Consider the following 72089-nt stretch of genomic DNA (forward strand, 5'->3'; position numbering starts at 1 on the left):
CAAATGCAAACTATAGCTAATATTCTAATTCAAGCTGACAAATAATCACAAGGAAAAATATAGTCAAAAATATGTTTACAAATGTTGTATAATTTCTATTTATCTATAAAATGTATATATTTTAAATACCCCCAGTTTTTACCATGTTCATCACATTATCCTGCTCAAGTTACAGACACAAAATAAGAAACAAAAACAGGATTTGATATGTTACGTCTTTTTATTTTACGAAGGGAATTTGCAAAACTTTAACATTATCTCGTATTCTCTTCCAATTTGGTTCACATTTCTGAGCACTTTAAAAATAAAAGACATTACTGCATTGCATAATAACTCATTATAAAATGGGTGGAACATTATGGCCGTTTGCATACGTCATTATCAGTGCTATATATATTAATATGTTGACCAAATAAATATGGACAACCCATAATTAAAAACTTTTTCACACATTGCACTAACCTTATTGGTCATTTATTAATTTAGTAATCTGGCAAAAATAAACCACAGATGAAATAAAATGTGTAGTTTAAATCTGTATATATTGTTTTAAACTGGTAATGGGAACTACATCTAAATCTTGTTGAGATGTTTTAATTAAGTGCTTTCAATAGATATTAATTGTATTTCTTATCTTTCAGGAGAGTGTCTCCCTCAAACAGTGAAAAAAGCAGAGAAGAGCAAGTTTTTCAGAACAAATAGCTTTTTCACCCCCTTAAGCCAAGACAGGACAATATTTGCCTTAGCTAGAATACCATTTTCCCTGGGCTTTGGGGTGTTGTTTGAGGGAGTGGAGGCCTTGACAGGGTGCTCTGAGGGCTGACCCTCAGTCTGCCGGGGACACGCCACCAGCCGCATATAAATAAAAGATTACAGTGGAAAAATCCATTTCTGAGCAAACTCATTAAAAATGCCCCTCACCTTAAATGATTCCCATTTCCTTCCATTCAACCTGTTAAGGCCTTGCTGTCCCTGAGACCGACCCACCCCGCCCCCACATCCCCACCACCACCACCACCACCACCACCGCCGCCCCCACCACCACCACCTCCCTTCCATCCTTCCTTCACCCTGTTGCTCTCCCCTGGTGGTAATTACTTGCACAAGTCGTTTTTTGCCCTTTGATTTGCACCGTTTCACAAATGAAGGTTAAGTTTGTTTAACCGTGGTGGATTTGCCAGTCATGTTGAAGCATATAATGTGGCAGGTCCTTGGTTTCTCCACACACCTCAGGCACACCCCCCGGCCCGTCGCACCCCTCCCACCTCCTCTCCTTCCCTGTTGGCCTGGGTCTCTTAGGGAGGGAGGGGGGGCTCCAAGGTTAAGGCTTAGTGGGCCTGAGGAAGCCTGCAGTGGATCAGGCTTCAAACCCATTGACTTGACTCAAAGGGGGCCGGGAAGTTGTTAAAAATCACCTCTGGTTAAAGGATTAAGAATCAAACTGTGGCCATTGAGGTGCTCGCTGAAAGATAGGAAGAAAGAAGTAGGAGCAAAACAAGGGATGGTTTGTTAACTGTTGTCCAAGGTCTTGGACATATAGGCACTACTTCTGTTGACATATACATTCTCCTTCACAGTGTAAATGTCAAGAAGAAGAAAAGATGCGCAATAGCGGACAACACAAGTGTCGTAGCCTCATCTTTGATCAATGCCGAACAAAGAGTGAAAGTCACTGGAGCCAAGGACAACATCGATCTCAGGTAGTTGGAGCTGTTAAGAGCATTTCAAGTGTGTGTTGCTCTGATTGTTGAGCTGCAGCTCGCACGCTGATCACAGCAACAACACCTGGAGAAGTTTGTTATCACACAGTCAAGACAACAGATGACTTTCACATTTGTTGTCTCTCAGTTAATCAGGTTTATTGCAGCTGCACATGGTGAGTCTGGCGGTGGTTGTTTATAAAAAAAAAAAAAAAAAGGCATTTTTCAACACTAGGTCTGTAATTATGATTCACAGGGAACGTCTGTCTTCTCTAACCATGTCCAGTGTGGTGAGTGTTACTCCATATTTCACAGAGAGCTTTGATTCTCTGTCTGGCTGAGGGCAGCCATAAAGCTTTGGGAAAACAAAAGTGTGCTTAGCCCTGCGGGGCAGATAGCTCATCTCCTTTTAGATAAACCCTGCTGATAGCGGAGACAGGGTTTAGAGGGCTCGGCTAACTCGCAACTTCTCTTTGTTTGTGCTGGTTGAGACATTATTGTTGTCCATTGTCTGAATCTCCTTGAAGATGTGCGACTTAGAGCTGTAGGATTGAGCCTTGTGGCCTTGTATTGCCTTAACACGGGTCAGGTGCAAGTCTCGAAAGCAAAACAGCATCTGGTGAAGGTATAGGTTTCCAACAGAAGGGGTCACATTATACTGCAGTTTTGGTTTTGCGTAATTACCCTCATTTGGTAAATTAAAGGATGCTATTTCATAATTTTACAAATGCCCCAAAGAGACCCAAACCAACGATGAATTTTATTTTAATATTTATTTTGTAGTGGAGTGTTTATGTAGTGTTTTACGTTGTATAGTGTAGTGTATGCAGCCATAGCTGATATAACTCCCAATTTTATTCTGAAACTATTAAAAACCTTTAATAAAAGCAATACTGATTCATTGGGTGACTTATTCTTGTATTACATTGAACACAGCAAGAGTTATTTATTCTTAAACAACTCTGTGACTGTAATTATGATCTCTAGTAGATGTCACTTGCTCGAGGAAGTGATCAATACTGGATTTTTGGGGCCAATGTAGATATTGATATTAGTAACTAAAGGAAAAATCCTATATTAGCAAATCGATTGAAATGCAGTAATCAAACATTTGTGAGGACAGGTTAATGATAAACTTAATTTTGTCCACAATGGCATCGGTGCATTGAAATAGTGAACTTCCTTGGGAATGTAATAATTATAAATAACTATAAATTTAAAAACAACACAAATAGAACAATTTCTAAATCACCCCAAGCATCTTTTTCTGCATTATGCTCTGCAAAATAAAGTTTTCATATCAGAAAACATATCCGATGATATCATATATTATGTTACTTTCCCTTATAAGTTGCTTCTCAGGCTCTGTAGGTCTCAGCTCCAGATCCTCCCTCGCTGCATTGGTTGGTGCAGCGGAGGACCTGTAGCCAGTTCAGCCAATTAGTTCACCCGGGGTTTAAAGACTGCTGCACTTCTCCCTCTCTCTTCTCTTTTCTTTCTGTCACTTGGTGTTGTTGGCTGCTTACTTGTGTGTAGAGAGCCGTGTTGTCAGGAATTAAACTACGGCTCTATGATAATTGTCAGCTCGCTGTCAGATGTTGTGGCTCTGGGTTTGCTGCTTTTTGTTTGTTCTAAGTAAATTGACAATTACTTTCCAAACCAGCTTGCCAGTAAGCGCTGTAGGGGAGAGCTGCCTTTTTATTGAATCGGCTCGCCTGCTGTTTTTGTGTTGGTAGGGAGATGAGCATTGCAAACTTTTCCTTTGCTGGAAGTTCTAGTGTTGTGGTTTGGATTTCTACTAAGGGGTGTTTTGTTTGTTAGTTTGGCCTGTGCTCTCCCTGAAGTTATTTTATACTTGAAGACTGGCAATAAAAGACTGAAAACCTGAACAAAGTTACTCCTCAAATTCCTCATCTTCTCTTATGTTACTCCCAACTGTAACTTCCACCATTGGTTTGTAAACTGCTGTTTTGAAGTCTCAAGTTCTGTATTTTGGCTGTCACTATCTTGCTATCGCGGAGCCAGAAGTGACCATATTTGGATGATCTGGGGAGGACAGAGCTGTGGATCTGTGAGGACATTACACACGCCCACATATAGTGGAAATCTGACTGCACTACAGGCCTGTCAATCAAACAGTCTCAAACTATACCGCGTTTTGAGGCCTAATATCTAAATAACAGTGGAATTATTTTCAGATGGACTGCAAGAAAACTAATAAAAGTGAATTTCATGAATGACACCATATTAATGTGTTAGTTGATACTGCTGTGCTGGTTTGACACACTTAGAAAAAATTAACTATATTGGTAATTGTCTCTGGGATAAAGGGATGTATTACCCAATGCAACAGTGTGGCTTTTTATGTGTTCCCAATAGTTTTTGGACAACAATGAACTTATACCACACGTAGGTTCAAACTTTAGTTTGTTGGATTTCAATATAACGATAAAAAAAACAAAAAAAATAACAACAAAAAACATGATACTGTCTTGTTTTTCATTCCAAAGTATGTATATAAATCTATAAACTGAAGCAAATAGAAATTGCATGTATATTGTGTTGGGACTAAACTTGTACTTTAGGAGAGTAGTAAACATATATGTTGTACTACTAGTTCTGTATTACAAGACCCACAAAGACAAAATAGTTTGTTCTTAAGTGCTGCTGTAGACGGAGTGAATGTGTACCAAGGAGAGGAAAGTAGGTACAAAGGAGAGAGGAATACCATGTGTGCTTGTGAGTACACGTGTATATGTGCATGTGTGTGCATTGAAGGATGGTGGTGAGAGTGTTGTGTTTCACAGTTTTTTGCCATGATGCACTGCTTTATTATTCTGCACAAGGGGCACTTCACATGCGGAATGGGTTCTCTTTGATATCGACAGCAGCTTGAGGGAGAGAGTGCACTCAAAAACAGGCGAGGGCGAATTTATTCTGGGAAAAAAACTGATAGTTGTGTTCTTCCCTGGCAGTGGTTGCCGCACATGCGAAGAGCCAACCGCTTTGATGCTCCAGCGGTGACACTCCACACGCTAATGAAATATGGTAATTACAGCCACATGAAAGCCCTCCTAGACAGAGCATGAGAAAGGGTATAAAAAACAAATATGACTTTATCCAAAGATACCCACTGTGATTAATTCTCCTTTTCATAAACATATATTTTATGCCGTTCACTTGGTACAAAGCAGCATGGGCCATCAGTTGACCCAGGAACAGGCGAGGGGGAAAGGTCCGCTGATTAAGAACCCCATTGTTCCCCTTTCAATAGAAGATGCTGTCTGCTGGTGAACACAGGATGTGTTAAAAAAAAAAAATAGAAGAGAGTGCTGTCCGTGCTGCTTTAACTTTAGCAATTCATTTTGGAGCAGCAACAATTTTTTTCCCGAATTTGAAATTCACCTAATCTGGACTGTAAAATATCCACAGCACCAGAACTTGGCTCAAGCGAACACCTCAGAAGCTCGGTTGCTGGGAAAAACTGGTAACTCGACTAAGGGAAGTAAGAGATTTAAAGGGAAGTGTTTTGTTTAAAGTTTACATAATAGAGATGTAACCAATATGGCTGCAATTTTTCATCAAGCTCTCTGTGCCCTAAAGGAAGGACTACGCCTTGATATAATGTCAGGAGACCGTCCTCCTCCAAAACACAACAACATTGCTCTTTTGCACAAGCAGCGGATACAACCCAAAGCTACATTTAATGTCAAGCGACCTCTAGCTGTTGTATGAATAGCAACAATCTGATGTCCCTGAGAAGTGAGGCAGTTCAGATGAGTCTATATTATTGCAATTTTTCCTTGTTTGGAGGAGGCTGGTTGGGTGGATGGTTGGATAAAGCAGAGGACTTGGCTGCAAGAGACAGGTGTTCAGAATTAACTGTTGCCATCACGATGAAGGTTGCATAACTTTAAGGAAGGATCAAATTTTGCTTCCTGTTTCCAAACCTACACTCTGGATAGTTTTACAAAACCGCATTTACTGTTGCCATGACAACAAAGGTAATATAACTTCAGGGAATTAGCAACTTTAATGTACCACACAGTGCCTTTATCACAGCGGAGGTAGCCTCTTAAAACGGTGTTAATTCCTCCCAAAGAACTGTGAATAATGAGAATTACATTTGGAATATCTTGAGTTGCCAGGTTTGGTCAAACACTGTGAAAGCTAATGAAATAGAAGGGGTTATCAAAAAGTTCAGAGACTGCTCAAGTGCAGCACAGCGGCGAGACTTGCACAAAGGAGGGAAAAGTTCAAACTTTTGTGAGTACGAATTCCAAGTTACATCACTCGATCAAAATCAGCACGTGTTACAGACGTTTTTGTGATTACTGGTCCGGGTAATTGTTGTTGTGTTTTTGGGCAAAAAAGAGAAGTCACAGGAAGATAAACCCTGAGGGACAAATTCCCAGTGCACAACCCCACGAATGTCAAAGAGAACGCTCCTGACCAGATGAGTCTTCTCAGATCTAGAACAGTGACAGCTTTAGAGGAGCGGTCTCACAACTTTTTGATTGACCCACATTTTTGTGAACATTTGGTTGAAAAGGAACAATAAGCAATTATATGGATTTTACTTAAACCTCAGTAGAGTTATGGATATGATGAAGACAACACTTACAGGCATACAGTAACATTCATTGCATAACCTTGCAGCAAAACTACTTTTGAACTGTATTATTCAGTATTATTAAGGCTATATTAGAGCAAGTGACCTGATTCAATACGAGTCACTGAAGAGGGGAGCAGGGAGATGGTAGTGGAGGAGAGAATACAAGGGGTGGAGGAGGCTGTGTGTTTGACCATCAGTGTTTGTTCACAGTCAGACGGTGGACCAGCCACCCCACCATCCTTTCTCACACACACACACACACACACACACACACACACACTTACACATTTTCGCCTTGCTGACTGGCTCTCCCAAGGGATGGGGCTCGAGGTCAGGGAGAAGGTGGAGGTCAAATGGGCTCTGATAAGTCCTGCTAATAGGACGGTGTGTTCTTGTGTGTGCATGCGTGTCTGAATAGGGTTGTAGGGGGGTCTGACCAGCTAACGGGGGGGGCTAAAAGCTAAGCGAACAAACAAACTGCCGTGCACTAGCCTGCTACACACGAGCGGAAAATACACAAACACACACACATCAAGTCATGCACGCTGTATGCATGCATGCACGCACAGTCTTTAAGGTCAGAGCATGGGGTGAGAATGTTAAATGGCCCGGCTGGGGACATCAAATATTTTCCTACCCATCACTATCAGCAAACCACCTGCCTGAAATCTTCAACTGTGTGTGTGTGTGTGTGTGTGTGTGTGTGTGTGTGTGTGTGTGTGTGTGTGTGTGTGTGCGTGCGTGCGTGCGAGCGTGTGTATGTCTCAGCAACATATATAGGTTTAGCTGATGAAACTATGGAGACACGTTGGCTTTAGCAGAGCACACACTGAGTCAGACAGACATACAGACATACAGACATGCAGGCAGACAGATAGATAGGCAGGGTGTGTGTGTGTGTGTGTGTGTGTGTGTGTGTGTGTGTGTGTGTGTGTGTGTGTGTTTTGGCGCCAGAAGTCGCGGCGCATCAGACGGACAGACGGAGTTTCAGGTGTACGACTGTGGGCCGCTCAGATAGGAGCTCATTCCCATCCTGTGTCTCTAACACCCTCAGCTCCTTTTATCGCTCCCCTCCAGGTGTATCCAGGTAACTCCAAGGCCAGGCCGCTCTTAAAACCACGACAGTCAAGGTAACAGGTAATTGCAGAATGGTACTTGTAAAACAGCCTGTTTGCCTACAGCTGAACTCCGCCCCGCTTGTTTTAGACGCCAAACTTGGAGAGACAGGAAGCGACAATGCATAAGGCCACAAAGTGGCTTTGCTCAATCGTTGCTTGTTTTCTTTTTTAGTATTTTACCCCATTTTGCCCATCTTTTGCCTTCATGCTCGCCCTCTTCCTGTCTGCTTCCCCTCCTTGTTTTCAGTTTTCAGCCTTTGATTTGAGTTATTCTCACTGTCTTTATCTCTCCCTCTCCCCCTTGTGTGCCCATATTTCTCTGACTTTATGAGTAACTCTGGCTCCCTCCCTCTTTTAATGTTTGATTCCAGGTGATAAGAGAAGACTGAGAGATGAGTCTGACTACACCGGTTAATGTGGTCAAAGGTCAGAGGTTGTGCTGGGGAGTGTGAATGTATATGTGTGTGTGTCAGACCAAGCTAGAACTCGACTGTGATCAGTTTTTTTGGACCATGAATTGTAGACGGTGGCTCTGAGCCAAAGTTGGCCGCCAAGAAAACATACATATTGAAGCAATTGTGCATATCTGCATGAAGAGTCATTATCTAACAATCTATCAAGATACCGATCAAGAGTTTGTATATATCTACTGTCACATGTACTTACCCTCTGAACAGCGATAAGATTACTACTTCTCTTTGCACACAGGGCAATAAATACACACAAGTGCACACACCTGCACAAAATAGATGTGAACTGCTGCTTGTAGGTTCTACTGTGTATATACCCAAACACAAACTTTGTATACAGACAAACACATGCATTGTACTGTATGAAACTGTACAGTTTACTGTCAAACAAAGTCACAGTTCATGTCCTCACCCCTCAACAATCACTTGTTTGTTTCAGATCACAAACAAACAACACACTCTCCCACATAGTGGTCATTGACACAGACTGAAACTGAGCCCTCCTCTGGCGGCTCTTCGCTTTGCCCTCTCTTACCCTCCATCTTTTGCTCTCTTGTCCTCCCCAACCCCTCTCCCTTTTTGTCCTCCTCTCTCTCTCTCTCTCTCTCTCTCTCTCTCTCTCTCTCTCTCTCTCTCTCTCTCGATTTTTCATCTGATTTCATTCCTTGCTCAGGCTCCGGCCATTATAAATTCATTGCATGCTGTCATGGCTGATTGAAGTGATGGGCTGATTCCTCGGAGCTTCCTGCCTGATGGAGGGTGCTATAGCAAATAGCCCAATGGGTCTGTTTAGATAACACTGACCTCTCGCAAAGCACCGCCACGTCTGCTGTGAGCGAGCTGTGTGGGACTCAGTGAAGGGAAAGGATGGACGAAAAAACCGAAAAAGGAAATGAAAACGACAAACTGAAAGACAGATCGAGGTAAAGAAAGAGAGACGTTAGAAAAAGGAAAAGAAAGAAAATAAGAAAAAAAAAAAAGGGGGGGGGCCTGGGGGGGGGGGGGTTACAGGGGTAGACTAAAGGGGAGATATCGGGTGAGCAATGATTTAAAGTGTATTGTAACTCCCACCTGCCCTCTCCATGAACAAAAGTGTTAGTCATCATCAGGGTGAATTGTGAGGGGAGACAAGGGGCCGCTTGGATGGTCCCCCTGATCTGCATTCTGCCCATGGGGTTACCAGGGTAACGAGTACAGTAGACAGAGGGGGCGAGGAGGGTGAGGGGGGCATGGAGAGGGCACTCACCCTTTTCCTTGGAAATGGATATTCATGCCTTTGTTCTGCTGGGGTTATGATCGTGTTGATTAGAGAAAAAAAAATTGTTTAAACAGCCCGCCCCTCTCGGCTGGCCTCAGATATCATGTGGCCGACCGGACTTCACCTGGCCAACAGATCAGCATTCAAACACCAGTACTTATTGAAACAGGAAGAGAAAGGAACTCATTCTAATATTTTTTTCTCCATGTGAAATAATACTTAAAAAGAGGGCGTGATCAGTGGGTGGCTCTATTTCTTCCTCTTATTCCCATCAGCTCCTTGACCTCCTTTGTCTGTCTGTCCACTCTCTGCATACTTATGCCTACTTATGTTTGTCCAGTATTCTCTATGCTGCTCAAAGATGGCCCAAATATTTCTTTAAATCTGGATAACATCTGTCTTTCTGCTACATACAACTTGATTAGCTTCTGTGCATACATTTGCGTGCTGGTAGTCATCCTGTACGCATGCTCAATATGCATCTGAAGTGTGTATCTACGTCCGTATCTGCAGCCTTGTTTAAGCTTTATGAACCACATCAGAGCACACATACTCTGTCTTTAAGTGAGCATTTGAAAATAATGGTCCTTGGCATTATGCAAGTCTTTGTACACACTGAGTCGGTCTTAAAAGTTACAGGGGGCAATATTATGGTTCATCTTTGAAAGCCGAGGGCTGTAAAACATCATTGTAACTCTCTCATGTGACGAGATGTTTTACAATCACGCCATTAACAGAGAGCATGGGCCGCGTTTAGGATGAAGAAGTGTACAGCAGGCGGTGTGCTCTCTTCCTCTCCTGACACAGCACTGAAAACAGGGCACTCCTCACTGCAAGGAGTGCAGCTGCCCTAAGATAATGTTGTTCTTTAATTAAACTATCTCTGCGGTGCAGTGTAAAGGAGCGGGGGAGAAGTCTTCAAAGTGCATGGTCATCTTGGGCACATGGAAGAATAAATGCAAAGGGGTGTTGTTGTTCTGCCAGAGCTAGAAGTGTTGCGCATTAATAATGTGTGTGTGTTTGCACACTTTCCAAACTGTTCTCCAATTAAAACAAGCTTCCTTTTAGGCAAAACATGAAACTGACCCTTGCAATCGCAGTTATGAATCAACCATTAAGCCATCAGAGCTCATTAAACAGGCGATCTGAGTCTGAAGCAGCTACAACTTACAAGACCTGGAACAAAATATTGACCTGATTAAACACTGCTCAACTCAGCATTGAGGTCTCACCTCAGCATTGAGGTCTCACCTCATTGTAAAATAACATAAACACTCTTTATATGTATTATTATGTTTAGCTGTTTGCTACAGACACTCAAGATGAACTGTTTGACTTAAATAAATAGATTTAGATAGTATATATTGTTTTTTAGAATAGTTCATATTGATTATTTAAAACACATTAATGTATGCAAAAGTGGATATCTGAGCACTGGACCGAGGAATAGCTCACTCTGAATGACAATTAATCTGCAGCGGAACTGAAAGCTTTTATTTTGTTTTAATGTGCTGATACATTTTCCTCTAATCATTTCTTATCATTTGAAATAATGTTATTGTTAAATCCACATGTAATCTTCCACTGTTAAATATATTTATGGATATGTTCCAGCTTGTTGTACCAACTTTGGATTTAACTTTGCAATAAAAACATAAATACTTTTTTTTTTTTTTTTTTAAATAATGAAAGAAAGGAATAATTCAGTGCGTAAATGAACGTTAAATGCGTTTATGGCGGACTTCATGACGACTTTTATGATGAGTTTGTATGAGGACGATCGCTAGTAAAAGGAACTCGAGCCACGGCAGCTACAGTTCCTCTCAACTCAAGTAGCGGTAGGTCAGACCGACTACCGCTGAGATTTGAGAGCAATAATTCCGCTATCTCCGTGACGATCCGCGTCCTGCGGTTTCCTCCACCCACCTTCAGGCATCTGCAGCCTGACAGAATGTTGGCGCTCAGACCGCAGTACGGACACTGCAGGAGACAAAAAAAAAAAGAATTACCGCAATGAAAGGTGATTATTTATGTCGGTGCTGAAAACAACTTCTTATCAAGCGGGCCGTTAATCCTACACGCAATGTCCCGTTGATAACACATCGCTTTTCATTTGTTTGACCTGCTGCCGCCCTGTAATGCCATTCTGTCTTATTCAGGACGCGGCTTCTCTTGTACTTCACCCCGCCGCCGCTAGGAGGAGGTGTGATGGAAGATAGACTCCTCTCCTCTGCATCAGACTCCCCTCACAGCAGACATTTTGATTGTCACAGCAGGGAAAGTATACAGGTGGAATTAATGATGGCTCAGTTCCATTAAGTGCCCCAGTAGGACATAATAAGGTTGAGCAATGCAAACTCTATATCATTAAGGGGTGTGCAATGTATCACCAATAGAAATAAAGAAGACATAATGGTACACACACAAACCAAGGACTTTATGAATGCTCAGTAAGTGTATCCAAATATCTTATCTACTCAATTGACATAGAAGAGGGGGCAGGTTTCTTGGATATAGACTTATCAAAATTAAGCAGTCCACCACCCACATAAAGTATAATTATCATCTTCCCGACAATGTCAACAAAAACTGGGGGAAAAAATGGAAGCATTAGATTGCAAAGGTGTTCCTGCATATAGCATGTACATAACACTCATCAAGGTTCAACCAGTGGCAAAAACGTTGTGCAGAAAATAATCATGATGAGTGGATTTTAGAAAAAGTACTGCGAGAAAAAAAAAATGCCATTTAGGATTCAAGATTTCCATTTGGCCGCCTGAAAGAGACTTAACGCCAATTGTCCTGCTGGTCATCTCACAGGATAGAATGCAAATGCGGAGGTCTATAGGGCCTGGTGCGGGAAAGCCATTGATTTGAGATGAATACAGTGGCTACTCTCAGGCCCTTCACAGTTATTAGGACTAATAGAGAAACATAAAATAGTGAGAGAGAGAAGCACAGATCCGCACAAATGCTCTAAATAGCTGGCAACTCCACAGGCCTCTCAGAGAGTTTGGCTTGCAATTTGCATTCCTTTGTGTGACAACTTGTAATCCTCCCCTCAGCATGCCAAGAAACACACAACAGATTTATTGTCCCAGTCAACAAATCGTTTAGGTCATCCCAAACCTATTACTGCCTAATGCAGTGAGAGCCCCCCCCCTCCCCCGCCCCAGCACCACCTCGCCTCAACCACTGGAGACTTGCAAACACAGACCCTGCACGGCCCGGGGCCCCACGGCTCCACCGCTTTGTTGGCCCCTGGTCTATTGAGACTCCACTTACTTCTGGAGCTTTCTACCCTCTCTGTGTGCAGCTTGGGAGGTTGGGAGGGAAAGAAGAGCTAAGGCTCAGACAGTGCTAAACGGACATGAGGTTTTCACCACTGCAGGTCCACACAAGCAGCGCTGAGATTTCACACGTTTGAAGGGCAAGTTTGAGAAAAATTTGTTTGTTTGTTGCTGGAGAATAACTTTAAATCAACAAATGTGGCACAAAAATAAGAGTTTGGAGTTAATTTTACCCCAAAAGTACCAAAAAAAAACAAAAACAAAAACATTTTAAATATAGGATAAATAGATATAGAACTCAAAGAAAACGGACATTTTTATTTAGCTGCAGTTTGGGTTTTTTTGTAAACATGGGATATCAAATATTGTCTAAAATTTCTGTCAAGTCTCTGGAATTATTCCCCTTATTTTTTTTGCCATTGTTGCTGTTTTTATCAATTTTGTGCAACAATTTCCACTTTCAAGCGTGGGCAGTAGCTTCAGTAAATCACCATGGTGTGTCATTGTTTAAGGGTAATATGGCCTAAAGATGAGAGTTGTTTTGGTCCTGTTATTATGTTTGATGCAGAGCAACCACATCCTCACGTCTGCAGGAAAACCCAAACAACACTGTATTTTTGCTTGTCTGTGACCTGCAGGCGTGGGCTGACTGACAGATGGTTGTTTGTTTGTTGTGGAACAGAGACAGATAGAGGGAGATGGATGGATGGATGGATGGATGGATAGATGGATAGATGGATAGATAGATAGATAGATAGATAGATAGATAGATAGATAGATAGATAGATAGATAGATAGATAGATAGATAGATAGATAGATAGGCTGTTTTCTTGAGCAATTAAGTTGAAATAAACTGAACTGAATTCATATGAACTGACCTGAGACTAATGACAGTGAGAGGCCACTCAGAAAGAGAGACTGCAGCCCATCTGTGTGGCTCGGCCTCACTCCCCACGACTCAAACACAGGGTCATCCGGGAGAGAAAGAGAGACTGGGGGAAGATCTCTCCCCCACCAGTCATCTTCCCACAAACACAACGGGCCTTTGATTCGTTTGTTTGGACACACACACTCATGTCTAATTGTTGTTTTTCTTTTTTTTAGTGTACCCCACAAGGCGCACATGCATCATGCAGGACAGGCAGCGCATATGGCATCGGTCCTCCTCTGAAACCACACTAAACGGCTGCGCACAGGGCCGGCGTTTACCCATTGCACGCAAGAGATGCAGCAGACTCCGGGCTTGTGGCCCAACGAGCGTCATTCTTTCTCTATGGAGATCAACACACAGCCATAATTATAACGGAAGTCGACGTCCGTTTTAGCATCGAAGGATCCCGAAAATAGGCAATAGTATATATCCTGCAGCCGGACACGCTTTTATCCTGAAAAACGTATATTTCCATGACAAAATTAAGCAAAGGCTAATTTCGTTTTAAGAAATGCAAATTGACTTGTTGCTTTTTTTTTTTTTTTTTTTTTTTTTCAAAATTGTTATTTAATTATTTAAACATGTTAAGTGCCAAATTCTACCAACAGCGATGCTTCTTTCTGAAGGGGGTGGGGGTGAGGAGGGATTCATCACACTTTGCCTAAATGTTCACTCTAAAACTTTATAAATGAGCTGTTTGAATGGGCCAGTCTGTGTAACGGTGCAGCCAATGATCCGGTCATTACTTCTCTGATAAGACTAATGACACGAAGGGACCGGTGCCTGTAATTGTCTGCTTGCTGGCAGGCTGCACGGACCAGCAGCCCCCACTCATCTGTCATAACTTCACTCCCGCATTCAGTCCCATCACTCCTGGCAACAAAGGCGGACATGACGACATCTAACAACCGTTTTCAGGGTCCAACAGAGGCCGAACTCGTTCATTTTATTTTTATTTTTGCCCTAATTCGTCTTTATCCTTATTTGAACGACAGCCATTATAACGGAGAAACGACATTACACAGGTGAATTAAGGGGTTAAGAAAATAATTCTCCATCATTGTAGCACGCGCACAACGACATGAAAGCTGCATCGTCAAAGCTGAACCACATGTTCTCCATTTCCATACGCCGACGCTGCTGTGTGTATACTGCGATTCGCACGCCTCCAAATTAGTGCTGCAACTAACAGTTATTTTCTTTTTTGATCAATCTGTCGATTATTTTCTAGATTAATTAATTAGGTGTTTGGTCTATAATTATAAATCAGTAATTCCCAAAGCACAGGCAGCCTAAAACATCTTGTGTTTTCAAAATAAAAAAAAAAACACACATTATGAAGTAGTTTATTATCATAGAAAGGAACCAGAAAATATTCGTATTTAACAAGGTGGAACTGAAAAAAAATGATTCAAAACTATTAATTAATTTTATGCAATTAGGCCTAACAAAATAGTTGGCGATTAATTTTCTGTTGATCAACAAATCAACCAATCCTTACAGCTCTACACCAAACATCAATAAAAAGCAATATAAGTCTTGCATCTAGTATAATTTGCTTTAAGTGTTTTATTTGAATAATTAAAGTCAACGACATAAAAAACACCATTTATTAAGCGATTCATTTAAACAAATTTCTTATTTATTTAAATAAATAAAGTATAAACAGCCCACAGTTCTTTTCATTATCAGTATTATTAGGCCGATATAATCAGGCCTTTTATTCTTTGAGACTTTATTAAATATTTGTTCAACACCAGAAAAGAGGGGTAAAAGCGCCGCACGGCCGAGCTATTTTACACGTGTTTTACATGTGACAGAATGATTTACATGACAGTGCAGCTGCAGCTCCATCGAAGCAGCGCTGCGATTCATTTATTTTGTCAAATTGAATTTTCTCTCAGAGCGCGTGAAGGCCCGTGGAGCCCATAGGGTTGGAGGGATGTTTGTAGTTGTGCTTGGCAGAGAAAGCAGACCAACTTTCAGGATCGCGCAACCTCGTGTTTCAAAGAGCACTTTCATGATTTTATTTCATTTAAAAATATATATATAATTTCTCAGCTCCTGAGCTTTGCACAATTTTCTATAAATACTCCAGTTTGTATACAAATATTGACATTATTCACACCCTTGTTAGACAGCGTGTCGTTTGATTTAGACAATATTTCTTATCAATGTGTTAATGTGCAATTTATTTTAAGGAAAAAGTACAAATTCGGTGTAAAATAAATAATTTTTCATATAAATTACACCCCTCCTCCTCTCGGTGTGATCATGGGTCTTAGAAAAGTAATGAAGTAGCAAGAGGTCGGAACAACAGCGCGTTATATGGAGGGACTCTAATGAAAAACGCCTCCCTGAAGGCACATGTGCAGCCAGAATGACCTAAGAATGAATTTGGTCTGAATACATTTGTCTGGCCACACGGGCCCTTTGCACACATGCCCTTGGTTAGGTCGTCTCCTTTGCGAGACTTCCCACAGATTCTCCGGTAACTCAATCTGTCGACAATCAATACGCTGCCCAGAGCCTATTGAATAAATACATTATTCAATTATTTGAAGAACTCTGCGGTGCGCGTCGCCCCCCCTCCCCCCTCCTTTATTTTTTTTTTTATTTATTTTTTTTTTTTTCCCCACCTTATCAGACGCGGAAATCTAACGCAGAGACATATTTGGCATCCTCTCAGTGCCTCTCCAAATGTTACAAAAGGAAAACGGGTCAGGAAGAAATTTGACTTTAAAGTTTAGGCTCCACAATCAACATGACAAGTTTGCAGATAGTGCCAGAGGAGTATATTCCAGTGAGTCAGTGTGGTAGCAGAGAAGCAGGTGGTTTTTCTTGCTTGTTGAAGGGTCCAACCATGGGCTTAAGGATACAGTGTTCCCAGGTTCCCCATTCTGCAGCCCTTCTTCACCTCCTCTCTCTCCTGGATGGCCTGCTGCTCTGCTCTCCCCTCCCTTCCTCATTCTTCCTCCTCCTCCTCCTCCTCCTCTTCTTCTTCTTCTTCTTCTTGGGCCCTTGATCAAAGCTGGCCTCTGCCACAGCGGCCCATCAGGGGGCTCTTCACCCTCACCTACAACAACACTGCCTGCTGGGCGTCCCTCTCTGATGCACACACGGCCACAAACATACAGGGGCAAACGTAGGAACCCACACACAGATTCACAGACAGATCGGGCCTCCCATCTTATCCAAAAGAAAAAAGAAAACAAATCTCTCGGGGAAAAAGTAAGAAACCCCTGACGGAAGGTAATGTTGTAAAATTATTTATGCATTAGTGTGGGAACTACAGAAAAGAAACGGCAAGAATCCTTTGTGTGTGTGCTTCTGTGTGTGCTTGCACGCGCAGAGGTTTTACACAAGGCTTCACAAATTCTTTCTGTTTTTGTAGAGCAAAAGAGACAGCGGATGTTATCCAGAGTGCATGTGATGCTGCGAATGAGCAAACACATTATGCGCTGGAAGCTGCATTTCCCACATACAAACAGACACCAGAACAAACAAGCACCGCAGCTTGCTTACATGTGTAAGACTGTACTTGTCTCCACCTGTAAGCTTTTATCTAAAAGGCCTGGTGCCCGAGTTACTCCCTCTTCTGTACTTGACCTCAAACCTCCTCTCATTTGACGTGTGTACCCCCAGACACAAGAAACACTTTGGTCTGTTTTGCCAAGGCACCGAGAGCATTGCAGTACACAATTTTTATAAACTCGTATGTTTGACCCATCGTGGCTGCAAATGTCTCGACTTCTTTTGTCTTTCTTGATGGAGAGTTGTTGGTTTCTCTTTGAAAATCCACTGTTCTTCTCCAGAACTGGAAGTAATCCTGTTGAAACATCTGGTGATGACTCAGGCTGAATATCAGATACACATCACATGTGATTCATTATCCTGAGGTTGGCCTGTCCCAGGCAAATTGGACTTTGTATATTTTCAGACAGTCCCATACATATACATGGGACCCGGCTGTGATGACACATCGGCCCGATGAAAGTGTTTCCAGTGTTTGTGTCCCGGTTCAAAGGGGTTGATGGGTACCTCCGCTGGGGATGTGACACAGGAAGCACCTTGGGCCAATCCTCTGCACCCTCACCTGCGCCCCTGTCACTCTGTTAGCCCAACTCTCTGCAAGGCTGGGGTCAATTAACTAATTAAGTGCCAATTAAAGCATTAACTGCTTCCCAGAGGTTGTGAGGTAGCACTGGGGTAGGATGTGGAGCAGGTGGCCACAGGACTGAACAAGTTCTAAAGGGTTTTATTTCCTAAAACACAATGACAAAGAAGAAGGTTGTGGCGAGAGTGGATGACTTCAGCATATTTAAAATGCCTTCACTGCAGAGTTAAAGGTCTCAGTAAATAAAACAGATTTTTCTCCAACCATTAAACAAGACTTCATATGCTCTATCTATAAAATGCATGAATTATATGTTATTATATATTATTATTAAGTTTACATGTTTTTTTAAACAATTGTAAATACCAGCATTTTTTTTTTTATCCATCTGCCACAGATGGATGTAAACTCCTATATGGTTTTCTGTTTGTGCAGTTTAATCCAGTTTAATAAGACAGTGCCAAGAAGTTAAACATGAGGAAATGTCTGATAGTCGGTAAAGCGTACTTATCTCCCTGATACCATCTGCGTTATTCTAACTGGGTAACCTCCACCCACCTGCCATTTATGCAAGTTAAAATATACAATAAGAATTATTTCTGAATACTACCCGACCCGAGTCTGGCTGACTTTTAAGCCTTGCATAGACATAACTACTGTAACACCTCTGGCTCTGTGCTGAATACAGTGTTCTCTCTGTGTGTGACTTTTTTCCCCCCATTAATCCCTGCTGCTGGTATGGACTGTGCTTAAACCTTAGACGGTCAAAGTTGAAGGGGTAACAGAGAGTCAATGAGGTAAAAAGCGTAAAAAGGCGACATCCATACTTCTTCAGCGGGGTGAATGTACAGGATGCGGGGCGGATACATAAGTAGCAGTGCATGGCCGTGTAAAGCTTAAATATCTCCCTTGTAGCGTTGAGGTCAATTTGCACTCCGTTTACTCAGTTTAACATGTAATTTAAAACTGTAATTAATGAAACGATAACATGCACTTAATCCTCGCTCACTTCCTTACAGGTCAGAGCAGTAATTTAAAGGTTGTTTTCAACTTTTATTTTTAAGAATTTCTATTTGGTAGGTTGACCTAAAATTTATCTTTGCTGCCTTGCCCCCTGGAAAATGATTTCCTGTTTGCAAGACCTGTGCGCAAATCTTGTCTGTTACCTATACGTCCCTCAGAGCAGCTGTCATCCAACTCCTATACATGCTCCCAGTGAGCATGAGTAAGGGTTAGAGCCTTGGCCCTGTTCGCTCCCCACAGGCCCAGTTATTGGACATTTTTCCTGCATATTTTGGACCAACAGGCCGTGTCCCTGGCTTCCCCCCCTCGGCCTGCGTGTTTACCCAGGCTGGGCGCCACCTCCCTTTCAGCAGGTTCACATGGAGTTCTGGGGGTTTCGACTGGCAGAGCAACGCCTATGTCAAGAAATCACATCATCACGACACAGCAGAGAGGGTGGCGAGATCAGTACATGCAGGTTACCCTTAAGTTTCCATTTGGTGGGTGAACAGGCAGTTTCAGCAGAGATGGGTGGGGGGAATTCAGGGCAAGAGTCACCCAGGGAGAAAAGGACAGATGAAACAGATCAGAGTAAAAAATATTGTCAGAGATTGTGGAAACTAAATGATGCAGTTCTCGCTGAGTGAGCAGGTTAAGCTTTACGATGTAATCTATCTCACGTTTTAGGCATTTTAGTGAGACAGAGGATAATTAATGTGAGGCAAAAGTTTTCATAAGCTCTGTGGCTTCCAAGGCATTTGTACAAGTGTTATGTGAGACAGGAGGGGAGAGGGGGGGAAAAGAGACACCATGGGAGTGAAGGCTGTGAGGAGGAGTGACACAAAGAGGAGGAAGACGAGGAGTCTGGTGGAATGTCCAAGAAAACAGGAGACAACGACCCAACACAAGTGACTGCAACTGTTGCACATTATCAACTTTTTGCAGGGGCAGAAATCTCTGCAATGCATATAAGCATGCATTCATATACATACCAGCGGCCAATCCGAGGAATGCTGACAGCAACTGTTCCTTATGTAGCCTTAGCGTTGAGAGAGAATTTGAGGAATGGTACCAGGAGGAATTTCAGATATCGAAAGCAATCTTTCACTTTCCTCCTAGTGAAGGAATTTATGCTTTTACTGTTTTGTGAAAGCGCTCAGCATCTGAGACTCATTCATCAACTAACACGGCCCGTATGCGATCCTGAATCAATGCTCCAGCTAAACTAAAAACAAGGACAAATGCTTCTGTTCTTTTATGCAGGGATACAACAGGTCGCAGGTTAACACTCAAACCAGCAGCCTTTTATGAAATATTACTCTCCCAGCTCCATTCTCCCTGCCTCTTTCTTCCTCTATCTCTAATCTCTTCTTTGCTGGATGTTTCTTCTGGCACTCAGCTCCCCTGTCTGTGTGCATCAACAAACACTAGAGGAGAAACCAGCAACTGTATTAACAGATGGCCAGAGTCAATAAAACACACACAAATCAAGCGTCGGACACATCTGTTGGACGTAGAGTCGGACTAATCTTTCTGTGTGGCTCGACGGGAGTGATGGAATCACAGCAGCTCGGCCAGATTAGAGGGAACAGGGCAGATCACCCAGGGGACCGCAGGCAGCTTTGTAATGGATTGCAGAATGGAGATGAAGCCCGATAGAGGCTGAGGGGGGGACATGTTTTAGTCAAATAAAGTCGGTAGCATGGATAGCAGCCAGAAATAAATATCCTATCATGTGTCCAATAACTGACTGTTGAGGAACTTTCAGAGTTTGACGCTGGAAGCCTGTTTTAAAAGTCATGTGATGTAAGAGCAACATTTCTCTGTTCGCCAAAGTTTACAAAATGTTGTGACATTACAGGGAGCCAATGCTGGTCCAACAGGCTGGCCTTGGTCATATAGGCTCGAGGATGTGTTAGCTTTAGACAAAAACAATGAACTAAATGGCTAAACTGTTCAAGCTGTTTCATCACTTTGATGCAAAAATGATGTGGATCCACAAAAGGATGCATTATGATGCCAAACCTGTTGACAGATCTCTGTTATCTCACAATATGCATGATATAATTTTCATGTCATCCAACCCTATGTGACAAAAAAGAAGAAGACTTGAAGACATGAAAATATGCAGACAGTTTGGTGCTAAATAGTCATATAAAGGATTGCACATTTTTATCTATCGTATCAATGTTATGTTAAAAACTTAAAGTGGTGGAGCAGACTTATCAAGCATTAATGACTGTGGCAAGTTTGTTTAGCTTTTCGGGGCATCCAGCTCATGAAATGAATGACAGAGTAAAGTATTGTAGCTGCTGGTTAAAACTAATAAAACACACAGGAAAGAAAGTAATTACAAGGAGGAGAGAAAGAAACAAGAAACGAGGTAAGGGTGGAGATATGTAGGACAGAGAAATAGATCATGGGAAAAAATGGACAAAGAATTATTACAATAATAAATATTAGAGAGATCTTTATATCTGATCTTACTTAGCTATGACAGTTCAATGTCACGAGTCACAAGTTCTGACGATTTTGTAAGTCTCCATGAGTTATTGAACTTTATATACATTTCATTAACATCGTCAGGGTCTATATTAGTCTGTAAAAAGGCTTGAGGTTGTAACCAGGTAATGTATTCTGTTAATGCAACAACACAACCCGGGTAGCAGTTGACAGGTCCACTACACAAGCATCACTAAAAAGTCCTTACAAACATCATCAGTAAGATTTAAGTGGGAATAAGACATCATGGAAAAGCCAGCACTGCTGCAGAGTGACAGAACACAGAGGGTCTGCTGCTGCAAGGTTAATCTGCACAATGTTCATCTCTGTTTGTCTGAGAAATATGTAACAAAAATGTACAGCAAAAACTGAATAATGGTGAGCCAGTTGAAAAATAATGAAGACTGAAAAAAAAAAAAAAAAGCACCAAACATCAAACAGATGTAATCAGATGAGCTTGATAAGCATTCGGGCTCAGTTAATTCTCAACAAATTATCTAATCCAGATGTGGCACTCACAGTGTAAACACAGTGCCCTGCAGAATCATAAAACAAATAAGCATGAAAAAGGTTTAAAGTTTCAAACAGAGCCTAACCCCAGACTGAGACCTTTCCACTGAAAAAAAGAAAAGAAAAATCCACACCACACACTCCCACTTTGCTGCCTTCTTGAAACAGGAAAATGTAAATATGGTAATATTTAGCACGTGTTTTAAAACAGATCGGTTTTCTCAAGCAGGGAGAAGCAGCGAGAGAGTAGGGAGAGAGAGAGTCAGACGGGGAGGAAAAGAAATGAAAAAAGTGGCCCACACACGATAGAAGGCCTCCCCAGATTTGTGTGTGCGATGTGGACAGGCTGCGGCTTCCTATGTTTGCACACAGTTCCACCAAAGAGCTCTGGCCTGGTGCTGATGGCCTCAGCGCACTCCAAAACACCAAACTGGATCTGTCACACTGTGAGTCTAGAGAGTCAACAACAACTTAACAATAGGAAAACACCACTCGGCTGGGTCATATCATCCATCTGTACTCCGCAGCTATTTCTCATGGAGGGAAACTAGGAGGTGGAAGATAAAGGAAGGAGGGGAGGGGTGGGGGGGGGGATGAGAAAGAGAAAGGGAAAGAGAGCAGAGGGAGGAGCAGAAATGGAAACATGCTGGACATATGGATGTGTTTAAGGACCACCAGGGAAGGGAAACTTGTGCATTTTCGCATAAACCCCGATAAACTCCAAATATGTAATTACACGGGGTTTAGGGCTTGTCTGTTGTCGATTCATTTAGGAATTTCTGGTTACGTCTCTCTGAGAGTTTGGGGTGTAACAAGGCTCTTTATCGTTCTCAAGTGGCGGATCTGCTCAGCTGTAGTGCGGCCAAGCCTTCCACTCACACTCAGCCCCGGACCTGCTCGGTGTGAGAGTGCCATTGTCCCCCCCCCCCCCCTCCCCCACCCCTCCCTCCTCACCACCACCTATTTAACAAGGCGCTGTGTGAAAGAAGAAAGCAGTCAAAAGAAATACCTCCTACTACATAAAAAAAAAAAAGCAAAGGAGCGGGACCCTCGTAAAATACCTGCAGCACGTTTAAAGGTTTCATCACGTCGCGATATTTATAGTTCTTCGATTCCTTGTCAGTGTTTGCAGCCAATTTGTTGTGCTCCAATAAATAGACTGGCCTATTTATCAGCAGACCACATGGCAGCCATTCATGGCGCCTAACAAGAGGCAGATGTGTTTTGTATATGTTTTCACATGCAGGTTTGACGCGCTGACAGGCCGAGACAGATAGCCGAGATGTACAACCTCTGTCCTGACTGCAGGATGGGCTGTAAACATAGGCTCTGATTAGACCGTGGAAAACACAAACACGCTTCTCTGGCCGTCCTCGAGCCGTATTTGTCTTCCCATGACAAAAGTCTTTGATTCATACACAGGGCGCGTCACTTTGACTGCGAGCGAGTCATGCATGCACTGAGGGTGTGTGCACCTCCTCCGCTGCCTGTGAGGCCTGTGAACGTGTGTGTCGCGTATTCCTGAGTGTAAACACAATATGCGCCTACGCTAACTTGTGTGTGTATCTAAAAGTGTCTATTTCTTTGTACTTCCTTGTGTTGTGCGTGCGTGCGTGTCCTGTGTGTGTGTGTGTGTGTGTGTGTGTGTGTGTGTGTGTGTGTGTGTGTGTGTGTGTGTGCGTGTCTGAGTGTTGCCAATTACCCCAGCTATAAATACAAGATCCCCATCCGTCACTGAGTTTCTGGGTGGCTGCAGCGCCGCCATAATTGGTTTCAGATGGTCACCCAGATCTTTCTCTCTCCGCCGCAGCGCCATCCCACTGGCTGTGTGTGAGAGAAAGCCGCGGGGGAGAGCGAGGTGGAGAGAGAGAGAGAGAGAGAGAGAGAGGGAAAAAAAAAGATGAGTGACAGGAGTGAATAAATACAGAGGGAGCACAGGAATAAACAAGCAGACACTAAATGTTTCTTTTGTTCTAAATTTCTCATCCTGCGACAGCTGGGAGGAGAATTCAACATGTTCACTCAAGAAGTGAGTTTTAATGTCATTTATTTTTATTTTTTTTAAATTAAAAAAAATCTTAAGAGGTTTGGGACGCAAGATATTTGGAAAGATGTATTTTCAATGTTGATATATTCAATATCCACCATGAATGCACGTGGAAATACAAAACCAAATACGCCATCATATTGACACAACAAGTCTTCATAATTTAATATATTCTAAGAGCTGCAAAAATATCTTATGAGCAATAATAATAACTTTATCTCGTAAAACAATTATATTTACTTCTAATAATAAATATTTTGAGATTTGTGACATTTTTACTTGACGGCATTTGTTACTTAGGGACTGGGTTGAACAAGGCTTAAGTGCTGTTTCTCTATCTGCTCCCAGAGGGCACTTGATCAATGGACGTATTAACAATAAATTAGCAGACTAGGCCTATTGATCGCTGAAGCAGAGGACAGTGGGACTCAGTGGCAGCTGCTAAGTAGCCCAGTCTGAAATGAATGGATCAAAGAAGCATTACATGCATTGGAAGCCGTAAATTGTGCCTCCAAATACAAAGCCCTATTGGCAGAAATACAGGCTGAGATACAAGACAATGTTGTCGCAAATAAAAGGAGGTGACCTTCAGGTGGCAACACAGTTACCAATAGAAAAAAAAAGTATATTTTATTAAAGTGAATTCATTTTCAGAAGGTACTATCCCTATTTTTAGGCACTATTTTTTTTTTTTGTATGACTTTGCCACATTGATGTCTATAGCTACAATCTGCAGTTAAAGAGTATTCCCAGTCCTACACCTTCCGTATGCGATCAAGTAATACATTTTCAATCTATTTGTTATTAGATATTAGTTTAGTTCACATGGTAGCTTAAAAATAAACACGCTATTTTTTTTTTTTTTTTTTAAACAAACTTCACTGAATTATTGAACTTGCATGTAAAAAACACGACCAATTTTTTTTTATTTTTTTTTTAAATGTGAGAAAGTTTCCTTTATTTCTACAAATCCCCCCCCAATTCTTCTTCTCCTCACTGCGCAGCATGTGTTGGCCTGAGCTACCTGTTTTCATCACGGCCGTGGGAAAGCAGTGCATTTTCTTTCTTTTTCTTTTTTTTCTCTTTCTCTCTCTTTGGTTCGTGTTAATCTGTGAGGCGGCTCACCAATTATTACAGACGTTTCTTAGCCGGCGATGCCAAGAGCCTGCGGACCCACAGGAATCCTGCACCGCTATAAATCCATTAAATCCCTCTCATTAGAGCACGAGCCTTATCACGGCGAGGCGGGACACGGGGGCAGGGGCGCGTGCTGCTTCTCGCACCGGGTGTCAGCCTTCCCTCGCGCGCTCCCTGCGCACCACAGCCATTACCGGCTTGCTGTGGCTCTAATTGCCTCACTTTGTTCACAGCAACAAAACCGCGTCAGAACAACAACACGCGACGTTCATTTCAGCTCCAACACAGGTTTTTTTTAAACATAAAGGAGGAAGTATTCACATTCTTCACTTTGGTAGAAATAGCAAGTCCTGCAGTGAAAATGGCCAGTATTGTCAATGTTATACGTGAAATGTATACAAGGAACATTTATAAAAATGTGAGTGACACCATCAAATATTAGATTAAAATTACTAGTGAATGTAAATGCAGCATTCTATTGTTGTAGCGAATGGGGATTTAAATCATTTGAATTATACCTTGCTGTTCTTTGTAGTTTCATCTGCAGCTATTCTTTATGTTATATCGGCAAATCATAAGTTTTCTATGTAAAAATCCGAATTTATGAAGTAGGAAATAAGTTGTAAAAACAATGTAAAGGAGTAAAAATATAACATTTTAATGTAGCTGAAGTGCATGATGGCATGAAATCAAAATACAGTACAAATACCTACAATGGTACGTATCTGCAGTACTTATTTACTTACATTCCACCACTGGTCATATGGAAGTACAGCAGTGTTTAGTTCAACTTTGCCCCGCACATCTATTACTTTATCCATATAAACATTTGGAAAGCGGCAGACAAACATCGTGGGTCGTTCACAAGTCTATCAGAGGGCTAATGTCTACTGACAGAAACAGAAATGAACTTTATTCTTAGACAAACACAGCAGTTATTATTGCTTATTTGATAAGTGCTGCGCCTATCCAGCTGTGGGCTAGAAAACACATTCAAGAGGCCTATAACTGAAGGTATTTCTTTACAAGGAGCAATAGCAAAGTAAGGTCCAGTTCAGTGGAAAAACATTTTAAGATATTATTCTATTTCCTATAAAATAGTATAACACACTCTTGTTTTTTATTGTTTAACTGGAAAGCAAGTGAAAGAGGAAGCTAAAATAACAAACCCCACATTTTATTTGCCAGGGCAAATTTGTTGCTGTCCAAAACAACCAACAGGATCAGAGCTCCATTATTAGATAGGAACGTAAGTTGTTTCTATAATACAGCGCAGCCTCAAATTTGTTTTACACGCAGGTCCATAAATCACTGTGGCATTTTCAACTGTGTCAGCTGAATCCTGTTTTTCACGGTGTACTCCACACTGTCTGTCAACAAGTGATACGTCTGTGTCAGGGCGGATTAAGACATCCGAGCCATGCAAGTTCGGTTTAAGAGTGAATATTTGGATTTTTGTGTTTAACAAGTGGACGAGATGAAGGAAGACGAGACAGTGAGAGTTCACGGGGAGGACAGGACAAATACCGTACATGAGCAGGACAGATTTTGCTGCAAGATGGAGAGGCGGTGAGGAAAAGTGGAAGGAGGAAGACAGGGAGGTGAAGGAGAGGGCACTAGGCACACAATCAGGAGGAGAGCCGAGAAGGGGATCGGAGGCCATAGTGTGGAGAGCGGGCCCTTGCGTAAATGGAGATGTACTAAACCTTTGCTAACCTGGATCGCCCAAGATAAAATATTTATATATGCTATTGTGTGACGGCGCGCTGGGCTGAGTAGGGCCTTAATTTGTTTTTCTCTGGGGTAAATTAATTCCCTCCCCATCATCAGCCAAGTGAACCCGCAATGATTACTGCTCGGTCTGTCTCTGGCTCCTCCTCGAGCGAGCACTTGAGAGATTTTAATGTTCAAAAGACCACCTTACAATTATACTTCATCTGCGCCATACATTTCCATAGATTAAAGGTGACGCAGAAACACTAGAGGTAGATGAACATTGATTTCCCTCCCCCCATCCGGCCTTTCTTTCTTAACCCTCCTCTTGTCTTCATCTTTGGTGTCGATCAGGGAAACAATTTAAAACAGCAAATGAAAGATGAACGATTAAAGTGCATGCAGCCAATATGTCGGCTACAAAAAAAAATGGCTATTTACATGGAAAAATGGAAATTGTTATTAACAGTGTATATGTATACACTGATGTATATCTTCTCATACATTGAAGTGATGTGAAAAAAGGATCAGTAGAGTGGAGCTGAGGCACAACCTCAGTATGCTAACCATATGTAAAACACACAGTCAAAGGACACACAGTGTGAACATCATTTGGAGCCCAGCACAGATTGACACTGATTGTCATGCTATTACAGGCAAATAGCAACACTTGGTTGGCCGTCGACAGGGCATAATCATGTGTGACTAACAGCGCTGGAGAGAGCGCTACAAAGGGAAGGCGAGATGGTGGAGGTGCAGGCTCTTTGTCTCCCCTGCCATCTTCCTCATCTCTGAGTAGCCTGAAGGGGTGAACGGATCGGGAGATGATAAAAAGATGGAAGCCACTCAAAGTTCAAGGCAGACATGCCCTTTCATCTATTTCAAGACAATCATGTTGGGTTCTACATGTACATCTCTGCAAACTACCAATCTTTACTTCCTACAGAAGTAGGCAAAAGCAGGAAGGAGTGAAGAGTTAGTGGCACCACTAACTCCTGCATAATACTTTTTCTCATCTTACTTTGGTGGCTCTGGCGGCGGTATAAAAGTTAAAATACAAGTAAGTGAGCACATTGTTGTCGTTCCAATTCAAACTGGTCTCAGATGTGTTTGCATACTGAAACGATAAATACATTATGACTATTGACTGTATAGGATAACGGCTGTAGATGCAGACTCTGAAAAGTAAAGCCAATGGAGAAGTGCCTTTAAGTGCAATACCACTGAGGGCCACTAGGGGCTGGCTCCTTAAACTTGTGTCTCTAATAGACTCCCATTCAAAAAGCATCAAATTCCCTCATGAAATACAAACTTCATTTTTTTTTCCCATACGTTCATAAGGTATCATTTGCTAAATTCATTCCCTCTGATCAGTGCTCTAATGGTCCTTCTGAAAATATTTTAATAATTAATTAGTTAATGGAGCTCAAAGAGAGCTATGGGGACAGCAGCCTGTCAGGTTTCTGCTAAAGGTGGGCAGGCGTGGTGTCCGCTTGTTCCACCCCAGGTCCTTCAAATATGGTCACTTCTGGCTCCAAAATAGCAAGATAGCGACAGCCGAAAGGCTGAATTCGAAGCTTCAAACTGGCAGTCCACAGACCAATGGGTGATGTCACTGTTGGTTACTAATGATTAGGCCTCAAAAAGAGGTATGTTTGGGGGGGCGTGCCTGGTTTGATTGACATGCAGTCAGCTTGCCGGAGTAGGTGGGTGGACATAGTGACCTTGGGTTCCCAGTCAGATCCATCCCTTGCTCCTCCTCGGCTCCTCCCTCCAGTTCAAATATAGCCAGACTCTATCCTTTAAAACAGGAGTTCACGAGAGAGCGGGTGATATCAAGTCGCCCGAGTTAAATTTTGGAGCGACATAATGAAGAATCATTATAAAGGAAGGTATCAGGCAAGTCACAAAATGTTACTGACAAAAAATGTTAGTTGTTTTTCCAATAATATCCACTCTCCTGTAAAACCACATGCCTTTGTAGCAGCAGAAGCGAGGGTGACCTTTTGATGGTTATGATCAGGGAGTATAACCAGTTGGCAGTAGTCTTGGGTGAAAACCAGTCAAAGTGACTAGAGGTATGAGACATGTTTATTTTATTAACATTTAACTGACACCATAATCTTACTCTAAGGTCAACCAAAGGGCTTTTATTGCCTAAATCAGAGCAGAGACTCAGGATGCAAGCTGTGGTCCATGTTATTGAAAAAGATTAAGTTTACATTAATTGACTTAAATTCTAATATATTTGGTTGAACAGTCATCAAAATGTGATTTTGCAGTGATAAAGTAATTTGTGTATTTTAACTTGATCACTTGAAGCAATGCCTGCCGAAAATCCTCTTGTAATTGAAAGGGGGAAAAAAAAAAAAAGCGTAGATGATGTTACAGGCTCCAGGCCCACAGGGGCAGATTTCACACAGTCTGTGTATTTTAGACATAGGTATCATATGAAATACCTACAGCTGCACTTATGACTCTGTCACACAGCCCTTGTGTACATATCATGTATCTTAAGTCAAGCCCAGGGAAGTAATCCACACTTTTCACCCTCATACCTCACAGGCAGAGGGAGAGGAGGAGCAGTGATGATGCAGCAGCATGGATTAGTCAGACAGCAGGTCAGTCAGGGAGCCAGTAGGTCCACCACAGCCTGTGCAGTCATTGTCCTGTCCTTCAGCATTTCCTATGCATTTCCCCAGCACTGGTGGGCGACCGCAGCAAGAAAATTATGACCGCTGAGCACAACTTCCTCTCATACAGCAAGTAAATATAGGTCCCAACTTTAAGAGCGGTTTTGATGCTGCTACATGCACCAGAACCACAACTGGAACTGATGGACAATTAACTTTAACTGTAATTAACCCCAGTCTGTACTACTGCTGAACTGTCATTGGAGAAGTATTGTTTCCTGAGTTACTCATCCTGCGCTACTCATTCATTAAACCTGGATATAAATTTTGTTTTTGCTCCGAGTACGTTCCAAGTCCGGCTTTTTGATCTTCCAGTCATCCACCGGGCTCATCAGATAATTAGGCATGCAGGGAGTCAGCCAGTGCACCAGGCCAGCAGTCAGACAGGACACACACAGCTGAGTCCAAAACTGTTCCTGCCACGCAGTCTGATAACGTATGCATTACACTCTTACAGTGGAGCAAGAGCCCGTGGTTTAATGAATGTAACCCGATTCCTTGTTAAACAAACAGGCCGAACCTGTGAAGAAACCCTCCACATCACCTTTTCTTCATCTCTCATTAAAATTTCTTAGACCTAGAGTGCGCGTCAGACTCAGTGGCTGCCTTCCATTTCTTTAATCTTTCAATTATCGTTACTGCTGCTATTCTGCATATTTTTCTAAGGAAACATTAGAAGTAGCTGCTGATGGGTTTTGCCCTTTTTCAGATTGTGGATGAATGACCTAATTGATTAATTGTGACAGAGATACAGAAGGAAAAGCAGCCTGATGCAAAGATTACAAATAAATGATGTGTATTTTCTCACTTAATGTCTTTGTGCCTCGTCCTTTGATCCTTCTCTCTACTAGCCATAATAGCACTATCTCATCAGTCGGAGCTTTATCAAATGACTACATTTTTGCCAGCCTTTCCTAGAAACCATTGACTCTTAAACAACACATTTGAAACTGTGTTTTCCCCTTCCTAATACCTGGTTAGTTTACAGTTGTCAGAATGTGTTGCAGGGACAAGCAAAGGGAAAGAAACATCATTTTTAATTGTTTAAGAGGGTTAGGTGGCCTGTAATGGGAAAAAGAATCACCCTGTCCTCCTCACCCGCCCCTTTACTGTGTGCTTTGCCCCAGCTGCCTATCAAAAACCAATATCCTCACATTTGACGCTGGTGTTGTCGTTTGAAATTAGAAAGAATCTGTGTCTAATGCAGTAAGCCAAACCTGGCTGCTGTGAACTCTAACCTCCTTCCCCTGATCTCCATCTCCGCCCTCCATCCTCCTCGCTCCCCAGCAACTCCCTGTCCAGTCTGTGCTGCCGAGGCCGGGAAGGAGACCCAGGATTTAGAAACTTACAAACCCCCTCCATGTCCCCTCCCTTTCCCACTGCACAAATCCCTTCTCTCCGCTCCCCCACCCCACTTTTTCACTCTTCAGTCATTTTTAAATACAGTAACACAATCTTAGGGAAAGCTGATATAATCTTTTCTAAACTATAAAAGTCAGTCACCCAGAGAAACATCTGCACGGTCAAATTTAAAACAAACTGTCAGGGAGTCCGGTGTCCCCATAAAGAGGGAGGCGAGCAGGAGGAGAGGTGGGGAGAGGGGTGAACGCTGGAAAATAAAGAGAAAGGGAAAGATTTTTAGGAGGGCGTTTTAGTGCTTTCCACTTGCGTTACTCAAACACAAACCTCCCTCAGGCCATCCGGATCCTCGCAGGGTAAAGCTAACGCAACCGCAATGCTACCAGTACTTTTTTTTACGGCCGTTTGAATTACAAAGTGATTGTCACTGTTTTACAGTCTCCTGACACTTGAAACAGCCAAATATGCAAAAGTCTTCACGGCTGACATCTTAACAGGCTGAAATCAGTGCAAAATGCATGCATGTTTAGATTTGGCTGTGCGGTGGTCAGTGGTGAAAGAAGTATTCAGTAGATGAAGTAAGACTTGCACATTTAAACTTTTACTGTAGCAAAAGTAGAGCAAATTACTAGCTAATGTTTACTTCTCTAAAAAATTGTTGGGTTTCAATATGTTATGTAAAGTCAGATTAGTAATGGGTAACCAAATAAAGGCAGTTAACAAAAAAGTAGAATCTCTTCCTGTGAAATGTAGCACTGCTTGTTTTTAGTAGCATTAGATGGAGCAACAGTAACACAAAATATTTTTTAAAGGAATCGTTTTTGGACATTTTAGGAACTATACCTGTGAGTAACCTTGTGGTTACAGGGGAGGACGCAAACAGCATGTTAACAATAACAAGCATGTTAAGATGTTAATTATTTTTGTCATTGATTATTTTTTTTTTCAATTATAAATTATATATTTTATGTTTTTCAAAAATACTTTTATATTCCTCAAACACATTAAGTTACGTTAATACGGTCTTATCTTGCACCCAATCCGCTGTAATGTGACACCTACAAAAACCTGATTAGTCAGCACAGTAATCACTGATAACAGTCACTTGATTGAGGTTACTAAAACACAGTTATAGTGCAAAGTGCATAACACAGCTCCAATGCCTTGGGGCTGTGAATAAATAGACAAATAACCTCCAGTTAGTTTTTAAGTTGAAGCAAACTGATTCAAGACAAACATACTTCCATCAGTTTTTGGAGTTGTTGCACCTCTTTTCTTTTCTCGAGGTGTGCTTGCTAGATCTTCTGGATCCCAAGTTGGAAAATTGTATTACAAACCCCTTGTGCATTTCTAGCAGCAGGATTGAGGTAGTTGAAGTAACTATTTGTGTTTCCCTCATCAGTACATACTTCTCTTGGGACGCTAATTGGACATAAGTTGACAGTTGTGTAATTAAGAAAGCATTTCATTTTTTCGTCATTTTGATGCTCTGGTCCTGTGCATAAATTCGGATCATGAATGGTCATGAACTCAAGTACATCTTATTTTACAGAGCTGTTGTCCCTTCCAATGTCAAAGACACATGACTGTGTCTTTTTGGCACATGACTGTGTCTTTTCGGCACATGACTGTGTCTTTTTGGCACATGACTGTGTCTTTTTGGCTTATGTGCAATAATGGTGCTGCAACTGCCACAATGAACTTAAAACTGGAAACTACCCTAAATTAAACTGTATATTTTCATTCAGCATACTGTTATTAAAACAAGACTAGGTCAAGTCCTTGTATATGGCTGGACTGTGTAAGACACACTAGAGGGTTTATAATTTGAAACTGATACAGGAAGTCGGCATTTGGCTGACCAATAGGGAAACTTTGATCACAAACTTTTGATCACTTAGTCACTATGTCAGTCAGTGACAGACATTTGTGTTTATAGGGCTGGCCCTGCTATTTTGGTCCAGCCAAACATATGTACATTGTCCTTCTCACTACTTTATGCCTTCCTGGTGCTTTTTCGCTTTTGTTAAAATTCTATTTCCCTCATAAAATGTCAAAGCATGAGTGCAAAGTGATATGACAAAAAGCATCTCAGAATAATCAACATCACTTGACATTATTCATTGGTAGGAAGTTGAGTTATCTTATAAGATACATTCAAATAAAGTAGGTGCAGTCTCGTGCACTGAGAATAGAAACTAAGAGATTCGGGTGATACTGTATATGTCATTCTCGCGAAAAAACAATGTGGATTGACCATACACCTATAAAAAAAAATTAAATCAGAATGGACATATTGTTATTCATCTCAAGGTCTCAAATGTAAACGGGCCTCTATAGAAGGCATTATTCTGGAGTGAGTATAGCTAAACAATCCAACACACTTCAGTCCAATTTCCATGGGTTTTAGGTTAGAATGCCACTGAAGTACACGTTGAGCAGGGGGGCACAGTGCCTGCTCTACTCTGCCCCGTCTGTTTTGAGCTGAGTGTTGAATTGGCTTAATTGATTTAATGGGAGTGCATGGAGTCACGGTGGGAGATGGGGAACACGGGATGCTTTAGGGAAGTCAAGTGTGTTGCACTACCTCAACTCGATCTTGGACTGCCTGTGTCAGCTGGTGGAAACAGTCGGTGGTGATGATACATGGCGGTAAACATGGGGAGAGCCACACATGAATTTCTCTCTTACATATAAACAGAGAAATTCATACACACTTGTTCCCAGCCTAGAACATCACGGTCTGTGCTAATGGTTTGAATAACACCCAGAGTGGATTGATAATGCCTTAGTGAGATGTGTTTGTAAGTGTTGTGTGTTTGTATCCACACACACAGCGCGAGCGACACAGTGGCAGCAGCCCGTGCTAATGCCACCCTGAATGGTGTGTCTAATTACTTGGCCTACAGATAGCTTTTAGCTAAATCACCTCGCCTTCTGAAGAGCCTGTATCAACAGGGACAAGGGCCTGGACAATTACATTAGCCCTCTCCCCATCCACCGGGTCCAGCACCAACAATCAGTGTGATTTGCAGCCGCTTCATTGTTGTCATCCCTCTCTCCATGACAATGATGTTTTCCCTGCTGGAGAGACGGAGAGCAAAGGATGGAGAGTCAGAGAGAGACAGAGAACAACGGAGAGGCGGCAAAAGAGAAAAAGTCAAAAAGGGAATGCAGAAAAGAGGGCAATATGAGAAGAGAGAGAAATAGAGAGGGAGAGAGTTGTCAGTAGAGGGCTTACTTATGTTAATGTTTTCCCTGCTGGTGTGTTGGCTGCGGCAGAGGGCCCGGTAAACCTGGGTGACAGCCGCAAGTGGAGTGAGCTGCTGAATTTAATTGATACTGGAGAGGGGTCTTCTGGCTGGATTGCTCAACAGCCCACTGTGCCAAGCACCACAACCACACACACACACACACACACACACACACACACACACACACACACACACACACACACACACACACACAAAACCACATTACACCAAGTACAGTAGCCACCCACAGAACACGCACACAAGCCAAAACTCCAAATAACATCGCAGCCAAAGCAGAAATTTCATTCAGCTCCACTTTATGCTCTTGTATCTGCCAACTATAGTGTAGGTAAATGCAGAATAAGGTTCCCAAAGTGGCTTTTTACCTCAGATTGCTTTACATTTCTCCTTTTTTTTTTATTTTTCCCCTCGCTCACTGCCAGTGCAACACATGACATAGTGCGCACATGAGCTGCATACTAACACATAATAAAGTGAACGCAACAGGAAATAACTTCACAGTATCTGAAAAGGAGGTCTCATGGGCCAGAGAGAGACCAAAGTTACGAGGTCACATGATGAACTTTGAACTACAAGCTATGTCAAAAGTACCAGGAACTGTGAGGAAAGTCTTGTAGGGAATGCCACAATACCTCTGAGAGAATCTGAGCAGGAAGTTTAAAGAAATGTAGAGTGAGGCAGGGGGTTACTGTTTGTGGAAGGAAATCCTTAAGATTTTAGTCCTGGTAGGTTTGGGGATAGTTGTGGTTACTAGTGGTATCAGCAAGTGCAGTTTAATACTACGGTTCCCAGAAATCAGAATGCATCAAATACATTTTGAACAGCTACACCGTCAAAAACACAGCAGCTTACTGTGGCTGAATCTTCTTGTTCCACTGATCCCTGCAATATTTTAAAATGGTCCACTGACAAAAAACATAATAATAATAATACAGAAACTTATCATTTTCTTGTTTGCTAGATTAATTTTTGATGAACTGATGACAATTGTGAGTTCAAAGACTTTGTGGCAGACATTGTGTTTCCTGTGAATGTAGCTTAATACCAGCGCTGGACCAATTCATTGCTTGGCCAATGTTATCAGATGATATTGGCCTATTGCAGATATATCTGGATTGATGTATATGCTGTCCAATATGAAAACTTATTTTAAGAGGTCACAATGTAGAAAAAGATGCGTGGGGTAATTTATAAAATGTTGTGATTGTGTATGTATTTTATTTATAGTTATCTATAGCTAATAAACTCTGAGTGAAGTTCACTGGTTTAGTGCACCGATGTTATATGACGTTTATCATTAAATATAAAATAGCCTGCCATCATTATATATTTTATATACTCTGACAACTGAATTTTGTGATTTCTTAAGAAAACTTCCTAATTTATCGGCCCCACAAATCCAGTGTCTGTGGGACTCCACTTATCACAGCTTTGATATTGCTGTGTATCAACGAGATAAAATTGCATTGATTTTCTGTGAATCCCCTCTGTGGGGAAAATAATTTAAACATCTCTACACAGTAGTTTTCATTGTTCATGACACAGCAACTAACAATCAAAACTACACTATAGAGTGGAAATTACTGAATATAAATACACTGAATACACAGTAAATACACTGTTTTGTAAAACAAATTAAGAATTACAAATTCACACACATGGCAGAGTTTTTGGATTGTGAAGGAGAGGCTGATTCAAAACTAAAATGTTTCTGAATGCAGGCGCAGCGGGTGATTTTTTTTTCAGTGAAGGAAAAAAAAGAGAATTATCTTCAGATTTGTTATTCATACCAGCAGCTGTATTCTTTCTGTTTTCTACCCTGTGATGTTTGGATTTTAGGTAATAGTTTATAAGAAAGGTTTCTTGATGTGGTCAGTAGTGTAGCCTCCCTGTCAGTTATTTCATATATATGTAATGGTGCTGCAGTGATGGTGGAACTCAGACATAGCGGAACAAATGGGAAAGATGTTCTAATGATCTCATGCTAATAAAACTTCTTGAGTAAAATTGAAAGTGAATTGAGAAGGAGCGTCGGAGGAACTAGAAGAACCCTGAACCCTGGGATACGGACACTATGGGGAGCAGAGTGGTGCCAAGTGGGGTTGGATCACTCGACAGCAGCCTGTCTCACCCTATTACCCTACAAACCTCCCCCAACCTCTCTCCCCCCCTCTGCCACATCACCGTGTTCCCCTACTCTCTGAGGTCACACCACCAGTCGCACAACAATGACACCATCATCGGCTCTTACTGGGTGAATGGAGCGAGAGACAGAGGGGAAGAGGGAGAGGGGACATTGGGGTGCTCTTCACGTGGAGGGCTTCGCAATCATTGCGCATATTTTATGGGTGCACAGTGTCATTGTAGCAGACTTCTGGGGTCTGTCACTAATAGGATCATATTTGGATTTTAAGAAAAATCAAACACAGAATAAACAATTATTAGATGTTAGATGATGTTAGATATTGATAACTGAGCCCTCAGCAGGGGACGTCCAAAAGCAATTTTTACATTTGACTAGGTGTTTGAAAAATGTGCTGTTATGTAGGAAATGAGGGTTAGGAACTGGGGAAAGTTGTGATGCTTGATGACAATCTGTATGGAAATGTAACACGAAATTATTGGTTCTGTATGAACCTCGGCTCTGAGTCGCAGGTAGAGATGGTGAATTAACTGCACTGTTTTTGGGGTAGATAAGAAATATAAAAAAAACAACACTACATCACAAAATACTATCAGAAAGCTAATAAAATAAACCAAAGTCATTTATATAGGTTGGGATGAGACTGGGGTCATAATTTATGGGTGGTAGAGGTGGCTGGGGAGGTAGGACGGGTGGACTAAGGGGAGTTAAAAGTAGAGCGCTTTTGGAAGCACCTTGGATCTCCTGTTGTTAAGGAGTTGCTCCCAGAGGCCTGACACAATGGTACCAGTCAACAACAGAGGCTGGCCTCCCTCTTTTTTCATCTCTCTCTCAGCTGCAGTGCCTCTTCCCTGTGCCACACAAAAAGCTTGTTGGGGGGGGACAGTCGGGTAGACGGGTCGAGAGAGCGGTATGGCATTTTAATGGTGGTGGAGAGAGTGAGAGAGGAGAGGAGGTGGTGGGGTTGGATGGGGGGGGTAGAAGCAGAGGACCCACGCCACACCCCCCTTTCACACACACATGTACTAACACGCACATACGCACAGCGGTGCAGCATCATAGGGGGCTTTTTATCTGAATGATTGCCCTCAATTAGATCCCTGCTCAGAGTAGGTGAGAACAGACAGCTATCTGGAGAGGGGAGGTTTGGTGGGTTCAAACCAGTAGACGGCAAGAGGAGAGAGAGATGGGGAATCAGACAGCGAGGAGAGCGAGAGGAGAGTGTTTAACATGATGAGTCCATAGATACAAAGTGATCAAATATCGAAAACAATGTACTTCCACAATCAAACTGTTTTTAAAATACTCTTCTTGGCAGTTTTGCTGTAGAGAAACAGCGGACAGTTTGACAAGGAGGGAAAAAGAACAACAGAGGCTCAAAAACCAGACCAGCACATGAAAAGCTGAGGACAACCACAAGCTCTCATTATGATGCCAAAATGAACCATGCTGCATCCTTAAAATTACATTTGTATACAACTATTTTCCACTAGCAAATGAGTACTGTCACAAAACTGCCTGCACCATTGCCAACTTGCACCTCCTCAACAATCAAACTTAACTTTGGCTGCTTGTTTTTCCTCCAACAATCTTTATGCGCTTGTAAAAATGCACAATATATCAAAGGCTGACACATAATTAACCGACAAGCAAGAAAATTATAAAAAAATTATTCTTTTGATAATGTAATTTCAGCTGGTAAGCATGTTGCGGACAAAAAACGGTACTCAAAACTCGCGAGATGTGAGAGAACACAGGTCCCCAGCTGAAATCAAACCAGGGATGTTAAGGTTACAGTATGTGGCATGAGTTGTAACCATTCAGCTACCGAGGTGCTCACTGAGTGGTGATTTTCTCCTCTCCTCCGCTCTCCGTGGTGCTCTCTGTTTACAGGAGAGTTGGCCTGCTCACACACAGAGGGGGAGGACAGAGCCGAGAGAGTGAAACGGACTTTAGGTTAAATCTTATTTGAGTCGACAACAACAATGCCCATTGTCCTTTAAAGTGCAACAGAATCCGCTGGTAAGAGAGAGTAATTCATCAAACACCTGTTGATCAAGGAGAACATAAACGTGCAGAAATGATGACGTAAGAAAGAAGTGATCCCCTCAGACATTTCCTCATCTGTGGTTGAGGCCAATGATTTGAGGCTGCACAACCGGCTAGTTGCCTGAATCTCCAGCTAAACTGTTTGCTTTTATATTGCATTATGGGTAATAAGCGCCTGGTTTTGACAAGAAAGAACAACATGTGTAAGAAATAAGATGATATCTCTGATTCTGCTACATTTAGATCCTGTTTTAACTGAGTCCAACAAGGAGTCGTAAATGCATAATTGCTAAACTCTTTTAGGTATGATAAGAGGTCTCGGATCTTTAATGGATTTAATGACCCAAATCATAACAAAAAAAATAAATCAAAATCTCACTTACTCCAAAGTCTTTCTGTCCATTAAGTTTTTTGTTTTTTTAACCCCCACCAGCAAAACTACATTTCCCTACATTGTTGAGGGGCAGCAGGTTTGTCAGAGATGGTCTCCTCAATTGACATAGTTATTCTCAAAATATATCTTTGCAATCTGGAATTAACCCTTTAACTCTAGGCGTCCATTTAAAATCAAAACTAGGAATGCATCAGTTTAAAAAGTATCAAATGTTTACAGGGGTCTTTTCCTTCAAATCAGAAAGTTTGTGTTTTTTACAGTAGTGGACACACACACACACATACACACACACACACACACACACACGCACACACACACACACACACACACACACACACACACACACACACACACACACACACGATACAGAACATCCAGCCATTCCCAAAGCTTCCCACTGAAGCCCACTGTTTACTCTGTTTTGTTTTTAATCATGGCAAGCCTAAACTCTCGATGTAATTTTCCACTCTGCATACACCTAAACACAAACACAGACACGTAGAAAAGTACACATGCACATTCGCACACACATACACACCAACACGTACAATACGGTAAACTCAGCTCCACAATTACCCCTCAATTAGAGATAATAACATGACCACTTCCTGACCAATCACCTGCAGCCTCGCTGTGACTCACACAGTGTCGTCAATCTCACACACACACACACACACACACACACACACACACACACACACACACACACACACACACACACACACACACACACACGGCTTATGAAGTTAGTGGTGGGGGCAGAAATCGTTGGTTATTTTGTCTGACTACTGTGCTTTGTGATTTTCTCTGTATCAGGCAGGTGGAGCAAAACCTTTCCCTCATTTTATGGAGATAAATGTTAGCTTTCTGTGGTTTCCTGTATATGCTGACTGCTGCTGTCAAGACACACACACGCGCGCGCACGTATGCACGCACATGCACACACGCACACACGCACAACTTATTTCCTGGCAAAACTGAAATAACCTTTCCTGTCTCCCTGTCTCTCGTGGATGAGTGAGAGAGCAGTCTCTGTGGCTTCAACAGCAGGCCCGCTACAAACACTGAAGTCCTTTCCTCCTGCCTTCCTTACTGCAGCTGAGGAAGGTTTTATATTCCCAGGTCAAAGACACCAAAACTTAAAATGACTTCACACTGCCCACTGAATATATGCTGCTACCCGAAGACAGAAATTGGCATTTAATAAATGACTCTGTTCCCACTGCAGCCATTTTCAACTTAAGACACACTCAGGCAGGGAAACCTGACCCTAAAGTCAAACCAGCATTAAAGCTGAAAATGTCACATACATGTACCCATTATTAAATTATCCAGCTATGCTGACAGCGGTAAACCGTTAGTTTCTATATTTAGATTTCAGGAGAGAATAAAAAAAATAATAATGTACAATTTGTGATATGAAGCATGCAGTTTAGTTCAAAAGCTAGACATACCATAACGTGGCTGCAAAGCCACTGGTTAGGTCCTATGACTTTCACCTCAAGCTTTTCTCTTTTTAAAGTGTTTGTTTCTGATAATGTTTAAATCTGAAACAATAAGAGCTTAAACATAGCTGGGAGTTGGATAGTACTGTGACTAACATCCTCTAATTCACATTGATAACAACATCTTCGGTCAAAAAGTGTCTGAAAGCACACAAACAGATGCAGGCTTTAAGTTTTCAAGTCATGTAATTGTGGCTCATTACTTAAACAGTACAGTAGATATTATTTTTGCAAGATTCATTTCCCTTAGCTAATGTCTGGTACAGCAACAGCAGAAGTGAAATTTTCAACATTTAACATTATTAAACTATTAAATGTGATGTGGCCATTTTGTTGTTGCAACAACTAGCCCTTAGTTTTTGTGACTTCACTCGACAGCCTAAAGTTTAAAAAAAATGCTCTTCAAAGACAATAAAGGTTTTATCCTCGTTAATCTGTACATGTGGTGTAATAAGCAGTCAACGTCGTGGCTGAGCATTTCCAATTCAGACATCCAGGGTTTCATACGTCACAATACGAAGGAATCAGCAGGTGAGCGATGGAGGGATGGGTTTAGATAGAAGTGGGGACTATTTGTATAGGCCTGCATGTACTGTAGGGAGGCTGTGGCTCAGACGGTAGAGTGGGTTGCACACTAATCAGAAGGTTGATGGTTCAATCCCAGCTCCTCCTGTCCACATGCCTAAGTGTCCTTGAGCAAGACACTGAACCCTAAGTTGCTCCTGATGGTGTACCATCGGTGTGTGAATGTGCTCCTGATGGCAGCACCTTACATGGTGATCTGTCTCATTAGTGTGTGAATGGGAAAACCATGTTAAAGCGCTTTGAGACCGAAAGGCGATAAAGCGCTATACAAGTACAGACCATTTACTTAATGAAGGCTAGGGTGTAGAGTTACATTCAAGCCACTTAAAAACATCTAAATATGTCATGATGAACATGGGGTGAGTTTTATAGGAGAGCAGTGTATTAGACAGCCAGACAGGACAAAAGTTGAACACAGCCTTTATCTTCTAAGAGTCCTCTCAAGCCATTTATTTCAATCTGCTGGTAGATTGATCCACCTGTCAACCACACCACTGTTGTACCTTGGGTAGACAAGTGTAGTCACTTGTCTGGCCCTCCTAACACATTTAAACAGTGTCATTCTCAGACCGCTTTTAGTTATAATTTACCAGCAAAAAAGTAGACCAAGATAAACACATCCAGGATAATAAATGCGCACACACACACACACACACACACACACACACACACACACACATAGACCAAACACATGTAGATGTCTGCGTGTGACACATTAGAGACAAATCCTCAAAGAGCTCCCCCCCTCATGCTCATAGGCTCATATAGAGTCCAATACAAAACATTAGCGGATTGACACTATCACACTGGCTATCCGGCAGAGCCCCTTTCACACATAATTACAGGCTCTCATTTCCCCCGCCGAGGGAACAGGTGCAGGGGGAGAGGGAGAATAGCTCAGGCCCACTGTCTCCTTGGGCTTAGGGCCTTTTCCTGGCTCTGAGAGGCCTGTATTGACAGAGACAGAGGGGGGACGCCAGTGCCAATAAATCACTGGGAACGTGTAAATGCCACTGCACCGCATTCCGCCAAAGAACAGGAGGCCAAACGGCTACAAGTTCCTTTCTCTTTCTTACTGTTGTTTTAAGGCACCCCCCTCCTTCTTCTCCTCCCCACACACACATATTATCCCAACTGTTTTTTTCCCCTCTCCCTCCATCGCTCTCTGCTTCACTCTCTCTCTCTCTCTCTCTCTCTCTCTCTCTCTGCCCCCAAAGCAGCTAATAGCATAATTTGAGGAAGAATGTTCCCGGAGTTTCCTGTGAATTCTGCCATTAGTCATCCGAATGACCTCTCTGTTCCTCCCCTTTCCCTTCCGTGTCACTAACACAGTGCTGCTTTGGAGCAATGGCTGCCTGGGGAGGAGGGAGTTAAATAGGAACCAGAGGTGAACCGAGTGAGTGTGTGTGTGTGTGTGTGTGTGTGTGTGTGTGTGTGTGTGTGTGTGTGTGTGTGTGTGTGTGTGTGTAAAAGCATGTACACTATATCTTTTTTTTCTGTGTTTGTGTTGATTATGGCATGTCTTCATCTGTGCCTGTAAGAATGAGCTTGTTTGTTTGTGTGAACATCAGAGTATAATTGTGTGTGTGAGCGTGCGTGCGTGTGTGTGTGTGTGTGTGTGTGTGCATGCGTGCGTGCGTGCGTGCGTGCGTGCGTGTGTGTGTGTATGTGGTGGAGACTCCCCCACTCAGCGGGGTGCAAAGGTAGGGCCTCAGTACTTACCCCCTGACATTGAGCTGTTAACTGCGAAGAGATGTGCAGGGTGGAGCGGGTGGAGGGTGTGTGTGTGTGTGTGTGTGTGTGTGTGTGTGTGTGTGTGTGTGTGTGTGTGTGTGTGTGTGTGTGTGTGTGTGTGTGTGTGTGTGTGTGTATGTTGTGGCAAGCGTGGAAGTAGAGATGTGCAGTGGGGGAGGGCAACCAAGAAAGAAAGTTTTTGTCACCACCACCACAATAGCTGAAATTACTTGTTTATGTTCCTTTCAGCTCTAATAACCAAAGCAATTATTTGCTTTCACAGCACAGTTACTACTTTGACTCTGTGTCTATACAAGATTTATTTAGACTGATTAGACAACAAGACACAGAGAGAGAACGGGCCTGTTATGCTGCACAGTTACGAAAATTACATATACATAAACATCATTGTCTGGGATAAGTTGGCCTCTGCTGTGGGGAGTGTGCAATTAGTGTTGGGGGGAGAGAAAGCAAAGGGTAGCTTTCAAAAAGCAAACAGACGCTGACAAATTTAACTCCACATGATGCAACATTTGCTGGATCTGGAAACAGATTTGGGGATCTGAAACCAATTATTTACAAAGGAGATTTGGATAGATTGAGGGTTAGCTTCATAACAGATGTTTTTGTGACTTATGATTGACTCTGGATAGGATTATTATTAGCAGCCCCACAAAGTTTTTTTTCAAACATAATCCTCAGCGGAACATGTAATTGGCAGACTTTCCTCCCGTCCTCCAAAACATTTAAAAACATTTACAATAAAATCATCAGATCATTGGTTTCATTATGTACCAGACTGTAAGATCTATTAAACATATATGTATCAGGCCAATATAGTGGAGTAAAATGAGGATTCTTCACATAATGTGGCCACATAATGTGGCTAAGCTCAACGTATCAGAAATATAGCGATTCGCATCTCAACTGCAGGCTCCTCAGAGGCCCTAAACCAGGTCTTTACCTATCCATACACTCCTCCCGTCCTCCATCCCAACACCCTGAGCCTCTGCACCTCCACCCTCCATCACCCCCCCCACCCCCCCCCAACACATCAAAGGCCATCAATCTCCCACAGTACAGGGGGAAAGGCAAATATTTAGAGAAGGACTGAGCCCCCATAAATCTGTAGTAGAGGAGAGAGAGAGAGAGAACATGATACCCACCCTGCTCCTCCGAACCTCCACCCCACCACCATCGTCCCAAGTCCCTCAGCAGTCCTATGTCTTGATGGCTAGAGGAAGCCCTGGGAGGCCACAGGAACGAGAGAGGAAGAGAGAAGGAGGTCTGTGGCAACACCACCAGCAAGGAAGACCGCAGAAATTAAGAAATAAAAAAAGAGAGAGAGAGGGTGAACAGCACTCGCCAGAGACAAAAACTTTCACAGTCAAAGAAAAACACACGTACACACAATAAGAGAGCTCACACATGGACACAGTGGTGGGACTCCTCTTCTTGGCCTTTGATTTACTACAACTCCCAGTTCCCCTCGAGTGAGACTCCAGAATATTAGCAAGTATTTATGTCCTTTTTCATTTGAAAACAATATGGCTTTCAGCAATAAAGAAAGGAACGCTGTGCTGATAGGTCAGGGTTGGGAGGTCACTGGGAGAGTAAATTGGGGGCAGATGAGATCCTGAACAAAGTGAAGCTCGCTCCTACAGAAACTGCCTGTATGGAGAATGGAGGCTGTGGCTCCTTAACAGCTTGAAGGGAGGCAATGCACACAGACAGACAAAGCTATTAGTCTACTGTCTGATAGATGAGGTTTTTATGGCCAAAACCAGCACAAAGCCGAATGACAACAAACAAGGGGTTAAGCACTTGAAGCACTTGTCTCTTTTCTACAAGTCTTTGGATCTAAAGTTAGCCAGAATCTTGGTCTGAAAACCAATGTACATTGTAAAATTGTAAGGACATTTGATGTGGTAATAAACATTAGGATGTGAAGAAGAACAAGCAAAACAGATGTACACACTCTAGAAACAATGGTACGAATACACATGCAGACGTACTGCAGTCACACACGTACCCAAACACACCATTTAATTAGAATAATTCAGACAAGATGAAATTAAACAGGCAAAGGCAGGAATTATAACAGTCACACTGTACCCATTGCATTTTGCAATATCAAAAGTCCAGAAGGACACTTGCATCCACATGCAGGCATGCAGGCGCACACACACACACACACACACACACACACACACACTCGCTCGCACGCACGCACGCACGCGCACGCGCACACACACACACACACACACACACACACACACACACACACACACACACACACACACACATCAAAAGGTGTCCCCTGCAGGCAACTGTCAGAGCAGCACAAGGGATTTAAGGAGCTTTGCGATGCCCCCACTGACTAAGCGAGAGTCCCGGGGGTGAAGGGTATTGATCCCTGGGCAGAATGTGCATCCTGCTCCCCTGACAGACTAGTTGATTGACTTTTCATCCCCACTGGGGAAGCAACATGGGCAGATAGAGACATAAATGCCTTAACATCGGTGCACTTGATATAGTAATATACACACTTGTCAGTGAGACCGAATACATGTGTGAGGACATGCATCATTTGTGAGTCAATGCATACATGCATGCAGCAAGACATAGTATATGCATGCATCTCACACACCAACATGCTAACACCTTTACCGCTGTCACCACCACAGCTGCCATATTCATGAGTGGGATCGGCACTGAGCTGCATTACCATGGCCCAGCTTCTGCCTTTGTTCTGGCCTTTGTTGGCTTTGCTGCCTGCCGCTGCCTCTGTCAAATGTCACGTCTCTGCAGACTCTGTATTTTGAGCGTCAATGTCAATAATTAGACATACAACATTATGGAAGCCTGTAGACCCCTCTGCACAAGACACATTAACACATTTTTTTATGTGCGATTTTGTGCTTTGTTCCCACCTTCTCCTCACTGTAGCACTAAATACAGAATAAAATCTAGCACGTTGTATGTTTTCAGAATGTTTTTCTTTTTTTTTCTTGCCTTGTGGTCCAGCATAAAAAAAGACGATGGCACTGTCATGTTTTTCATACATATATATAAATTGTATTTTAGATCTAAAAACAATGCAGTAGTCATGAATCACCCACTTTTTTGGTGACAAAACCATTTGACAGTCAGCAGTTTGACACGTTATTGAAAAATAGAAGCTGTTCTTTGACATTTAATTTGGTTTAAAGGCAATCAAGTCTGGTCAAGTCACCGTCTATTCATGATTTCCCAATCTGCTGTGGTGGCCAACCCTGGCTCATGACTGCACTCTGTCAGTGCCTTTCCTTTTTCTTCCCTATTCCTTGTTCAAACACACACACACACACACACACACACACACACACACACACACACACACACACACACGTAAACACACACACACACACACACTAGATGTGCCTGGAGGAGGACAAACTTTTGGGATGTGCTGGCAATGGGCACCTAATTGCTTCTTACTGATCCAAATAGTACATCAGAGGCAACGGCACTTCAGTGGACCTCCGATGAGATCCGCTACGTTGGGCCTGTTCATTACCCTGCTGACCCCCCAGCTCGACCCCTCATACACGCACATATTACACACACACCTCCACCCCTTCACCTACCCCAGCTCATTGTCTCTGGGGTTTAATTGGGGCGATGTTCTCCATTGTGAGCCGGCTCAATGGCTGTGGAGGGCTCCATTGTGGGGCTGAATGAGGGCAGGAGTGTTCATTAGGTGAGTCTCTGAATAAGGCCTTCTGGAGGTAGGGTACTGAGAGCAGGGGGCTGCTGGGGGCCTCCGGGGTGGGTGAAACTGCATGCTCCTCTCTTCTCCTCTCTTCACCTCTCTTCTCTTCTTTCTTCTTCTCTCATCTCCTCACCTCTCTGTCCTCACTGCTCCCCTGCTCCTCTCCTGTTGTCTCCTTCCCTCAACAGCCTGACGCTTGGCCCTGAAAGGCAGCGGCTGCGTTTGTTGGAAGGACAGTCTTTGTCTGCGCCAGGAGAATGAATCGCAGGAAAAGAAGAGCGAGGGGGATCAAAGACAGACTATAGAGAAAGCAAAGACCACCTCCTCTGATGGAGGGATAAAGAGAACCAATGAGCCTTGGCCTCAGAGAAGCTTCATCATTCCTCAGTCTGGATTTGGATCTCATTTCTCACTGGTGGTCCTTACCAAAATACTTAATGAAACACTACTGTAAAAGTGATACTTAATTGATGCCTGTTGGGAATATTCTTTACACTTACCCACAGGCAGGGAGGTCAGGGTAATGATTGAGCTGCAGAGCAACACCTCCTGAGCTGATGGATTCTTTAGGACACTTTAGGCTCTGACTAAGCCACCAAACAAATAATACAAATGCTATATAAGCTGGCAGAAGCTAAGTTTCTGGAAAACAAATTCAGCAGTGAGGACAAATGACTGACTGTCAGGGCTGTGATTTAAACGAAGGTTATATTCCTAAAAATTGATAGTCGTGCAAAATCACCACTCATCACAGTAGCGTCGAGTACAAATGAAAATAAAAAATGAAGGAAAGGAAACAGGTGGGCATTTCTGCACACTGTCTCACTGCTGGAATTGGCCCGCATTTACACGAGGCTGGCACACAGCCAGATGTAGACTGCTGATCCAGAGACAGAACTACATGGCGGATTACATGGATTCACATGTTGAATTTGTTTTTCTTCTTTATAATTTAAATAAGCTCATTTAAAACCTACTTGCAAGAGAAAATTCCAATCAACTGCATCTAATTGACCTTAAAATGTTCAATTTACCGTAGAAAAGCACACACCATTTACTTTCAGTGTGGCCATGAAGTTGAGATGGAAACCTTTTAATGTAGAAATCCGATGCCAACATTTGCTGTGACTGTTACTTGTCTCAGTCCAGACTGCTGCACTGAAACATTTAAGCTGCCACGGAGCTGACAGCATTTGGCAGACCACCGTCAGCCAGTCCTCAAGCCTCTGCCAGTGGCTGAGTGCTCTGTTGTGAACGTGGCGTGCAGTCGGACGACGTCTATGTCACAGACTTGACTTTCACACTGACCAGAGCCCCTTCACCCGCTCCCTACCCAGCCACTGATGTCATTATCCCTCCAACCACACACAGCACACACAGCGCGCGCACACACACGCACGCACACACACACACACACACACACACACACAGCACACACAGCACACACACACACACACACACACACACACACACACACACACACACACAGCACACACAGCACACACAGCACACACAGCACACACACACCACACACACACCACACACACAAAACCCACGCATGGAATGTCTCGGCTCTTCCACTCTCCCTTAGCCACTACCTTCCGCTGTTTACATTTTTCTTACTACCCAAAAAACAATACCAGACATCTAGTCCACCGCACTGAACACACACACATATACACATATACATATACACACACACACACACACGTATAAACACAGGCCCAAACTCACGCTTAATGCTAATCTGACATCATTGGAGAAGTGTGTAGGGTTTCACTGGCTTATGTGTACACACAGAGCCATGTCTTGGAACTGTTATTGCTGCCACACACAAACACATATTACTGCTTCTTAACAAGGGCGCGTTCAGGTTTCTGAAACAGGATGATTCATCTGTCTCTCAGCTGCACTCTGCAGCTCCCTGACTTCAAACACACTCGCTTTCCTCTTCTCCTCTGACAGTATTTATTTTTCTGTCTGAGCAGCTCACACAAGGCTCTGCATGGACAGTGTAGCGTCTGCCTTCTTCCTGCACTGTCACGAGCCTTAGTACACACCATGTCCAAGCACACATACACTTGAAAAGCTGCAAACATGGATTCAATCCTGCAGGTGTGAACAGAAATTCGTTCACAGCAGGGTACTGACGCACACATGTACCACCTACAGTGATCTGACTTATGTGTGGACACTTACAGGTGTTTGGGCTCCGGTCAGGTTTGTGATATTCACTGAAATGACCAACAGCACACTTGATACACCCTGAGAGAGTCTGTGGATGTGGGTCTGCCTTCTAAATCCCACGTGACGGTCTCCTGTCCCTTCCTGTTTAGCCTGGGCGTCTGCCGCACATAAACACTTTGGGGCCTGGTTTGCTCCAGGATATATGGACGTATGAATGTGAGGGGCGAGAGTCATGGTTTCAATCCCCCTGGAAACCAGCTCAGAGAAGGCCAGTGTACTGAATGACTGGACAGAGGGGACAGGGTGGGCCATTGTGGAGCGTTTATCCTTATAACCTAAACTCACCCTAAAACTAAACTCAATTTTTCCTCTGTGCTTTAAGATACTCATATGGAATTTCCTTATAAACAAACACAGTAACAGTATAATTTATACTCAGTATTTCTCACCCAGGCGTATTGTGTGTATCCTTCAGACTCAAACGATTACTATGGTGATATTCTACATTATTCTGAGTTGTCAGGAAATCCAATGAAAAGACCAAAACTAGCAACGATTTGATCGCTCTAATAAGTGTTGTCTTTGTAGCCAAAGCCTGATATATCTTATTCCACTGCACCATAGACCTCCATTGTTGGAGAACAATCACCAACAGCGGTTCACTCACTGACATGCTCATTATGACGAAGGATAGCACTGTATTTTATTTGGAAACAATGCAAAATTGTCTTTCTACTGTAAGTACTCAGTAGTCAACCACATCTGCAGCTGAAGACGGTCTAGGTAGTATACAAGTTTATCCTCTTTTGTTGCTAAAAACTTCACTGCCTGGCCGTTTTCTAAATATATTTAGCTATTTATAAAATATTAACATATATTTGACCCTCAGTATAGGAAAGAATGGGCTGGTGCTCTGGGCAACTGATAGGAAGGGAAGGTCAGACCATATTTAGACTTTAGATTAACATTTTGTTGCTATTGACAATTAAAACAGGTTTTTTAATTAAATAAATAATACATACAACATATCATCAGACTTATCCTTTTAACAAATGCATTGAATGCATTTCCATCCTCTCTTAAAAGTTTTATATTTATCAGTAGCAATTTTGCCAACATTTCTCACAGTCTTACCAACAGGAGAATATAGAACATGTTAATTTTTGCCATTATCTTCCCCAGCTTTTGCTGCAGCATCATCGTGTGCTTATCAATGAAGCACAAGATACAAACAAAACAGGAATCCACATATCATGTTAAGTACAAGTACAAAGCTTTGTATTGAATTTAAGTAGTGTCTTATTTAAGGACACATTTTCATTCTGCTGTCCTCTCTGCTTGTTTATTGTGTTTTATTTTGATATTGGTAGAGCAACCAACAAACAAACAAACGTTCATGTTATTTGCAGGTACTGTAACTTACTCTGGTAACAATGTCAATTAAATAGGCTGTTATGATTGGAGAAATCACGAGTAGAGAAGGTTAAAAAGGGGGGCATTTCCAACTTCGACAGGGTACGTGCATGTGTGTGTACGTGAGTGTGTGTGAGGGCACCGCAGATGTAGTTAAAAAAGATGAACAGGAAGAACGACTTCCCTGTCCTGTTCTGACTGCGCTGATCACAGGGACGGATTTGGTCAAAGATAATGAATTCAAGAGCACAAATGCAGCGCTGCCGCACCCAACTCCTTCTCATCTCTAACATGGAGGGGAACCGCTATGACACCATCTGTGGGGGCCACAGAGGGACCACACAGCAGGAGCTCCGTCATGCATCAGTGTGAACATCTAGTTATGGTCTGGGAATGATAAGATGTTATGGTAACTGTGCTCTATGGGCTCTCTGTTGCCAGTGTGATTACGATAACATTGTGCTGCCAAGAGGAAGTGTTTTAAAAATGTATTGTTTGCCATCCTGCCACGGTTTAAATACGACCACAGACCAAGAGCTTTCATCCCACTTGTCACTATTTCGCTCTTTCTGAAGTTTGAAATATTTAATGTCCAAAATGTTTTATAAAAATCCAAACAGGCTGCCATGGGCACTTTAGCACGACCACAGTGATTAAGTCATGCATGATAAGAAACTTCGATCATTAATCTCTGTGTATGGCAGTCATGTCACATGTGCTGCAAGAGACACAGGCCATGATATGTGTGTGTGTGCAAATTCATGCAGAAGCATTTGCTTTCATGTCAGCATGTGTACATGCTTGAATTACAGCTGAGGGAACTTGTCAGCACCGGTCCCCTGCAGCACTGTGAGAATGTTTCGCAGGCTGTTGCGTAAAATTCTCCAGTTTGTTAGTTTGCTCTGCTTTAGCATCGTAAAAAAAATAAAGGACGGGCAAATGGCACCGCCCCTGTTTACTGTACATGCCAAGGCAGAGAGATAGAGCAGAGTAGGTCTAGGGAACAAATGTTTTGGCACGTTAACTCACCGCGGAGGGGCGCTGATTCGGGCAGCCGTAGGGTATCTGACGTGTAAATGACTGCTGGTGCTGAGACCGGGGACCATTACAAAGGGATGGTAAGCATCAGTGAGGTTCAGCTGCATGACAAGACAACTTCATCTCTCATCCTCCTCCTTTTTCAGTCCCACGGTTCCTCCTGGGGAAGTCGAATCCGGACTTAAGCCACATCACTCAGCCATCACACAGGAAGTGGAGAAGAACCCTGAGTCACTGAGACAAGAGGAGTAAAAATGAGAAAGACAGCAAGGGTAAAACTGAATAAAAAAGAAAGAATAAAAGAAAATGGAGAAGGGAAAAGGAAAATAAAAGTACAAAATATAAACACATCCCCCAGCAGTGAATATCCCGCCTAAAGAAGTGCCATCTGGGGCTGAACACTGAAAGGGAGAACAGAGAGAGGAGAGCCGGGGTCCGTAAGAGAGGGAAGGTGGGAGTCCAGCTGGGTCCCATTAGGACTGGACCACATGTGTTCGTGGGGGGTGGTGGGGGTGGTGGGGGACCAAAGGGGCAGGAGGGAGCAGAGAGGGCAGCGGGGAGGAAATGCTGAGAGCGATGGGCCTAGACCCTGTGAAGCTTTATTAGGCCTGTCGTCTGCTCTTCTCAACAGGGCCGCTCACCCCCCACACCCCAACACCCGCCGCCTTACCTTACCCCCTCCACCCAACCCTCCCCTGCCCTCGGGCACCGCCAGGGCAGAACAGTATAAAACTATTAGAAGGAGGGAGACGGGTCTAGACCACCCAGACACGCATACGCAAGCACGCACGCACACACGCACACGCACGCACGCACACACACACACACACACACACACACACACACACACACACACACACAAACACACACACACACACACACACACACACACATAATGGCTACCAGGAGGAGGCCCCAGCATGAGAGCTGCAGCTGGAAGAGGAGAGGGACATTCACCAACACACAAGTGCACACATGCACTAGAATGACACAAACTACACACACTGAAGTGGGGTGCATGTGCAAGCAAAGTGTAACAGGGACAGTTCAGTCTTTCATTCAAATGTCAGGCACACATGTGATGGTTTATTTCTTTAATTTCATGTGTTTTGCTTAAGACAGTCTGCTCTAAATTCTGAGGGGACAAAACTGTGACATTTGCATTTATGGTAATGCTTAGAAGCGTGTGTGTGTGTGTGTGTGTGTGTCTGCCATGACCACCTGTGGGTCTCTCACGCCTGTGGTTTGGATAGGTGCAGACATCCGAGGGTGTGTGTGTGTGTGTGTGTGTGTGTGTGTGTGTGTGTGTGTGTGTGTGTGTGTGTGTGTGTGTGTGAAAGAGACAGGCAGACAGACAGCCATTGTTTGCATGCATACATGTGGATGTCTTTATTTGTGTATGTGCTTACATTTCACAGTCCAGGCATATCTGACATGGCTACAGGCTCATCTGCCCCCTGCCTTCCTAACACCCATCCACCTATCCATCCGTGTGAAAAACCCGCCTGGATTCTGAGCCCTTCCCGAAATCCCGAGCAGCAACATGAATGGATGTGTCGGCTTTGTTGGAGCAATGATGGCGATCATCCTGCAAAGTAGCAGATGGATAATGAGCCTCATGATGGAGAGCTGCCGGCCTGGTATGTCAACATTAGCATACAGAGTTCAAAGTGCTTGAGTGGCGGAGGAAGTCTCAGGTTTGACTGAATGTGTAATAAGTTCAGGGAACCTGATGGTGCCCCACAGTTGCTGTGCTTTAAAGCTCCATTTGTTGAAACACATGATAAGACAAATAAGAAAATATCAACTACATGAAGAAAAGATATGTCAAATTAATGCCCATAAATGTTTATGATAAAAAATAGCAAGATAACGGAATCAAAAGAGCAATAAAACTTTTATCTATAACTATACCTAATACAAATGATCAAATATAACATTAGCCAGCATAATTAAAAGAAATGAAGGCCTAAAAAAGCCACAAAAAAAATCATAAATATCGCATCTTGAGTAGTTTGTTGTGTTTAAAGGGACTAAAGTTTGTTTTGTTCAGAACTAATCATTAACCTCAGTATCCTCTCCAACAAAAAGATTTACTGTCACAACTCCTTTGCCAAGGTAAGTGTAAGTGTATGTCACTATATTTGCTTGCTGATGTGTGTGTGTTTGTGTCTCAAAGTGTGTGTCCAAGTAGATTGTACCCTATCACACTCCTCTAAAAGTACTCGTCTCTCCTCCGCCCCCATTCAGGTCAGGACCCCACAGCCCGAGTTACAAGGTTTAATACTTCAGCCATTCAGTCATTAAGGTGTTTTATACAGTCTGTCCCCAGACTTCTCTCGCTCGTAAAAAAAACAATATTTGTCTTTCCAACTGCACTGTAGACCACAAAGTCCTCATGTTTTATTTTAGTCAGAGCAGTAAAACTCTGTTCTTCCCCCTGCCAACCTACTTCTACCACAAGCTGTTGTTCTTGTTCTGTAACTGTACGAGTGTGTGTGGAGCACAGAAATCCAAGGTGGCGGTCAAGGTTCCTTAAGATTTTAAGGGGGGTGGGGAGATTGTTATGTTTTATTTCCTGAAAGGTTTGGAGAAGAGAAAGAGGAGAGGAGAGGAGAGGAGAGGAGAGGAGAGGAGAGGAGAGGAGAGGAGAGGAGAGGTGCATAAAGAAAACATATTGTATATTACCTAATTTTCTCCTTTTTGCTAATAATCTTTTTCCACCAAACTCAAAACAGATTCCACAAAACACCCACACATGCCTGGAAACTGCAACCAATCTGCAGTGGCAACATACCTCTCAAAGTTTGACACATCACAATTTTTCCCCTTGTTTTAACTTCATTTTGGTTCTAGTTGGATGGTATGGTTTCTCACAAGATTGACTTTATAAGTAAGCAGATTCCTTTCAATGATGTGGTTAAATGTCTTAAAACTCCTGTTTGTGTGGTTATAAAGGGTTTAAAAACACGTTTTCACGTAACATAATAACATTATGTAAATATGTAAATAAGAAAAATCTGCAATTTTGATTTTCTCTGTTTTCCACTCAGGATCATATTAATGCTGACACAACAAAGTCTAACATAGCTTCTGACGTGTGTCATTTCACTGCTTTGATACCACTCTACACAGCACTGTGGCAGGTTACAGCTGGACTGAACATGTTATATTTACTGTGTTTTGTTGAATAGGCAAAGTGCCACTGAACCAGCAGTGAAGTACAGCCTTGTATAACAGAAAGCTTGACCTGCTGATATGAACACTGTGATAGAGAGAGAGAGAGAGAGGTCTCTTCTCAGATAATCACTGCTTTGAGCAAGACGCCACTCAGTTGAATGAGCCCACAGCTTCAGCCTCAGTATGTCTTTATCACTCGCCACTGGCCGTGTAAATACACTGTGTATTATTTTGATTATAGAAAAGGTTAAGATGACAACCTGACTATAGAAAGCACTCCCAAGTTATTCACCATTACAACCGCCAATAATGCAAAGCTTTCATGGCTAAATACATTTTATTTTACCCCTTTCTAATGCTTCTTAATACCCGATAGCCAATACATAAACACAATTTCTTCAAACCGAAAGGACCAACAAGCTTATCCTCACACGGCCTCCGACCGTTTATGCATGACACCAAATCATTAGCTCCAAGTGCATGTGTAACGGCGCCCTATTAACTAATCAAACAAGCGTCTCAATATGAGGAAAGATGTCTCATTAAGCCGGATGAGTCGATAAAATGAGATAAGAGCCATCTCTGGGATTATCTCTAATTGTTGTGCAGTTACATCTTTCCTTTGTGCCACAAAAACTCAAGCTCAGTAAGTGATCAGGAGCCTCATTTATAAAAGTCTCTTGTGCACACATTTGCTCAAAGTCAAAGTTCTAATATATAAGTGATTTACAGAAGCTCTAACATCGAAATCAGTGGTTGAGATTTTTTTCTCTTCAACACTTGTATACAGAAATCTGTTGGCATTTTAAATAGATTTTCCTCCAAGGGTGAGCAGCTCAAAATAACTGGCAATAATAGCAATCATTTGTGTGCATTTCATTTTTATGAAATTAAATGCTAAAGTAAAAGCATTTAATATCATAAAAATATTTATGATATTAAATGGTAAAGTATAGAAACAACTCATTGCTATAGAAATCTGTGAGAATTTGAAAAGCAGGGAGGGGTTGAAGTAAATATTATCCAGCATGTTTTTGCTTTGTATGATACTTTCATTGTCTGCAGGCATTGTAATGACAATGCAATATATAAGAAACAGCCAGCCTTTGAGTATTTTTGATTACACATTAACTCACGCTGCAGCTCTTTGCTTTCATCACCCAGCTTTAAAAGCAGTAAATTCTTTTTGACTGTCTTTCTCTCACCCTGCAAATTCCTCTATCCACCCTTCTGACCTTCCAATTTTTTGGACATCTCTTTAAACCTCAACTCATTTCTCCCTTTCTCTTCCATCCCCGTTTCTCTCTTTTTATGTCCCATTATACAACATCCATCTGCAAGCTTATAGAACAAGACACACAAATACGCAGAGCCACGATACGAAGTGTTAAGTTTCACACCTTATCAGATTTTGACACTGATACAACAGCAATCTGCGGCTACTGCAGAAAAAGATGCCAGGCCCCGCTGCCCTTATCAGCCATTTACAGTGCCAGTAAACATAAATCCTTTCCAGTACTTCTAACCTTCACAACCATCATCACCATCCAAACGTGTGCAGGTGTCAAATTAGGAGGTCTGGACTGAGTGACCAAACAGCGCCCACTGCAGCTGGCCGGGATGCACTTCAGTGTCTTCCACTTCAAGGAATATCTTTTGGCTCTCTCTCCTGCTGCCCTTTTACTACACCCGAAGGTCATCTGACAGTATGTTCAATGCATACATTTCTGTGTGTGTCAAGTAACCACCTGTCTCCTTTCCCTCTGAGGGAGAATAATTCAGAGACGACAGGGAGGAGGAGCATCTGAATTAATGACTGGAGTCATCTTTCCCTTTACACTCACACTGGAAACTCACATTTATTTGTCTTTCTTTCTAATTGTGTGTTTTTCTACCTGTCGAGCTTATCATGGCTTAGACCAATTAGTGATACTGAGTGAGCAGAAATCAGAATGAACATTAGCAATTTGAGGGATCCACAGAAATTTCTCCTCCACTAAAAGCATTTTCTTTCAAAATAATATGTCACTTGAGTTTTTATGATTCTAGCTTATACAGCATTTGTGCAGTTTTATGATGCCACAAACTGCTGAGTGAGGCAAGGTGACAACAGACGGTAACTGTCACTGTCACTGACCATGAAAGCCAATGTACAACTGAGGTAGTTAAAAACAGAGACCGCAAACAGAAGAAGAAAAATCTGCTTCATGCTGGTAAAAAAAGCATGTGGGAAATTTGGAAATGCATTTCTTTTCTTCCAACTAAACACCGTATTTTCTATCAAAATTTTGTCCAAAAGACAGAGACAAATAAAAGAGAAAGAGAGCGAGAGACAAAGACACAGAGAAAGAGTGACATCTATGAGGGGGGTTGATGTTTGTGAAGGGGAACATGCAGTGGCAGACTGAGTATTCAGTGTCAGGGCTAGGTTAGGTTTCTAGCTTCAGTGTTGTCAACACTCACTCCTTCTCCTGCCTTGCTCCGTGGCCCACCATGTGTTGGGCAAAATGGGGCTCACCCTCAGAACAGGAGCTGGCGTCACCGCCCGTGCCAAAACCACTCTGACTTTACAACACATGGAACCTGCGAACATGACACCGGCGCTCGGTGGAAAACAGCATGCAGGACCAATTCTGTCACAGCCCGAGCCATCTGAAACGAATGTTCTCGCCCCAGATCGCTTGATCTTGTTGATCCGTCCCCTCACTCCTGCCAGGTTTGGATTTCCCTCCTTCCAAACACAGATTGTGACACATGAACCCTCTGGATCAAAGCCTGATAAATTTACAATGCTCCACTTCTGACTTCTGATGTTTAACTTGTGTTGGCATACTGACCATGTGTGCATTTGACAGAAATAGCCACTTGAGAGACAACACGTGAAACAAAAGAATCAGGGGATCAAACAGGGTGCGGATGGCAGAAGAGACAGAGCTGGGTGGGAAGATATGAAAGAATATTTCTGAGAGTAATACTCAAGGAGCAAAAAAACATGTGTGCTCGGTTTATGTTGGTGTGGCCGGTATGAGTGTAGTAAAAGAGTAAGAGGGAATCGGGTCTGTGGCTGCTAGTGTTTAGATTGAGCAGTGACTGATGACAGCTAGCTGTTCTTGAATGTGGCTACAAGCTGCCCACATTGACCAAAGGCAAAAGACTGCAGGAACACTTTATATTATAGCATGACTGACAACTGACTGGTTGGATGGACAGATGAAGAGTATGACTGGGTTCATGTATAAACATGTCAAGTCAAACCAGATTTAATTATGAAACACATTTAAAAACAACAGTTGACCAAGGTAGCCTGTTATTGCCAGACCCAACTTTTCATGCAGAAAATTTGGGTCTGGCAACACTCTATTGAGGATTGACTCTAGTAGTTGAAATGACTGGAGCAGCCTTTAGCCAATCGGGATGGAACACCATATGACATGTCACGCATGTCTGAAACTCACATAGCTGTTAACAATAAAGACACCCCCCCCCCCCCAGCAGAGTACAACACCATGACATGAATTGACCACTGCAGACTATGCAGACTCCACTTGTAAATTCCACATTATTTGCTCGTGTTGCTACACCTGTTCGTACTGCTTCATCTACCACTATCACTAACACTTGATTTAAACACCATTGCACTTAGCTACCCCTACTGGTCACTGATTGTTCTGCCCTTCAGAGTGGCTAAGTGAACCTTCATGACTTCCAGACTATAATCGCAGTGAAAGCTCAAGCTGTGAGCAATAGACTGGCAGCACCATGCTATGAGCAAAGTGGTGGGCAATTCAAATTGCAAAATCCATAAAACAAAATGATAAAAACACAAAGACCAGTTTAAAAGACAAACAGACAATATGTAATAAAGGCAATTAGACATAACAATACAACAAAAAAACAAAAAGGCGCACAGTAGATTCAGCTAACATACACAATCCACCCTACCGGTCGTATGATTTCTTCTGTGGCTCTATGTTGATGTGTCCAAGCAAGATAAACAAAGGCCTCCGATTTTTTTTTTTAAATGGTAGTTGACATTAAATGCTGCGAGTACTGGACCAATCAGAAAGGTTCAGAACTATGAGCCCCATCCCACCCCCAAAGTTCCTGAACTTTGCAGAGTACTACCCACCTGAGCACCAAGCAGGGACTTTTTTATCATGGTCCCTGTGGTGGAAACCAAGTTACAGGAACTGAGTTCCTCAAACGCTTCTAAGTCCATGAGGAGAATTATTGTGGTGGAGACGCCGCTTCAGTGAGCTTTAGAGTTGCTGGTAAGCAATGCCGTAAACAGCCATGCCATTCCATGCCCCGCCACCCCCATATCCAGTCTTTAGGCTAAGCTAACCAGCTGCTGACTAGCTGACAGACATGACAGTGGGATTGATTATCTCGTGAAATGTATGGCAAGTGACTGAAAAAGCACATTTCTCAAAGTATTCAAAATTCTTATTTAGACCGCACCATCCCACATCGCTAAACTGAAAATAACTGTTTTTCTTAGCAAGAGTCTGTATGAAGTGAAACACTTAAGCTTTCATTGCTCTATGCTTTTTTTTTATTAAGCCTGGAAATTTTTATGGTCAAGAGGAATGATGTATATTGGCTAAATGCAGTCTGTTGTTTTAGGACTCGTGCAGCTACTCGATTAGAGCAGTCATTTTGGTCTACACCTCATTCTGCAGGCCATAAAGAGCAAAACCTCAGAGAATGTGCATGTGTAAGCTTTGTGTGGAATAACAATGACACAAGAATAGAAACAGTGCTCTGAGGGAAAGAAAACTGATTGAAAAACAAGAACGGAAAAAAAAAGATCAAACGGCCTTTAGCGAAATACGAGATGCTTTTTCATTATTCCCACGGTTGGATACTTAGCATACAGAACTCCTTTCTCTGTCTGACTTTCTTATGTGCACACACAGCCATTAACACACACATAAACACACACACAGGTCGGCGATCATGCTGACCACCCAGCCAGTGCCCCCAGGGCCCCACCTCTCACCTCGCTCAGAGGCGCTATAGCTGAGAAAAACTACACCATTCACTTCCTTTCCCTCCCTACCTAGTTCCCTCCTCCCCCCTCCCTCTCTCAGTGCTCCCATTCATGTTGTAACAACTCGTAAAGGAAGGAGACTTTGACCCCCTCAGTAAAAAGTTCCCAATCGGCTTCGTTCAAGACGCTGTGTGTAGGACGGGGCGAGGCAAATTAAGACCAACTCTTCTGGAGATGATGGCTGCGTTCTGGCATCCTGTTCAAAGTCCCATTGTAAATGGCCAAGGATTTTATCAAAATAAACTACCTATGTATATTAACGTCTTTTGCAAATTGTTGAGGACTTCATCTCAATGTCAGGACCAATCCTTTGGAAGCAAAAATAGCCAACTACATTCCCAAAATAAACTGTACTGTAAAGTTAAAACCAGGGTAAGATAAAATCATTATCTTCATTCATAATCCTGAATCCTCATATGGCAAGCATTACTCTATAATAAATGTGTGAAAGCAAAACCCGATTTTCTCACAACAGACCTGCTTTGACTGCCTCGGTACAGAAATCTTCCACTGACCCAATGATGCATGCTTGGTGCTTGGTGAACTAAATGATATTAAGGTAAAACCATTTCACATTTACAAATCTGGCATTGTCATGTTGCTAAAATCGATTGGTGAATTTGGGGTTTAATAACAAGGTGAGGGCTGTCCCCTGAAAGGGTGAACCCACGGCACCACACTGAGCTTAAGGTTCTGAGTAGTGGAACGGGACTGAGTGTCACAGCACGGAGACCCTGCACCAGCCTCTGCGACCAGCCACCCTAACGCCAAGTCCATCAGCAACCAGAGCAGTGCCATCAGGATTGCGTCACTTGGGTGGAGGTGGAGGGGTCTGGGCACGAGCAAGGACCAAACTAAGAGATGCTCCAAACACTTCCTGCCACAGACTCCACCAGGGGAGATCTGCAGGTGTGGACAGGAGCAACGCCGACTCGCGCACCTCGGGAGGCCCACATGGAAGGCGCAGGGAGAGCGATGGAGGATGACACTTCCGCTGCGTGCCGGCAATAGCAGACGTCTTGAAAGATCTTCTATAATCCGGACAGAAAGGAGAGCACGCTGCAGTTGTTGTTGTATTTTTTTTTTTTACCATCAGATAGTCTTTGTGGAAAAAAAAAAGGTGACAAATAGTAAAGTCTTCATTTTGAACAGCCAAATCTGATTAGACTAAGAAAAGTCTGAGTCTGGAAACACCCCTGAGCAAAGTCGTTTTCAAATCTTGGAGCTACCATCATGCTGTCAACCTTTGGAGGCTACATCATGCTGTATTGTCTATCAGATAATAGTATTCAATTGAGGTACTGGATGATGCAGTCTGTGATTTTAGTTTATGTCATCGTGGTGTGCTGATGAGAGGAGATTATGTTTTTCACCCTACAGTGAAAGAAGTGCCAACCCAAAGTTCCTGCCATGAGCTACAAATAATGGAGAAGATCTGATGAAGCTCATACAAACTCAGCCACAACTCAGTATTAAAATGTCTCCTTTAAAGGCTGTAGTGCATCCCTCCAGAGGGACCAAGTCATAACATCAGTGTTTTTCAGTCAAAACTGATGAGACAGAGAATACATGGAACCTAAGTATTAGCTTCTAATCATTTAACATCCGAATGAATATGCATGCTATGACATCCTTGTCTTGCTAGATACTTTTGCTCAGTTTCTTTTCATTCTTTGACTGAGATGTGCCTTCTTAAATAACTGGCAGCAAAAATATACAAAGAGAAAAGCCTCCTCAACCTGTCAGTCTTAGCTATGTTATCCACAGATTACAATCAGAGGTGTCTTTAGTTAAAAATACACTTTACAAAGTATGTCTCACTAACTTAACTTTTTACACTTTTTCTAAAATGCTATCAATCCTAAAAAAAAAATACAAATAAAGTGAATTAGACATCATTATGCTTGGCTCAGATTTTCTATGCATACACATGCATATATGCCACATCCTTGCACTTGTAATAACCCCTGAACATATAATAGGAAAAGAGTTTCCATTGACTGATAGAGTATGACGGCTCTTCTTAACGTGATGTTTCAATGTTTTCCAACTTCAACTTCAGCTGTCATTTCTGCACTTTTTGACCATCATTCCTCTTGGCTATTTTCTCATCCTGGTTCACCTTTGCCCTTTTGTACTTCCCTACACTGTGTCCATGCCGTTTTTCTGTGCTGGGGACAGTTACAACAGATGTAGGCTCCTGAGTGCAGCTACTCGCATCATGGTATTTTCATGATTTTCCAACTCCACTCATACATTTATTGGAATCACTTGTTTGGAACTAATACATTTAGAATAATTTGAATGCTTTTAAAAAAAGTCACTTATTTTGTAATTCACTCTAACCTGTAATTTAAATGTTCCCTCAAAGTCAGTGGTGGGTCTGCAATTTAACCTTTGGAGGGCACGTAAAAGGGCTGACAGAGACACACTAATTCACAGCCTGACAGGCAGTCAGATCAGTCTGTAAAACATGCAGCCAGAGGGACAGAGATAAACACAAACATGCATGAAGAGAGGCGGGTGGACAAGACAAGTCAGGCAGTCATTTAGTAAAGTCAGCCATATGTGGGAGCAGTAGCAGGGGAACCAAACTAAGGTCAGAGGTCAGGTGGGATTTGGGTTTCCTGCTTCAAGACTCCAGTGGAGCTCAAACATGTCTGTCTCACCTCAGAAAACCATCATCATCCCTGGCTGGATCTGTTCTGCTCTGCATCCTACTGCTAACACACCTGTGTTTCTCTGTTTTATTTAGATATCAACTGTTGCTACTGCTGCTGCACACGGGAGACGTTTAGCCACAGGAAATGTTTATAATGAGGTTGATCATGAGGAAATCTTCTGCTTTGGTTTTTGTTTATTTTGCTAATCTTAGTCTACTATTTCTTAATGCTTGGTGGACATCAGATATGTATGAAAAGCATGTACTGTATACAACATTTTATGCAGCTTGCAACACTATTTGTCTGTGCAAAGAGACAGTCGGGAATGTGAGTTTTTCCATGTATGTTCCTGCATGCGTATAGTTTGCATGCATGCATGCTATTGTTTGCATTACTTATGTCTGGATTACACATGTGTATATGTGTGTGTGTTTATGGGCCACTGCTGCACTCTTTATAAACACATCAGTTGGGCTGACAGTGCACAGCGGGAGAGAGAGAGAGCCTTGAGACAGCCTGGGACAGAGGCCTCATAAAAAATCACTTCTAATTTATTTCCCTCCAAATTGGAAAGTGCACGCTCACACCTGACTAAATCATCACACGTCAACTGGAGACGGCCCCCCACCGCACGCTGACGAAACCCGATCCCACTTTTGCCGCTCAGGCCCAAGCCAGGCCGGGCAGAGAAAACACAGCGTCACACCACATACATACACACTCCTTAATGGTTTTTGCAGATGTGTTACTCCCAATAGCCCCTCTAAAGCCTGATCCCCACTGCTCCCCACCTCCCGCCTACATGCTCAATCAGGGCTTTATCAAATTTATCATTACACAATGATTTTCTTTGTGGTTTGTTTGGCCTTCACATGCCCTCTTGCCCTTTCTGACCATGTCATCCTTCTCTGTCCAACTCTTTGCTCTTCTTTCAAAGTCACTTTCTTAATTTCTTATTCACCTCTCTTCTTTATCAGTTTGTCCCACTCTCAAATTTTTCAGTCCGTTACAAGGCCTGAGCTCACTATTCATTTTGAAAAACCTACTTTCCTAACTCTCCGTCATTCATTCTTTCTGTCTGTCTGTCAATTTTCGTATTACATACCTTCCAATCTCTGTCCGGTTCTCTGAAGCGGAGCCCCCATGTTCTAATGTGAAACGCATATGTTATTACAGAGCATTCGGCATGACAACCATAAACTTGACAAACACTATACAAACAGCAAGGGTGGCCAGTACTGCCAGAGGTCTACAAATGGTGTGTGTGTGTGTGTGTGTGTGTGTGTGTGTGTGTGTGTGTGTGTGTGTGTGTGAGTCATAAAATGTGTTCCTACATGATGCAAGTCTCTACTGTTGCTACCCCTACACAACAGTGAATCAAGGGAGGCCTAAAGAGTAAAGCCTATCCTGACTCCATAACATATGACATTCTCACTAACACAGATTAAGCCTCGCTCACAAATGCGCACTGCTTTTATCCATCACTTTTTGAACACATGTTATAATGTTCAGAAAACGTACAAAAGTATTGCAAGTTCGGAAAAGTAGGCGTATTGCAAGGTAACACAAAATTATTCCGCAAGAACGCAAAAGTAGTCCTCAAAACAAAATGCTTGCCATGAACCTAAAAGCCACAGCTTTAAATTAAAAACAGATGCCTTTAAGATATTAATTAAACAAAAACCAAACCGATCTGTAAACTCCACCAATCAAATTTCAATAGAAAAATATCAATACAGCTCACCAATGTCAACATATATCAACAACCAGTTTAACCAAAATCTCTGGATGTTCCCACAAAGTAACTGTTTACAGCAGATTCCTACTAATGAACCTGAAACACATATAATTGACAAAAAGGTAACTGGCTCTCAAATACTCTGCCTCACACACTCGCTCAAGTCAATAAAAAGGGATGAAATGTTAAACTTACCGTTGTGTTTCAGTCTTGGAGAGGTGGCGTGTGTGGCAGAGAAGGACAAGCGGCTGGCGACAAATCTTCTTTAAAGGCGTTTTGCGGGGTCAACAGTCTTCTCCATCTGAGGACCCACGCAGGCTGCGGTCTTGCACATACACACGCAAGAACAAGCAACTGACTGTAATTAGACAAGTTAGGTGAAGTGATTGCTGGCTTTTAGCTTCTGAAGATGGAGCTACTAGCCTTAATTTCTTCTTGTTTACAAGCCTCGGACTGGTCTCTACTAGCTCCACTCCTCACCTTCGCCCAATCACATCAGCGATCACTGATAAAACTAAAAGAAATGGCACTAAAGGCGCTTATTATTTTTTTATTTTTTTAGTTAACCCTTAATAGTCACTAAACCGGCCCCATGCCCATTTCCCATACACTAATATAAAGGAGACATAAACTGTTGACAGGAGACCTGCAAATGTAAACAAGGTTGGTTTTCACTTATTCTATTATGAGACTTTAATCCACAGAGCTTTCATACATCCCAAACTTCCCAAGAGACTGGAAAAGTGAGTTTTGTTTTCGTAACGTTATCCCAATGTAAAGTCTATGACGGGTCCACGTGGACGCAGTAATGCGCATGTGCAATGAGCCGCCAAGCAGAAGAAAAAGGCCTGGTTTCCTGAAAACGTAATGCATACGCCTGGACAACAATGTTCATTCAAAGTTTTTATTTAACTCCAGTTCAAAAATTGTATATTTAGTAAGTTACTTTTGTCCTTTTTTCATTAACATGTGAAGGCTTCTCTTATAGTTAAGGAGTAACTCTGACAAGACAAAGACCCTCACAGGCTCCTGTCATGCAATATTTTGGTAAGTTTAATGTTTGCAATCATGTGCCGGCCCTGTTAGCACAAAGTAACTAGCATCAGCCCATGTGTGGACCAGTCCATGTTTCCAGTAAGCCCTTTGTTTGCTTCACTTGCTTTGAGGCTGTCTTGTATCCAGAGCCTGAAAGGCAGCATCCTGTACTCCTACTTTGGCAGGTCCTGGCTCCAAACAGAAAAGATGGCACCGGTCATAAGCTGCATCTAATTATCCTCGTGTCTAAAAAAAAAACAAAAAAAACACACAGCGGTTGTTTAGCTGACTCATGAGAGTCTTAAGTCCTCAAGGCTGACAGTCATGCGTGTGTATTCCAAACACAGTTTTGACCTTTACCATCCCACCACAAATACTGTTCCCCTTCATTATATAATGAACACTGTGACCATGGAGTTGCAAACCAAACCAAACAACAAATCCAAGCATGCCATGTAAATATATAAAGAGGTGAGAGAGTAAGAAAGAAAGAAAAATAACAAAAAAACAGTGAAGGAGTCATGTGCAGCAGTTCACGAGGAGCGAGACAAATAGGCCTACCATGCATGAACACATCTTCACTCAACATAAAAACAAGGAAGTACAAACAGAGGCAGGCAAACTAACAGCAAAATTAACATACTCTGTGTTTTGAAAATGGTTTCTCTGCTCAGACCTACGCTATCAGTCCTACTTGTTGGTATTCACTGATGGCTGGCTTGATTTCAGAGTGCCACTGTGTATTATTGCAGGAAGAGGACAGGGCAGTCAGATGTTGAGGTCACTGTTAGAGAGTTTACAAACTCACCCCAAGGGCCCGGGGTCAGTAGCAAAGGGCAGCAAGGTACCAGGAGGACAGCACAGAGACATGCTTCTGTTTTTACAACTTCCTTTTGCTGTCCTGTGTTTTTTTGTTGTTCTTTCTTTCTCCCTCTGTCACTCAGTTTCTCCACTGGCCATAACTAGACTTGTTCTAAATAGTAGCATGAATTAAAGCAGTGTCAGGTGTTATCCTTAGACTCAAAGACAAAAACAAAGATTTCCATTTATGTTGAGGTTCACAAAGGTCAGGAGCATACAGTATATGTTATAGAAAATCATGAAACTTGCCAAAGATTTCATCGAAGAATAAAACCGAACTAAAATCTGTCTAGACATGCGTCTTGAAATATTGAAGATTAAGCATAAACATTAAATTGGTCATGTCAAAGTTAATATTGACAATTAAAAAAAAAAAATTAAACTTACTCCTGTACACGCTCGAGCTCATCGGGTGCAAATTGCCAAAAATAGGGTTCACATTCAGCAGACCCAACTAGAACTACATGGAGATCCCACAGATGTCCTCTTCCCCACAGACTGAATGTTCACTGATGCCTTAATGCTAAGATGTATATGGCTTTTTGATTTACAAGATGTTTAAATGTTGACTCTCAGTGGGACTGACAATACTAGACCTGTTTTGCGCATTCATAATTTGCCTGTCCAGTAATCTCAGTCTCTCCGTCTTTCTCTCTCCTCTCTTGCTGCTCTCTCTCTGTCAGAGATGAGTAACTCTATATCTGCTGTCTATGTGACCAGATGTTCAACTCTGTATAACCCATGGCTAGATAATCCAGGAAGATCCCAGCTGGAGTCCCACCTCGGCTCTCTGACACTATCACCTTCACATTCGGATCCCTTGTAAGTAAAGTTTAAGAACTTTCATCCAATTGTATCTTATTTGCCTCAAAATTCCTGATGCAACAGTAAATATGAATAAAGACTACAGTATAAATAAAGTGAAAACTGTGTGCAATAGTATATTATTTAGTCCTTCCTGGAGTTCGCAGAGTTTGATTGTAATCGCTGTGATGAGAAATGACAGATTTTGCAGTGCAAAATTACGATGCAATTTGCAGAGTTCAATGTGACCTTTTTTTGCAGGTTATTTCTGCCTATGAGAAAAAGTGTACTACCCATCACAATTTTTAGCTGTTATCTTTTTTATTTTCTGTACTTAAAGAACCATGGCCTATAAATTGCAAAAAAAAGAAGTCATGAGTCATGAAAGTAATGTGGTGTTACAAAACAGACTGTCTTTGCGACATTGAATCCCTAAGCTACATCAGTAAAAAATAAGTGCTGTGTGCACAAAACAAACTGTAAACTCTTACAGCTGGGTGTATAAAACTCACGTGATTTAACACAGATTCTGTATCAAGCGCAACAGTTCGCTGCCTGATTCTCATGATAAGACCACATATCCCATAAACCCTGTCACCTCCAGTTTTCCCTTTTTGTTTTTGCAGTCAACTAGCATTTGCTTTGATAATAAGAGGAGAGGTTGGAGAAACGGGCTGACTGTAGATGAGGAGGTTTGTTTTGTTGATAAAGTTTTTGTTCGGAATGGTTTACTTTGTGCTCTAATGCCTTCAGAGTTTCTACTGAGTAATTTTACTGCGGAGAAAATGCAGGAATTTTGCAAAATTGCAAGCTCCCTCAAAAACTGTGGAGATTGGTTGCGTGTGCCTTAGCAGTGCACTTGACCTTAATTAGCTATGCACTGGGTCTGGATCACCCTGGTAGCTGGAGCAGACTGTTGGTAGGCAAGGAAGAGCTTTAACATGCAGTATATAGGAGGAAGTGTTGGCTTCCAGTACAGCTGTATGTAAAAAGGGACTAATTAAAAGTCCATATCTGAGAGCTTGCCAGCACACTTTATTAGCACCAAACATTTTGACAAGTTGTAGAAGGGGAAGCACAGGTGGTATAAATAACATTGTTAATGTTATTAGTTACACCTGTGCTTCTGTTGCGGTATATCAGTAATCCAAGCCAGGAAGCCGACTGGGGCCCTGACTGTAGACCTCTTGAAATACATCCAGGTTGATTCACTGGTGTTGCACGTTCAATTTGCAAAAACAAGAAATTGACTTTGCAGAATCATGTTTATAGTAACCAGGGACTGTGTTACCTGTGCATACAGCACACCTTTTACTGCAGAGCTCATACTCACTGAAAACAACAAGAAGCAGGTGACGAAATGTCAATGCCAGTGGTTTTGCGCATCAAATTAAATTTGTATTAATGTGCTGTGCACGTGGACAACACCCCCCCCCCCCCCCCCCCCCCCACACACACACACACACACACACACCTCTCCTTCCCCTTCTTCATCCCCTGCTGGTAGTGATGTAGATCCCCAGAGTAGTGACCGAGCAACCTCCAGACCAATTCCCTGTCCTCTCATATCCTGGTGTGTGCACAGAGGCCAGTGGCCCAGCAAGGGCAGGTGAACCTCTGAACTCCATTACATAATGACAGAGGAAGTCATCCGTCAGTGCAGTGCAGTGGAATGGAAGTCAACTATGTGCCCCCTTTTCTCTCTCCCTCTCTCTCTCTGAAGGAGCAGCAGCTTCCAGTGTGTGAAGGTGACAGCGCAATGAGTCTGAAGTGTTTGTGGAAGCATAAATCGGTTTAAGAAAGCCTGGGGAAGCAATCCAAGGGGCTCAAAAGTGCATGCGTGTGTGTGTGTGTCCCTCCCTAATGATTTATTGTGACAAATGATCAGCCATAAACAAACAACAAGCAAGCCACCCGCCTAGTCCACACAAACAAACAAACAAACAGAGGAGACAGACAAACAGGCCGTCAGGCAGAGTGATGGCCGAGTTTCAGATGATCAATCACAGTTCGACAGGCAGAGATCAGTGGGAGTTGAGTTAGTTGTGATCAACGCTGAAGGGTGCATCGTTGTTTGTATTCATGTGCGTATCAGTGCTTTCATGCATGCCTGCACACCTGTGTTGATGAGTGTGTAAGCATGTGTCTTTGGTGTGAATTTATGTGTATGCGTTATTGCCAGTGTGTGTGTGTGTGTGTGTGTGTGTGTGTGTGTGTGTGTGTGTGTGTGTGTGTTTTTGTGTGTGTCTGTGTCTGTGCGCGTGTGTTTTTGAGAGAGCAAGTGTGTGGGATGTAACCGAAGCCCAGCGCGGCACAACACAGCAGCCTGTTCAAAGGCCTGTTTGTATTATTACAGCTTGTCCAGCTGCTCAGGACAGACAAACAAGACTTAGAGCTCTGAGCTACAAAACACAGACCTCCCACCCCATCGCAGAAACCCCTGTGGTCCAGCCCAGCCCCGCATTGTGGCTCAGAAATGGACAAACAAACGCCTACCAATAGACAAACTGCCAGGCATGAGGGGGAAGTTTTGTACGAAAGCCATGAAGAATGGATGCAAATTCAAAGCATCAACAAAAAGAGCATGTTTCCTTGGTTTTTTTTGTGTGTTTTTAGTGACTGAAAAAATTGGCCATCTGGGACGTTTCCACTGAATTTCTACCAAATTTGGCTCCTTGCGCAATCAACCTCCATTACTCGAGACATATTTGTTCTTGATGAATGAATACAGGCGTTTCCATGATGCAGAGCTTTGTTTCCAAATTGATCCTGTTTATGTATTTAAAATAGATATGGTATACTTGTGTCAACATTTGTATAGTGAGGGCCAGTAAGCCCCTCCCTGCCCCATTCTCTCCCCATGAACAGTATGGAAAGTGCCTATACATTTCTACTGCACAGCGTAATGCGTAACGTTACCTCCTGTCAAAATATTGAGACTCCACTCCACATTTGCTTTTTAAATCTCACATGCTACTCCAAGCAATCACCCTAAAAACAAAATATTGCTTTATATACACAGCGATCGACTCAGAAAGCTGATGAAAATTAATGCCTGTGTTTTTAGTGCAGACTTTTTGACGGCAATATTTCTTCTCGATGTGTATACTCAGTGTGCACTCTGTTGCCCTCGGAACAGCTCTCTCCTCTGGAGATCTCCCCAAATGGATCTGATGGTGGCGATTAAGATCAGAGTAAGCGAACACTCTCGCTCCCTCACACCTCTCGCTCTCTCATCTCCTCCACCCCTCTGCTCTCTCCCGTTCACCTCATCCCATGCCCGCCCTTCCTCCTCTCCCTCCTCACCCTCTGTCCTCATCACTCGTCCACCATACTCCTCACTCCTCCATTCCTCATCTATCCCGCTTTCTTCCTCCTCCTCCTCCTTCTCCTCCTCCTCCTCTCTCCTTGTGCTCCTGCTCCCTCTCTGACTCAGGGTCCCTGTGTGCCTGTATGTAACATCAGTAAAGCTGTCAGGCAGCCAGGCCAAGGTAAACAGCCCAGCGCTGGGTTCAGGGGTGATGGGGGCCGAGATGTTTTTCCTCAGGAACCCAGGGACCCCTGGAGGCTTCTGGCTGGGGCCAGGGAGGGGACGGGGGGGGAAGACGATCCCCTCAGTTGCCCCCCACAAGAACACACACTGGCTAAACTCTCTTTTTTTTGTCCTCCCACGATCTCCATCTTCTTTTGTCTCTTTCGTCCTTGTCACTCTCTTTTTGTGCTTCTTTCATTCTGCGCCTTTCCACACGTGTACACACAGCTCTTCAACAGAATCTCCTTCACACATATATAGTCATTCATCAGCGCTCTCATATACTCCCACACTCACACTAATCTAAATCGTTCCTGTGTTGGCACACAAGAGGCCTTTAAATATTTCCCTATTTGCTGTATATCCAGTACAGCATGCAGTATATGGGATATGTTGAAATCATAAATATTATTGTATTTCTAAATACATGCCTGTAATAGTAAGATGACATTTTTAAAGGTACACTGAAATTGAATTGTGGCTTTATTTGCTTCTGAAAGTATTTGGCAAATTCATGATGTTACTGAAAAGTAAGGAAAAGATGGAAGAAGAGAAAGAGAAGGAGGAGGGATGTCTAGAGAGGAGACGAGGAGACTGGGAGCGAAAGGAAAAGAAGATGGGGAGTTAAACGGTGAATAAGGGAAGGATAGAAGGAGATAGGTGTGAAGTGATATCCCTCACCCTGGCGTGACCCGTCTCAGCCCCAGTGAGCTGCTCCCTCGGAGCCTGGAGAAAGAGAGTAAGATGGGGAACATCCAGAGGTTGCAAATCAGAGGCAGCACTAAAAGCACAGCAACTGGGAACAAGGGAGACAGAAAGCAGGGAGAGGAAAGAGACAGTTAAAGAAGAGTGAGAGAAGAGACAAAAAAAATGCTTTAAAAAAAACAAAAAACCAGAGGGAATGAGGGGGAAGCGAGGTGGTCAGGGAAGAAATGCAGCAGGCAGAGAGAAAAATTGTTGAATGAAGACGGGAGCCGGTCAAGCCAAGAAAAGCATGTAGAATTGAATTAGGGGAGGGAGAGCCACAGAACAAACCGAGAAGAGAGGAAAGCAGGGGTGCAAGGAGGAAGAGGAGGACCATTACCCTTCGTACATCAGCCGTTACATCCCCCGGCGGCTGTCGGGGGGAGAAAGGAGGAGAGAAAACATCACAGAGTGGATGGAAGGATTAGGATAATTGGAGAGGAGGAAGAAAGGGAGGGCAGATTCAGCGGAAAGAGAGGTTAAGACCAGACTTTATTTGCAAATACTGTTTGTTTTAACCTTCCTGGAGTAGCAGGTGGGTAGCAGCAGGACCACTTCTTGTGGATGGGGGGGGGGGGGACTTTGAGTGAGGGATTATAGATATTTATTGTGTAAGAACTGTTGAGTTTGTGACAGGGTGCCTAGGTTTTCAAACGGTTGCCCTGGGTAACAATCAAAGTCAGAAAGTTAACAAAAATCATAGCCCCTTTCTCTGGCGAACAACTCGCATGACATCATCAGAGTTTTAGTTTTGAAATGGTTTGAATTATTTGCTCTTTGACTCTTTAAAAGTGATTTGGCCCAGCTCAGTTTACAATCCAGCCCCATGTTTTTCTTGGTCAGACAAGACGGGAAGCAACAACTCTTTCACCACACGTGTTAGATGGGAGCTTGACATAGGGAGACATTTCACATGGAATTTCCTGATATCACATAAAGCAAAAAGATGAAGGAGTCGGAGGGAGTTTCAGAGCCCAGTAACCGTATCATTTTATCATCGTCCAGCAGAAACTTGTATCCAACAACGTGGCCGACCGACATGAATCTGCACTGTTTACCTGCTTTAGTGCTCTGCAAAGCGTCACATCTCCGCTTTTTACATCTGTACCTGCAACTTGACTTCTCTTCCTCCCCGCCTTCCGCTTCTCATCTGTTCGTCTTCCTGTTCCTGTTTCCCAGCAGCCCTTAGTCTTCCTGTCGCTGCTCCTTATCAATCCCACACTGCCACAATGGTGTGTGACAGCGCACCGACAGGCCCGTGACAGGGCTGCCACCCGGACAGCCTGTCCCAGCCGACCTGCCCACAATATGGGAGAAGACAAACAGACGTGAACATGAACAACTCACTTCCCTTCTCCCCAAACTCTGTTGGCGCCTGGCTGTGTGGCGTCCCTCTCCAGACCCATACGGCATTTTTCTTTAAAGCCCAGTTAAAACCAGCGATTCGAAAGAAGACAATTTGAAACTTGCAACTACTCACAAACCTGACAGTTCACACCAAAGCAACAAGTTGAGACGATGAACAATCTCCATAGCAGCGACTTTTGGACTTCCATTTTAACTGCCGGCTTTTCAGGCTTTTTTGTAACCTGGATTAAAAAATGTTAACATCTTAAAACATGAATGAGGATATTGGTAGTGAATTACTTGCAACAGCTGCATCTTTAGTTGTGAAGAAATGCTGAAGGGGGCTTATGCAAATTTATGCCGTTAGCTTGAGATAATATGTCCCCTATCGTTTTTAAGACACAACACTGAAGAAGTTCAGTGGTTTAAAGGACTTGGTGTGTCTTCCATTAATCACAAAAACAAACAAAAACTATTTCGCCTTACGAACATGCGATTTGACAAACTGAGTCGCTGGAAACACCGTCAGGCAGAGTCGAGCTTAAATGGGCCAGCTCACACCGCTGCAACCTTCTAAAACACTTTTGTTTCA

Source organism: Embiotoca jacksoni, unplaced genomic scaffold (assembly GCF_022577435.1).
Source record: "Embiotoca jacksoni isolate LCO1_2020_lvr unplaced genomic scaffold, fEmbJac1.0.p SCAF_16, whole genome shotgun sequence".
NCBI lineage: Eukaryota > Metazoa > Chordata > Actinopteri > Embiotocidae > Embiotoca > Embiotoca jacksoni.